This window comes from Andrographis paniculata, unplaced genomic scaffold (genome assembly GCF_009805555.1).
Source record: "Andrographis paniculata isolate CXL003 unplaced genomic scaffold, ASM980555v1 Contig65END, whole genome shotgun sequence".
NCBI classification, from domain to species: domain Eukaryota; kingdom Viridiplantae; phylum Streptophyta; class Magnoliopsida; order Lamiales; family Acanthaceae; genus Andrographis; species Andrographis paniculata.
This window is the reverse complement of record NW_026137601.1, coordinates 3,131,495-3,203,583: the sequence shown is the minus strand read 5'-3', so window position 1 is coordinate 3,203,583 and position 72,089 is coordinate 3,131,495. Positions and strand designations below refer to the sequence as shown.

General features: G+C 31.0%; 5 protein-coding genes across 17 annotated transcripts; 2 read left to right on the top strand and 3 right to left on the bottom strand.

Annotated features, from left to right (window-relative positions):
• Nucleotides 1-4,844: 4,844 nt before the first annotated feature.
• Nucleotides 4,845-9,039, top strand: LOC127262175 (calmodulin-binding protein 60 B-like). 8 transcript variants are annotated; one of them, XM_051290723.1, is made up of 9 exons: nt 4,845-5,017; nt 5,553-5,669; nt 5,775-5,850; nt 6,230-6,270; nt 6,347-6,840; nt 7,276-7,436; nt 7,557-7,754; nt 7,971-8,133; nt 8,285-9,039. In XM_051290723.1, exons 2-9 carry the CDS (start codon nt 5,590-5,592, stop codon nt 8,749-8,751), a joined length of 1,680 nt encoding a protein of 559 aa, XP_051146680.1. In that variant the 5' UTR covers nt 4,845-5,017; nt 5,553-5,589; the 3' UTR covers nt 8,752-9,039. The 8 variants fall into 8 exon arrangements, with proteins under 8 accessions (XP_051146680.1, XP_051146685.1, XP_051146684.1 ...); XM_051290728.1 differs by having other exon boundaries at nt 4,845-5,669; nt 6,347-6,500; nt 6,579-6,840; XM_051290727.1 differs by having other exon boundaries at nt 4,846-5,017; nt 5,608-5,669.
• A 258-nt stretch (nt 9,040-9,297) lies between these two features.
• LOC127262177 (GDP-fucose transporter 1-like) lies at nt 9,298-10,550 on the top strand. The gene has a single exon (XM_051290733.1). It carries the CDS (start codon nt 9,421-9,423, stop codon nt 10,459-10,461), a length of 1,041 nt encoding a protein of 346 aa, XP_051146690.1. The 5' UTR covers nt 9,298-9,420; the 3' UTR covers nt 10,462-10,550.
• A 317-nt stretch (nt 10,551-10,867) lies between these two features.
• Nucleotides 10,868-12,260, bottom strand: LOC127262179 (transcription factor bHLH30-like). Of its 2 annotated transcripts, XM_051290736.1 has the most exons (3): nt 12,097-12,260; nt 11,719-12,003; nt 10,868-11,615 (listed from the first exon to the last, which is right to left on the bottom strand). In XM_051290736.1, exons 2-3 carry the CDS (start codon nt 11,995-11,997, stop codon nt 11,139-11,141), a joined length of 756 nt encoding a protein of 251 aa, XP_051146693.1. In that variant the 5' UTR covers nt 11,998-12,003; nt 12,097-12,260; the 3' UTR covers nt 10,868-11,138. The 2 variants fall into 2 exon arrangements, with proteins under 2 accessions (XP_051146693.1, XP_051146692.1); XM_051290735.1 differs by having other exon boundaries at nt 11,719-12,223.
• A 28,958-nt stretch (nt 12,261-41,218) lies between these two features.
• On the bottom strand, nt 41,219-45,576 carry LOC127262174 (uncharacterized). Of its 5 annotated transcripts, none has more exons than XM_051290719.1 (4): nt 45,437-45,576; nt 43,331-44,587; nt 42,393-43,235; nt 41,219-41,816 (listed from the first exon to the last, which is right to left on the bottom strand). In XM_051290719.1, the coding sequence occupies exons 2-4, from the start codon at nt 44,585-44,587 to the stop codon at nt 41,778-41,780; spliced, it is 2,139 nt and encodes a 712-aa protein (XP_051146676.1). In that variant the 5' UTR covers nt 45,437-45,576; the 3' UTR covers nt 41,219-41,777. The 5 variants fall into 5 exon arrangements, with proteins under 5 accessions (XP_051146676.1, XP_051146678.1, XP_051146677.1 ...); XM_051290721.1 differs by having other exon boundaries at nt 45,427-45,563; XM_051290720.1 differs by having other exon boundaries at nt 45,393-45,543.
• Nucleotides 45,577-53,570: 7,994 nt separating this feature from the next.
• On the bottom strand, nt 53,571-54,950 carry LOC127262178 (F-box protein VBF-like). The gene is made up of 3 exons (XM_051290734.1): nt 54,638-54,950; nt 54,448-54,557; nt 53,571-54,366 (listed from the first exon to the last, which is right to left on the bottom strand). Exons 1-3 carry the CDS (start codon nt 54,899-54,901, stop codon nt 53,874-53,876), a joined length of 867 nt encoding a protein of 288 aa, XP_051146691.1. The 5' UTR covers nt 54,902-54,950; the 3' UTR covers nt 53,571-53,873.
• Between the last annotated feature and the right edge of the window lie 17,139 nt (nt 54,951-72,089).

The window sequence follows — 72,089 nt, the reverse complement described above, 5'->3', positions numbered from 1 at the left end:
ATTTAATTTTGAAATTTTTTAAATTTAAAATCATTCAAATCTATTTATTTAAAATATACAGTTTGTTTAGTTTTGATTTTAAATTATTTTATTTTAATCGTATTTTATTGTAATACTTCATCCGTTCCATTGTAAATAATATTTTTGATTAGGGAAAGTAATGATATTTAATTAGTTGTTAATAATTTGTTATGATATTATTTTATTATTTTTTATGTAAAAGATATTGTTAGTTTAAAAAGAAAAAATTTATAAGATTAAAATAAATTTAAAATATGTATAATACTTAAAAATTATATCTTAATAAAATATATGCAATATTAATATCAAATTTTACATAATATAAATAAATAAAATATCATTTATAATAAATATAAATTACTTTTACTAATAAACAAGGAGTTTTAAATGTATATAAATATATTTATTTATTGAAGAGAAATAAATATAGAGAATTTTGAATGTATTTCATATGATGTAATATTTCGAAAAAAAAAAAAAAGTAGAAGTATAGTGTCAACTCGGGTCGGAATGAATAATGTAGATTTGTGTTTAAAATCATAAACAAACAAACCTTTCATCAAACAAAGCACATTTAATAGGACTCGTGACCATGAAATCTAATTTGCAAGATATTAAATCGACTGTAAATTTACTCAAAATACACTCGAAGAATAACGAAAGCGGATTCTCATGTCATAAAAATAAAAAATAGTAATAATAATAATAATAATAATAATAATAATAATAATAATAAAACAGGCCTAATAGGAGTTAGGGTTTAAACTTTAAGGTCATTAGTGTATCTCCTTAGTTCAATATTAATATTATATTTTTTTTGAATTGGTTCATGAATAATGTTGGTAATAGAAATAACGATGTTTTTTTACAGTGTGAATTGACCAATGCTCCAAATATATTTATTTATTTACCGTATTTAAATTAAATACAAAAAAAAAAATAATATGCAAAATTTTATGTGTATTTATTATATATGATATCTATATTTGAGTATAAAATTTTTAGTAGTGTTCAGTTGATATTGTATTTCAATTTTTTTTAGTTATTTAGTTTTTCTATAAAAATATATTATTATTTTTTTAAAAAAATATATCATACCATAATATTATTTAAACAAAAATTAAACAACAACAACACTAATAATAATAATAATAATAAAAATTATTTTCTAAAGTAGGGTATGGTTAAATTGCAAAGTGTCAACAATATCATTTTCCAAGAATTTTACTCAAATTGAATTTAAGGACCAAATGCACTATAAAAATGAGATGATATAATACATAACTCTTCAATACACCATTGAGAAAATACCTTGATACCTTCATTTCATTATATATATATATATATATATATTATATATATAAAACATTAATTAATTAATGTAATTCATATATATATACATTAATATTACACATGGTATAATACGTAAGGATGGGGGGTTTGGATTTTGAGTTGAGATTTGAATAGTAAAAATTCTGAATTTGAATAGTTGTATGATGTGATATAAATAAGTGTTGATGTGATATTTTGAATATAAAATTGATTTTTAATATAATATAAAAAAAATAGGTGTTTGATTTGATGTTTTTAGAGGGAAAAAATAAGATGAATAATGGATTTAAAATCCAATCCCCCAAACAAACAAGCCCTATATTTATCTCTTAACAAAATATTTATTTGTTTTTTGCGTCGTTTTACTGAATATTAACAATATTATTACATTTGAATAATATTTTATATAAATATCATATACATATACATATAAATAGCACATCATTAATATTTATTTAGTAATATATAAATACAAATATCACATAGTTAACATCAATTCATCATTGTTTAGTAAAATAAATTAAAATATTTATACAATTTTATATACATAGTTTATATTCAATTAATAGAAGATATAAATATAAATATCACATAATTAACGTTCATTTAGCCCAATATAAGATAAATAACTTAGAATATATTTGAACAATTTTATATAAATATACAAATAACACATAGTTGTTAGCGTTTATTTAATATAATAATATATGATATAAATAACTTAGAATATATGTTGACAATTATGTATAAATAACACATATTTTATATAAAAATAGAAGGTCATGTAAATACAACTATCACATAGTTAACGTTGATTTAATATTACTCCCTCCGTCCCATATACCGTGTCTGCTACACTGTAGATACGGTATTTTAGGAGGGGTGTAATTAGGAGATAATTAAAAATGTATTAGTGAAAATAATTATTTTATAATATAAATAATTATAAATTAAGATTAAAATAACTAATTAGTTTAATTAAAATTAAAAAAAAATTAAAAAGTTTAAAATGATATTAAAGTGTATAATCATTTTCCAAAAAAGAAAAGTGACGTGCAATATGGAACAGACAAAAACGGCAACGTGGACATAGTATGTGGGATGAAGGGAGTATATAATATAAATATTTTAGAATATATTTAGACAGTATTATATAATTAGCACATAATTTATATTCAAATAGGCTATCGTATAAATAGAAACATCCTATAGTTAATATTTATCTAGCAGTATATAATTTTTAAATACATGTAATATTACTAAATTATTTTTATGAAATCTAAAACCATTAAATATATCATATATGTGAAATAATGCTGACAATTCATACTGAAAAAATAATAAAAAGTAAAAATGAGTTGATAATATTTTTTACAATTTGTTTAGTAATTAAAGATTATAACGAGAGACAATGTAATAAAAATAGGGCAATTATAATAAATAAATATTAATAAAAAATAATAATTAAATATTGAAATTTTAATCTTATTAAAATTAGTAATGAACTAAATTTATAAGTGTAATATATCAATATACATTTTACTGAAATTAATAATATGACATACCATGTGTGACTTTGTTTGGAAGTTTGGATTTTAAATTAAAATTAAAATAATAAAAAATTTGAATTTAAATAATTGTATGATTTAATATAAATAAATATTGTTGTGATGTTTTAAAAGTAAAATATATTTTGGGAATAATATAATTTTTTTTTTTAATTTGATATTGTTTTTAAAAAATTTTTATATGAATAGAATAATTTTTCAAAATCCTTCAAACAAATACACAATATAATAAAAATAATATATTTATATAAAAATTTGTTGGGTTTGTTTTCTGAAATTGTTTGAATGATTTTTTTTTTTTAAAAATTAAGATACAAATATTTATCTAATTAATATAAAAATAATAAATATGTATAATATATTATTATTATTTTTTTTAAAAAATGTGTGTATTATTTTGTCAAAAAGCCTACTACCTTTTTTCCCTATAATAATAAAAATACTTCTTTGCCATTCATATATATACATATAGTCATTCAAATCCTAAATTCTTAAATTATTTTTCTTATTAGTCAATGTTCATATAATTGTTCAATTTAACTCCCTATTATTTCACATAATTCTTTATTTATAATTATTACATATTTTATTCATCAAATTTTCATTTTACTGTAACTTTTTATTTATATTTTTATTCATCAAATATAATTCAAAACTCTTATGTAAATAATATATATTTTTGCTTATGGAACAAATTTATTTATTTTCTATGATATGAATTCTTGTATATAAAATCAATTCAATAATATTTGCAGAATTTGTTACAATACATTAATGAACTTTTATAATAGATAAATATTTTTTAAAATTAAAATTTATTTTTTTCAACTTGTTTATTATATTACTCATATAATCATACTTATATTTAATTGAGATCAATATTTTTCTTATAAATATTTTATATAATTATAATATGATTACTTTTGTATTATTTATTTATTTATTGTCAATTAAATTTTTTGTTGTTTTAATATTTTATTTTATATTCAAATGAAAAAAAAGTAGAATTTAAGTATAAAAATTAATGTTTATAGTGTTGGTGAAAAAAAAAAAAAAGAAAAACTGTAGAAGAAATTAAATGAGAGTATTATAGAGTTTTCATATGAATTGAGGGTTAAAATGAATAAATTTGTAAAAATAAAAAGTAAAGAAAATATAATTCAAGAAAAGAAATAAAGAATTATAGAGTTGTTTGGAAGTTGTCATTTATTTTATTTATTTTTAGTAAAAGTACTACTCCCTCCGTTCTAAACAAAGTTTTTAAGTGGGCTGTATTAGGTAGAATAATTTAGAAATTATGTGATGTGATGGAGAGATAAATGTATATTTTATTTTTTTTATTTGGATGATGCGAGGGGATAAAGTGTGGGGTGTAAATTATTTTTTATTTTTGAAAATATTGCAAAATATTTGGGACGGAGGGAGTATTTTTTATCTATTTTTTATTATTATTATTTTTTTAAAAACTAGTGCCCAACCAAATGGATATGGTATATGTTTCGTTTGCAAAATTTTTTAAAATTTTATTATTTAAACTTTATATTTACCGAAAAAAATTTCTTCTTACAAAATATTCAATCAAATACTCCCTCCGTCCAGCTAGAAAGTATACATGTTTCTATTTTGGGACGTTTAATTACAAAGTAACAATTTCATTAAATACCTCATTTTTTCCATAAATACCCCTACTTTACATCACATCATTACTTTTACACAAAAAAATAAAGGCAAAAATATCATTTCACTACTTTTACCTACCCACTATAATTAAAATACTATTATTCCTTAAATTTCTGTGCCAAAAGTAAATATATACTTATTTTGTGGACGGAGGGAGTATTATTTTTATATTAAAGATAAACAAAATTATTTTTCAAACTCATAAAAAATAAAAAAAAAGAAAAAGAGAGGACCTGGAATTCAAACCATGAGGTACATTAAACAACGAAAATAGAACGACCAACGCCTTTGCAGCCTCACCATGGAAGAAGACTCGCAATGACTTTTCAGGTTGCTTGAACGCGCTGGTGCAGATTTTCTTCCTCTACTTGTAATTGTGTGTTCCTTTGATAGTATTTTCCACCAAGCTTCCCGAGGTATCTACGACCTCCCCTAAGTCAGCGTAGCATTAATTGTTATTATTATTTTTTTTTCTTAATTGTGATTAAATTTCATTTTCGAGAGATTTTTGAGCGGCGTTTTGGATTTCCTACGTGTTTGGAGTGTCGGAATATACACACAATGATGCTACAGGGTTGCTGAAAAGTTTAATATATTATGTGCCTTGCCTGTAGCTTTCCAATAGACGCGGTTATGCGAGCTCTTTTGAGTTGATTTTTGAAACCTAATAATATATGAACAAAAAGGTGATTGCTCATGAAGGATGATAAAGTAAAAGGGAGTGATGTGATGGAGCAATAATGGTACATAGATTGCACACCTGATTTGTGGGTATTTTGTCTTAAATGATTTGGTGGTTGTGATTGTGTCATAACTGAAAGAGTAGCATCTGTGTGATTGACTTATATGGTTAGGGTATTTGTTTAATGTCTGAGGAAGCTTCCCAGGTAGTTTTCTGGGAGATGTTTTGATCTTTATTTAAGCACTTTTAGTCTGACCTACCATAACTAGATTTTTCCCATCCATATTTGTCGATTTGGGATTTGTGATGTTACCTAAGAGGCAGCTCAGGGAGGAGGGGGAGGGGGATTCCGGGAATCAGAATAGACGAAGGCTTATGTCTTTGAGGTGGATTTGTTTGCAGTTGATTGAATCTGTTGTCTTAATTGCTGTGATGTTGGTGGCTTTCAAACTACTACTTCATGTTTCTCACTCTGATGGGCTTTGTTGCAGTATACTCAAAGGAGCAAGAAATGTTCGGAATGTGCAAGGAATGGTGCCTGTCTTGGAGCCTCTTATCCGAAAATGGGTAAGATGTTTGTCACTTCTCTGGGTTACCAGATACTTTATTCTGTTTTTGTTTTTGTTTTTGTATTTGTGGAGTGCTCGAACTAATGCTTAAGCTTGAGAATTGACAAACCTTTTGGTGATTGAAGATGAGGTACAAAAGAGTTAAGGAACTTTGCTTTGTTTGCTGAGATTATGCATTTAGTATGTGTAGAACCAATTAAGAAATGCTGTTTTGATCAATTTGCACACTTTTTTCGTCATTCCATAATTGGAAATGCTTTCATTCCTAATTTCAAATTCATATTTGCATTTCTTTTCTTTGTTATTAGAATAGGTAAACTAATATGGCTTCTTTTGTCCTTACACACTTCTTACTATGTTTTTCGTTCTTAATATAGGTTCAAGAGGCAGTGGTTGCTGCAGTTGATCGAATTGAAAGGTCCGTAAACTCTTATCATCTTTATTTTTTCACTTTAGCTTAGTGCATTGCTTGTTATAATGGATGTTTCTTGCAGACCCTCCTATAGTGGAATTGCGTACTCGGGCTCAAGGACTCTGCAGCTGCAGTTTTGCAGTAAGTTGCCTGGCTCCCTATATACAGGCAGCAGGATCTTGTCTGAGGATGGAAGCCCTGTTCGACTAACCTTACGCGATTCCATCTCCAAGCAAGTTGTTACATCTGGTCCATTTTCGTCTGCTAGAGTGAATATTGTTGCCCTCAATGGTGATTTTGATCCTGATGATCAGATAGGATGGACAAAGGAAGATTTTGATCGTTATGTTGTGCAAAACAGAGAAGGAAGGAGGCCATTGTTGACCGGAGATTTGGCTATTTCTTTGCAAAATGGAGAGGGTCAGATTGATCAGGTGATTTTCACCGACAATTCCAGCTGGATGAGAAGCCGGAAGTTTCGATTGGGAGCGCAAGTGCATCTTACTACATCTGATGAAATAAGCATCAGGGAAGCCATGACCAACTGCTTCAAAATCTTGGATCATAGGGGGGAATGTAAGTATTTCTTTCTTGACTATGTTTCTTCATCTTTTAATCTTTCTGGTGATGGATATTTTCTTTCTTTCCTTCCCATTGGAGCTTGTCCACATTGCACCATAGGTGCGCCAATTTATGTCGCCTTTCATATCGAATGATCTTTTATTAGTTATTGCCTAACTAATCACCGGTGGAATTCTTACAAAACATTACACAAAATCTCTTTTTTTTCATAAATGGTTAGAGTGGAGGCCTCAAAATTCATGGTAGCTAAACTCAAAGTTTAAGTTGAATGAATGATCAATACATTGTTTTGTTTTTATCTCTATTGATTCATCTCTTAGTTTCTCTGAAACCTGTTTACTGTTATTCCAAACTAGGAGGACTAACTATCACATATATGGATCACAAATGTCGCAACATTTATATGATGCTTTTTTCGCCATTTTACAGCTTACCGTAAGCACTATCCTCCATCCTTAGCTGATGAAGTGTGGCGCTTGGAGAAGATAGCGAAACACGGAAAATTTCATAACAGACTGACATCCGTTAGTATTTTTTGTGTCCGGGATTTCTTGAGGTGGTATGAAACAAGTCAGCACGACTTGCGCTCTGTAAGATACTCATTCTTGGAGTCTGCTCTGCAATGTATTGCTGCTTGCACAACTAAGAATATATGTTCTTGACAAATTCATTTCTCATGAACCAGCTAACAAGATGTCTTCAATCTGCAGGTACTCGGTAATATTTCAAACAAGATGTGGAACAAAATCATCCAACATGCTACAAGCTGTATTTTGGATGATCAGAGATACACATACACGCCTGTCCCGGGGACTGAGCTGTTCTTCAACTCTGTCTACAAGTTGGTCGGAGTGCGATTGGATGGCCAAATCTATGATTCACTTGATACTCTCAACGTACAGAAGATGGTTAATTTCTTCATCCTCATAACTTTTTCCTGCATTTTCATCCGAATAAAGCTTGTTATAGATTTACGGCTTTACTTTTTTTTCTAGATCTCAACCTTGACACGCTGAACATCCCTTTGCTTTCATTAGAATTTTGTTCGCGATTCACATCCAACTGTGACTACCAATTCATTTGAAACTCGCATGACACTTACCTATCTTGTTTTTCGATTACAGAGGATGGTGGAAGATCTAAAGCAGCTCGCGTACAGAAACATGGAAGACTGGATTTTAGACACACCCGCCATCGCCTACCCAAACCTTCCAATAAATACAACTGATCATTTCAACCATCCTCCTACCGTTGATCTCCAGGATAAATATCTCCATGTTGATCAAGGTAAACACACTGCTCCAGTGCTATTTCACCTTCTTCAGTCATCACTGATTCTGCTGTTATTCAAGTTTCTCGAAAACTTCTACTATCGCCCACCCAACAACTGATTATTAAGTGTTTAATCTGTGGTAGCTAAACCGAACTTTCTTCCCAGGCCAACCCGAACTGCAAATCAACAATTACCACCAACCAACAATATCCTCTTTGCCTTCCAACGCCGGAGAAGCCAACCGACATCATGCTAGTTTTGAGATCGGCGAAAGCTCCCAAATGCAACAGGGGTTCAATCCTGGATTTAGAAACAGTATTGGCATGACTGATTACTCTCCCAGCCCCTTCTTCGGCAGCATCTGCTTGGGATCATCTCCGCTGTGTGCCGAAGATTTGCCACCAGCCAACAACCACTTCCACGGCGAGCCATCATCGTCCTCTACATATGACATGCTGTTTTCTGATTCCAACAATCATGAAATCAGTCCAAATTCCGCTGGCATCATGATCCCCAGAAATCTCACACCCAAAACAAGATGGTACAAACTCCTCTCCGTCGTCAAGTGGAGAATCCTGGTTAAACGCAGCGTAGCTGCAAGAAAATGGAAGCAATTCTTCGACTATATGTAAGTAGTGTACTCAAAGATTTTAACCATTTCCATATCCCCACGTTTTGTGAAGCTGCAAGAAAGATGGGTCTCTCTATGTGATTAGTTTTGTAGTAAGAATGGAGTTAGTTCTTTCATGTCTGTGAATCCAGCCTGCATGTAGTGAAGAAACAATGGAGTATTGTGTTAGTTAAGCTTCCTGATGCTGGCTGGCTGTCTGTCTGTCTGTATTTATGTATGTATGAATGTATCTTTGTTAATCGAAGTGGTTCTGTAGCTTTTCTTCCTGCTATAAAAATGGAGTTTCTAATTCTAGGTATAAGTAAGGGTGTGTAATGGTGTGTTTGCCCCGATATTGAGTTGGGATTTGAATCGTAAAAATTTTGAATTTGAATAATTGTATGATAAGATATAAATAGATATTGATACAATATTTTAATATAAAATTGATTTTTAGTATAATATAAAAAAAAAGTTTTTAATTAAATATTTTTTTGAAAAAAAAAATGAGATTAACAGTAGATCCCATCCTCCTCTAATCCTCCTCTGTGAAATTTCTATTTCTTACAGTGAGGTGATTTGCGCGCTTTCTGCTATTTAGGCAAGGGATCCGATTTCTAGGGTTTCAATTCTCTCACCCATCGATCGATTGATTGCGGTTTGGTTCGATTGCAGCTTCAAGGAGCCTTCAATGGCTCCGATCCCGATCCGATTGGAGGCGTCTCGGCAAACCTACGCAACCAGCAGTTTGGTGATCGGCTACGCTCTCTGCTCCAGCTTGCTCGCCATCATCAACAAATTCGCCATTACCAGATTCAATTACCCCGGCCTCCTCACGGCGCTGCAGTATCTGACCTCCGCTCTCGGCGTCTGGATCTTCGGCAGGTTAGGGTTTCTGCAACACGATCCGTTCACTCTAGAAACCGCGAAGAAGTTCCTTCCTGCAGCATTCGTCTTCTATCTAGCGATCTTCACCAACACGAATCTCCTCCGCCACGCCAATGTGGATACCTTCATAGTTTTCCGGTCGCTGACGCCGCTGCTCGTCGCGATCGCCGACACAGCTTTCCGGCGGCAGCCGTGCCCTTCCAAGCTAACCTTCCTTTCATTGGTGATCATATTGGGCGGCGCCGCCGGGTACGTCGCCGCCGACGACGGATTCACCCTGACGGCGTACTCCTGGGCATTTGCCTATTTGGTGACCATAACAACAGAGATGGTGTACATAAAGCACATGGTGACCAATTTGGGGCTCAACACTTGGGGCTTTGTGCTCTACAACAATCTGCTGTCATTGTTGATAGCACCTCTGTTTTGGTTTCTAACAGGGGAGTATGCAGAGGCATTTTCGGCGGTGTCGTATTTGTCGAGCGCCGGGGAATTGTTCGAGCCGGTTGCATTCTCGGCAGTGTCATTGTCTTGCGTGTTCGGACTGCTGATTAGTTTCTTCGGTTTCGCCTGCAGAAAGGCAATCTCGGCGACTGCTTTCACGGTGACGGGAGTGGTGAATAAGTTTCTGACGGTGGCGATCAATGTGGTGATTTGGGATAAGCATGCCACTCCATTTGGTTTGGTTTGTTTGCTGGTGACTATTGTGGGAGGGGTTCTTTACCAGCAGTCTGTCACCGGAGCTGGGAATTCTTCGAATAAGCCGACGAATAGTAAGAACGACGACGACAATGTGGATAGCGGCGAAGAGAATGGCTTGTCTGGTAAGATTTCTGGTGTATGAGTTATGAACTAGAGCATCAATTCTTGTTCAAGTAGCTACAAAAATTGGTTCTTGGTAACTAACTATCATAATGTCTCATTTACAGAGTTCGATCAATGTTTATAATGAATGTATTTTGACAATCAATGTGTTGTTGTTGCATCTTGGAATTGGGGGGAAAATATCTTTGCTTTTCTTGCTCTGTTTTGTTAGTTCTTGATGATCTTGCTTCTTTCTTGTTATGGATTGGGAATTTGATGATACCCTTTGTTTGTTCCTCAATCCTCAAATCACCCAATTTTTTTCATTTTTCATATTATGATGTAACAACTTACATATTCTCTGCCTAGGGGGGGACATGCAATGATGATGATAGTGATACCCCAAAAGAAGGAAAAGAACAAAAACAAAAACAAAAACCCACCACTAAACTAAAAGAAACATACTACTACTAATTAATTCTTGGACATAATTAAACCAAACAGACAGACACAAATATATATATATATATATATATAGACAGAGAGAGAGAGAGAGAGAGAGAGAGAGAGATATTGTCCCTTATTAGCTTCTAGAACACAACACAACAAAACACAAGACTACATATGGAGAAGGTTCAGAGGTTGGAAAACTACAGGTCGTTATGAAATTGAAATTGAAATTGAAATTAAAATTGAAATTGAAATTGAAACTGAAATTCAGAGATGATAGCAACGTGTGCGGCGTTTGTTCCCGGCCAACAAAATGGACTTGTCGATGGCCATTTTCAGAAGTGTCCCCAGACAGGCTTGGCCATCATCGCCTTCTCTGGTGTGGTCGTGGTCGTGGTCGTGTTCGTCGTGGAGCCAGAGTGCGATTTTGGTTCGGCCTCCCAGAGTGCACATCTCTGCCCTCACCAGTTTCAGTTTTAGTTTTGGCCAGTTGAGTGCCTTGATTAGGTCCACCACCATCTCCGGCCGATCCTCGCACGCAACTGTCGCCTTTATCAGATTCAGACCACCACCACCACCACCATCGTCGCCGTCGTCGTTGCAGTAGCAGACCTTCACCTCGTCGGTCTCGCTGGGAACCATTGATTTCAGCCACGCGCCGTCGCCCTGCAGTTGCTCGGAAGTAGTTTTCTTCAGTTCCTTCACTCGGCGCACTGTTTCGGTGAGCAGAGACGCCTTGTCTGTCTGCGCGCGTACGGTACGGTACGATTTCATCAATTGAAATGGAAATAGAAATTGAAATAGAATTTGATTGATTGTTTGATTGAGCGTGAATGGATGATGATACCTTGATAGTGTTGGGGAGAATGGATTTGAGGGTAGCAATGTGAGCGTTGATACGCTTTCTGCGGCGCCTCTCGGCTTCCTTGTGGCTGTGTTTGGCTAATTCGGCCATGGCCATATTGGATAGTGATCTCCTCCTCTGGCTAGGGTTTGACGATTCTTCTTCAATATAAAAAATACTAGTAGGAGTATTAGTATTATTTGTTTCTCCTCCATTACCATTAGTATCTGCATCTGCATCTGTTCCTGTGGGTGAGACTGAGACTGAGACTGACCTCATCATTATTCCCTGCGAATCAAACATGTTTGTCTGTCGCTCTGTCTGCCTAATTCTGTCGAACGAACCAACAAACAACATTAAATCAAAGAGCGAGAGACTTACAGAGATATTGGATGAATGGCTACATTTGGGTTTGCATGGATTGAAGCTAGGATAGGAAGGGTTTTGATTTGGTTCTAAATTCTAATGTAATGTGGGGGATGGATCGGAAGCAGATACGAATATGCAAGATTGGTGCTTCTCCTTTTATAGAAGTTCTAGGCCCGGTTATCTCCTTTTTTATTTTTTTATTTTTTTTATTTTTCCTTATTTCATTTTTAATAAAGGTACATTTATTTTATGTAAAATATTATTTCAATTATATATATATATATATATATAAACATTATCCTATTCCTACCAAACACAAACTAGACACATTTCTTTCTTTCTCTTTCTTACATTACAATAGAAATATGGAAAGTATATTCACTTCATATTTTTGAATGATTTTTTTTTTTTTAGATACTAAAGAATGGTGTCAATAATACTAAAAATACTACTCTCTCCGTCTCATAAATATAGTTTTAATTGGATTGGACACAATATTTAAGGAATATTAAGGGTGTGTTTGTTTGGGGGTTTGGATTTTGGATTGAGATTTGAATAGTAAAAATTTTGAATTTGAATAGTTGTATGATGTGATATAAATAGGGTTTGATGTGATGTTTTGAATGTAAAATTGATTTTTTGTATAATATAAAAAATGAAAAATAGGTGTTTGATTTGATGTTTTTGGGGAGAAAAAATTGGATGAATAGTGTAAATCCTCCAAAATCCTTCAAACAAACACACCCTAATATTATATTGGCAGTGAGTAAAAAATATGGATAAAAGACAATTTTGTCCTTGTGAGTGTATTAATGTAAAAAATAGTGGCAATTGTGTAATAAAAATGAAAAAGTGGGGGTAATTTTAGTGGTAATATGATTATTCATGAAAATAAGACTATTGTTTTGGGACGGACAAAAATAGTAAACAAAACTATTGTATTGGAACATAGAGAATAATATTTTGCATCGAGCAAAGAAAGTATAGTGTATATTATGTTTATATATATATATATATTGTATTCTTTATTTTTATAATTTTTTTGGAAAATTACTCTAAAGTCATTTTTAATTCTTTATTTTATTTTTGCAACAATTACAATAAATTTACATAATTTTACTTCAATCATAAATTTTAATTTTCACTCTAAAAACTATATTTCATATATATTCATTTTTTATATTATTTTATACTCTCTCTGTCCCGATTCATAATTTTTTTTTCGTCTATTTTTCTTCAAAGTATATTTTTCTTATTTTAAAAAAATTAATCATACACTAATACTAAAATACATTTTAAATTAGAAATATAATAGTACACATACAATTACTTTATACATGAAATAAATGATCTCAAATGACCCATTTTGATATGAAAATTAGCGTTTATAATTAATAACTATTACAAATAAAATAATTAAAAAATAAAATTACATATCACTTTTTAAAATAATAAATTATACATTATTTTTTAAAAATAATAAAATTACATATTATTTTTTTAAAAAAATAATAAAAATACACAAAATACTCTGCTCAATTTTTTAAATGGAGCTACAGTGTTACTTTATTTATGAAAATGCAAAATGGGGATGACCCCACTACATAAATACAGTGGATTGAAGATGATCTACCAAAAAATAAAAATAAAAAAATTGGGTGAACAAATTGATGGAACTAACTAATCTATTTTTAATGTTTAAATTTTTTATTTGAATATTATTTTTAAAAATAAAAATTTTATTTATTTGTTTAGAATAGATAGATAAAAGAAAAAAAAATTGAAAAAAAAAATCTTATTTCCTTGTTTAAAAAAATAATATTTATTCATCTAACTTTTTTTTTTCTTGTAATATTATAAAAATTATAATATTAGTATTTTATTTTTTTACAAGAAATTAATAATTCAATATCAAAATACCTTTTATATTACTTATATAATTTTTTATATTTAATATAAAAAAATATATATTTATTTAAAAATATAAAATAAACACACACTAATAATAATAATAATAACTTATTATACAGTACCTATAGCTATATAGCATGCATCATGATTTGAGTTCCATGTCTCTGTAATGCCAGGGAGTATTTATATAAAGATTTTAAAAATTTAGGATTTTTAATAAAAATAAAAAATAACAAAAAAAAAAAAAAAAAAACTGTATACTTACTCGAATAGATAGTTACGAGTTTTAATAAAAATAAATAGTACTCCCTCCGTCCTACATACCATGTCTACGTTGCCGTTTCTGTCCGTCTCATATACCATGTCACTTTCATTTTTTGGAAAATGATTATACACTTTAATCTTATTTTAAACTTTTTAATTTTATTATTTTTTTTAAATTTTAATTAAACTAATTAGTTATCTTAAATTTAATTTATAATTATTTATATTATAGGATAATTATTTTCACTAATACATTCTTAATTATCTATTAATTACACCCCTTCTAAAATACCATATCTACAGTGTAGCAGACACGGTACGTGGAACGGAGGTAGCAGTATTTTTCTGTCGGAACTAATTATGCTATTTTGTTTGAACATAAAGACTAAAAAAATACCCTTTTCATCCTAAACACTCTCCAATATAGTATGTATTTTTTATTTGTCCCAAATACTTTACAATATCTTAAAAATAAAAAATAATTAATTATACTTAACCTCTAATAAATATACATCACATTTTATTATATCGTAATACACTGTTTGTTTTATTTAATGTTTCAATAATAATACAACTTTCGTCCAGAAACAAGAGTATCATTTATTTTTTGCACATAAATTTTTCGAATATTAGTATTATATTGGTCTGTAATAAAAAAAAAAGACAAAAACATCTTATTAGTATGATATAATATAAAAGTAATGACATTTGTGTAATATATATAATAATTAAATTATTAAATAATACTTTTAATCAAATTGAAAATATATTACTTGTTATAACACACCATATAACATAACGAGATTAATTATTGAGTAATTCTTTAAATATTTTTATATGAAAATATTTTTTGATAACGTGATTAATTATTGAGTAATTCTTTAAATATTTATATTTTTTGTTATGTATGTATTAAATAGAATAATTAGGTAATTAGTGCAATTTATTAATTTATTAATGATCAAAACATACAATCGAATATCATTTCCTTTTCAAATTTTGTGTGAATATTACATCATCCCCAAATATTTATCACGTGTCTTAGATTTTAATTATTGTTGGCTCCGAAATTAATTCGGCCAAAAATGCCTTAAGATAGTAAATATATACGAAAATAGATATTTTTATATAAGAGTGGATAATATATTGAATTTCTTAATTCATCGTTGCTGAAATTAATCACGATCCGTGATAATCTAAATTAATTAAATTACTCTTTTTCAATTAAGATGATTAAACGTTAAGATTACTTCAGCATATGCTGAATTTATTAACAAATCAGCTTATTCTACGATAAAATAGAAAAGATAGATACATTCAAGAGAATGAGAAAAATAGTACAATTGTATTATTTAAGTTATATTGCTCCATCCGTCCCAATACAACAGTATTGTTTACTATTTTTGTCCGTCTCAAAATAATAGTATCATTTTCATAAATAATCATATCACCATAAAACTATCAATATTTTTTCATTATTATTATATAATTGCCAACTTTTTACACTAATATACTCACCGAGGCAAAAAAGTCATTTATCTTTACTTTTTATCAACTACTAATATAATATCAATATTCCTTAAATCCCGTGCCCAACACAATGAGATTATACTTTTGGAACGGAGGGAGTATATGCATTCTTAAAGGCGTGTTTGCTTGTGGGATTTGATTTCCAGTTTTACTATTCTAATTTTTTCCTTAAAAAATATTAAATCAATTACCAATTTTTTATTTATTACACTAAAATTAATTTTTACATCCAAAATATCACATCAATATATATATATTTATATCACATCAAACAACTATTTCAATTCAAAATTTTACTACTCAAAACCAAAATCCAAAACCACTTTTACAAGTAAACACATTCGCGTGCATGTTTTTTTGCTAATTTGAAAGTTTTTAATTTCTTAATAAAATACGCTCTCTCTGTCCTACAATGGATGTCTTGGTTACTGTAAACACGATAATTTAGGTTAAGTATAATTAGTAGATACTTAAGAATATATTAGTGAAAATAATTAATATATAATATAAATTATTATGGATTAAGATTAAGATAATTAATTAGTTTCATTAAAATTTAAAAAAAATAAATTAAAAAATCTAAAATGAGATTAAAATGCATAATTATTTTCCAAAAAAGAAAAGTGACATGAGATATGAGATAGATATAAACGGAAACATAGACATGGTATGTGAGACGGATGGAGTAATATTTTTCTTTTACTCTTCTAAATGCATTTTATAAAATTGTTTTAATTAAGAAATAAGAAAAAAATGTAAAATTATACTCCCTCCGTCCCAAAATAAAGTATCCATTTTTTCATTTTAGTCCGTCTCATAATAAAATATCAATTTTTTTTTTAGTAATTGTATTATCTATCTAATATTACAAATACCCTTACCTTTATATCATACCATACTAATAAGGTTATTTTATTCATTTCTACTTTATTTATACTATATTTTAATATAATATTAATATTTCTAAATATACGTACAAAAATAAATGAATACCTCGTGAGACGAAAAAAGTATTAAAATTATACCACATAACAAACTATATAACATAAAATATAAAGCATGCAATTATTTAGTGAGAGATGACACATCATTTAAAAAAAATCAAACTAAAATAAAATCAGCATAAGATATGCATACAAGGCTCTTTTTATACATATATTTTGTGAATTTTTTAGCATTATTTATTAATAATACTTTTTAATTTTTTTTATCTAATATATAATTTGTTTAAAATATTACATCAAATAATTTATTTTTTATTATTTTAACATTTCAAAACTAAATAAATATTTTTATACACTTTAGTTAGTGTGCTGATTGAGTTAAATAAATTGATCTGACCTAATCAACACATATTTATAAAAAAAGTATCCGACCAACACGTAATATAATATATAATTCAATATATTTTAATTTTAAGATAATAAGCCGATTATAGAACACAATACAATATATTATTTTCACAATAAATGTTAATGCAACATATAATATACCATAATATATAATTTTATATGACACAATATATTATAATTTCAACATATAATTTAATTTTATATAACACAACATATACTATCCATCTAACGATGAAATACTAATTACTTTAAATTTTTAACTCTTTTCGTTTCAATTCAAAGTATTTTTTTTTTTATCATTTTCGTCTGTCCACTTGAAAGTATATACTTCTTATTTTAAAAAAAATATCATACACTAATATCAAAATACCATTAAATTTTATTTAAAATCCAAAATATAATATAAAACGTGCAATTACTTTATATATAAAGTTAAATGATAGAAATATAAAAAATTCTTACATATTTTTATTAATTAATAAAATATTACTCACTCCGTCTCAATACAATAGTCTTGTTTACTATTTTTTTCCGTTCCAAAACAATAGTCTTATTTTCATAAATAACCATATCACTATATAACTACTCTTACTCTTTCATTATTATTACACAATTGCCATTATTTTTTTACACTAATACACCCACAAGGATAAAAATATCTTTTACCTATATTTTTTATCCACTATCAATATAATAACAATATTCCTTAACTCTCGTGCCTAACACAACTAAAAATATAGTTTCGAGACGGACGGAGTATTATTTTTTAATATATTACAAAACTGATCTCTTTGTACGGAAATGGTGTATTTGTAGAGCCTAACTTTGATGCACAATAATTGTAATTTGTATGATATTGTCTTTTTTAATAAAAATAATTTTAAAAAATGTGTTAAGTAGAGTCTAGTCTAGAAAAAAAAAAAAAAGTAAAATGTTGAAAGTGGTAAGTTTCAAAAAAGTAATGCAATGGTAATCATTAACTCCCACAAACAAACAAAAAAAAGAATCATTTTTGGATTCGGACAACAAAAATAAAACTTATGATTTACTCTCTTCGTCCCACGTACTATGTTTATGTTATCGTTTTTGTCCGTCTCATGTTCCATATCATTTTTTTTTGGAAAATAATTATATATTTTAATCTTATTTTAAAATTTTTAATTTATTATTTTTTTAATTTTAATTAAACTAATTAGTTATCTTAATTTTAATTATAATTATTTATATTATAGTATAATTATTTTCACTAATACATTCTTAATTATCTATTAATTACATATCTCCTAAAATACTGTGTCTATAATGTAGCAGACACAATATATGAGACGGATAGAGTAATATAAAAAAATTGAATTGGAATAGTTGTAAATATAATCTAAATAAATATTAATATAATATTTTGAATATAAAATTAATTTTTAATATAATATAAAAAATAAAAAATAAATATTTGATTTGAAAAATCATTTTTATAAATAGTAAATATTTATCGAATTCTTTCAAATAAACATACCCTTAAACGTTATAATGATACCTGCCAATAATATATTTGCTCTAAACGAAGGAGTTTTTTGAAATTTAATTCTAATTTTTTTGATTTGAATAATTATTTAAATGTAAATTTTGAAAAAATTATAATAATTTGTAAAAATAAAATCAAAAATTTAAAATAGAACCATAATAATTGTAAGTGTGCATAATCAATTCGGGTATGGTCCTAAATACAATATTCAATACCATCCTGAAAAAATATCATCCGTCTGATCAAAATTTTAATGAACGAATGAGATTGCAGTTAGGGGTAGATATGTAATTTGATTTTAATAATTAATAAATCAATGCTTGTTTTAACATAAATTAAAGGAATATAAATAAAGATAAATGCATATCGTATCCATAATTTTAGTTGCTTCACATTCAAAAGAAAAAAAAATAACTCTATTTTTTTTTCACCGATGTCCATCAAAGAAAATAAATAGTGGAGAAGCGGGAGCGTATAATAGGATGAAGCAAATTGATGCGCATTCCACTCAGTTCTAGTGTGACGCAGGTGAATATAGTGTTCTAAAAATTGCAGTATGCGGTAAGTGTTCTCTATTTTTTATCGATCGCGAGAGTAACGTTTTGACGAATTTTTGTTACATCATATCCCTACTTTATAAGCATCGTATTCTAAATATATATGCATCATAATCATATTAGTCATTCACCATAACAATAGTTGCAGTTAACATTAATTGAATCAATTTATAGAAGTTATGTAAGTGCTAATATTTTTTTATTATTATTTTAATATCTCAAACACGTATAGAATATTTACCCAGTCATATAATGCGCAAAAAGAGGGAGGTAGGTTTTCAATATTTGCACTGGAGCAACATCATAATACAATGTTTCATAAACCATAATAAACTACTATAGACATCATACATTTTAACGTCAGATATCATTTAATTACTCAGGTGACGATTATTGGGCTAGTGCAACTTTTTCGACTTCCGACGATGCGTACGAGTCATATTGTAGATACACATATATACGAGAATTTTCCGTGCGAAAACAAATGTAAAAAAAGACGAAAAATGATCCTCATCGTGTGCAATACATTCACTATTGTTGCAATAAAGAGGGGTACAAAAAGGGCAGTAGAGTAGACCCTAATAATAAACGAATATCTTCAGAGGATGTTGGCGCTCCGTCATATACATCCATGTTAAGAAAAAGATACGAGATGCGTACTGGGTGTGAAGCAAGATTGAAGTTACAATTCGACGAACAAATGTAGAGATACAACGTCACAGAATATGTGGACGAGCATAACCATGAACTGCATCCTCCTAACTACGCACATTTGCTTATTTTGAATAGGGCCGTAAATGACGGTCAGATGACTGTAGCTACAATTAATAAAGAGGCAGACCTTTCCTTAAGATCATCATATGATGTGTTGAGAATAACAACTGGAAATAAAGAAACGCTCGGGTTTCTTAAATCTGATTTAAGTAATCAAATTAAGAAAAAGAGAAGTGCAATTTCGTGGTGGAATATCATAATAGTATCATAAAGACATCATTTTAGAATGATGTAAACATCATTATAACTTGGGTGTATACAATTTTGAAAGTAATTACTTGGGAAACATTTTTGTTTGTTTAAGAAAAATTTAATCTCGAAATTATTGGAGGTAGTTACGATAATTTTTGGACATCGTTTAATTATCTTATATAAGAAAAGTATTTCGTGGTAGAACATCATAATAGTATCATAGAGACATCATTTTGGAATGATGTATACATCATTATAACTTGAGTGTATACAATTTTGAAAGTAATTACTTGGGAAGCGTTTTTGTTATATAAGAAAAGTATTTCGTGATAGAACATCATAATAGTATTATAGAGACATCATTTTGGAATGATGTAGACATCATTATAACTTGAGTGTATAAAAATTTGAAAGTAATTACTTGTGAAACATTTTTGTTTGTTTAAGAAAAACTTAATTCCGAAATTATCGGAGGTAGTTACGATAATTTTTTCTAATTGATTTTTTTTAATTAGATATCTTAATCAATTTTTTCAAATACCAAAATACCCTCAATCAAACTCAATCGTTGGATTGCCAATAAAAAAATCCAACGAATTAAAATGATTCAGGATGCTCCTGAAATTTAATCAACATTAGGAGGATACCAAAATTCGTGCATAATTGATCAAATAATTTCATATATAGTAAACATGACACGTCTCATTATTTTTAGGGTTTGTTTGTTTTACTACGTCTATTATAGGGCCGCTGAAGTATTGATTTGATCAAATCAGTAAAAATGATGTCGATTTACCTTTATTAATATATATAATTAAAAAAGATAATACATAAATGTTGATATGTTTTGAAAATATTAATAAAAATAATAAAAAATACATATTATATATATTAACTTGTATTATTTAGTATTTTATGTATTTAATTAATTTTATTTTTTTTTATGTTTTTTGTTGATTTATATTATTACATATATATTGTGTTCATTCCATCCCATTTAATTTGTCCATTTTTTCTATTATTGTCGTCCCACATAATTTGTTCTTTCATTCTATAGAAATATAATTATACAATTTAATCACATTTTAAATTCATAATTTATAATTTTTTTTAATTAAACAATTTAAACATCTTAATCTTAATTTATAATTATTTTTATCAAATTATAATTATCTTCACTAATATACTTGTTAATTACTTTCACTAGTAGACGTATTCGATTATTTTTAATATTATTTTTATTTATTTAATTATTTTTCCATATAGAATGTATACATACTTCCTCTATCTCAATTTAAAGCACTAATTTTATAATTTTCGTTCGTTTCACTCAAAGGTGTTAATTTTTTTATTTTAATAAAAATAATCATATACTTAATACCAAGATATTTTTATCTTTTTACCTAAATTAAAAATATAGAATTAATTTATACATAAAATCAAAGAATAAAAAAGTTAAATTTCTTACACACTTTCACTAATAAAAAATACTTTTATTTTTTAATTTACTACAAAATCTCAAAATAATACTTTTGAGTGAAACAGAAGGAGTATTATTAAAAAAATAAATAAAGTACGGACCTGCCCTTAATTGGTTCCACCCCTATTTAACTATATATAATATAGTTCTACATAACGCATATTCTGATAGCACATGATATAATTTCACATACCACAATAATCATATTTATACACTGACGGCGGCTATAGTGCAGAATTTTAAAATTCAGCCATGTACACACGATATTAATACCGGCAGCACACGGTATTAATACGAACAACATAGTGTATGCACTCATATAATACAAATACAACACATGCTATAGTTTTATACAATATAAACAATACTTGATTTCAACATACCACATACTGTTATACAACATACTTTTAATTATGAATTAGCAACACAATACAACACATGATATAGTTTTATACAACACAAATGATAGTTGATTTTAGCACACCATATACTGTTATACAACACACTTATAATTATGAATAAACCGCACCTGTCTTTATTATACACAACATGTGCTGTGTATAATAAGAATGTGTGTTGTTTGTATGATGATTCAAAAAATTAGCACGGTGCTGATTTTTCCAATTTAGCACCCTAACTGTTCCTTTATAGACCATAAATACCAATATAACTTGTATAATACATACTTCTAAATAACACAGTTATATATTGTACTTTATAGAAACATGCGTTGTCGGCTAATTTAATCTTGTTTAGCATCTTAACTACAGTCATCTATTACGTATGATTTTGCTTGTTTAAATCATACATTTTTTGTCCCATTTTTTATGTCCAATTTACTATAGATACGGAAATTTAGGTAAAAAATTAAGTAATTAAGAAATGTATTAGTAAAAATAATTATTGTATAATAAAACTAATTATAGATTAAAACTAAGATATCTAAATAATATAATTAAGATAAAAAAATTATAAATTATAAAATTTAAAATTTGATTAAAGTGTATAATTATATTTTCAAAAATAAAATGACAAATTATATGAGACATAAGAAAATGAAAAAAAATAAATATTTTATGTGGAACGGAGAAAACAGTTTTTAAAATAGTTAATATATATTTTAAATTAGATATATTTTTTTTTATATTTTAAATCTTATTCTATTTTTTATTATTTTATTTGAAGTCATTTCAAATAAAATAAAATAAATAAAAATTATCAAAATTCAATATAAAGTTGTAAGACATGAGTGTTGATACACCTAGTGTCAACATAGACACTACATCTCATTACGTGGATGCAACGTGGTTTGTTCAATACCACTTACCTTTGTAATTTATCCCTATAAATATGAGTAAACGCAATGAAATGTGATACATATCATTTACTCTATCAATCTCCATCTTTTTCCTCTCTTTTTCTCTGTCATTAATGCTTGTCCACTTTACATACAAACATACACCCACACGTACATACATACAACTCACACACATATATAATAATAATATATTTCTTATTCTTCTATATTATATATGCAAACACACCTCTATATATATACACTTTATATTATATAATATATACAATATATAAAATAGTGGTTAGAGGTAGAAATAATCAATATTTCTATTGACTAATCTTATATTAATATTATAATACGTTATCAACACAATTATATATTTTAATTTCCGCAAGATATGGATGCTAAATAGTTTGGAGCCGATGAAAACATATGCCTTATCGATAGTGCTACGATTCACAACATTTTGAAAAATAAATGTTATTTCTCCCACATGAATATGGGAAAGACCACTATTGTTACTATCAATGGTGCATCGAAAATGATTGAAGGCTCAGGAAAAGCTATTGTATATCTCCTAAAAGGGACAAAAATGACAATTGAAAATGCCTTGTTCTCGAGCAAAGCTCGAAGGAATTTGCTGAGCTTCAGTGATATTCGAAAAAATAGGTATCACATTAAAACATTAAATGAGGCAGAAAATGAGTATCTCCTGATTACTCAGATTGTGAATGGAAAGAGAATTTTGAAAGAAAAATTGTCATTATTTTCTTCCGGCTTATATTATTAAAAAATCAATGTCATTGAAACATATCACCTAGTAGACCAATGGCTACTAGCGAATTTAAAACTTGGCACGATTGACTTGGGCATCCTGGTAATGTAATACTGAGACGAATTGTTGAAAATTCAAATGACCACTCATTGAAAAAGAAAAATATTTTGAATCCAAATGAATTTGCTTGTGTTGCCTGTTCCTAAGGGAAGTTAATAATCAGGCCATCTCCAACAAAGGTTGGATTTGAATCTCCAGCTTTTCTGGAAAGAATTTAGAGTGATATTTGTGGACCAATAGATCCACCGTGTGGACCCTTCGAGTACTTTATGGACCAATATAACTTTTGCATTATTGTATTAACATTAAAAATATCTTTATATTTGTATAAATGTTCTTATATTAGTATTATAAGAAACTAATTGAAGTATTTTTGCAAATTTTTCTTAATTTGTACTACATTTTGATATACTAATTAATATTCAAATATCAACATACAAAAAGTAAATGAGATCCTTAGGCCATCTCCAATGCAATGTCAAAAGTGACGTTGCAACACCATATTCGAAGATTTGCCTCTCCAACATAATGTCATTTCCAACACCATTTTTGGTGTTTGCTACAGTGCAAACACGCCAATTATGGTGGGTTTTTTTAATTATTTTTTATTATTTTTTTAAATTTTTACAAATTGTAAATTGGTCCCTATGATTTTTTATATTTTAATTGTGTATATTTGTAATTTTTTAATATAAAAAGTTGTTTAAAATGATATATAAAATAGAATATTTAGAGAATATTTTTTTAGAGTTGAAAATAGAGTTGTGGGTTGGAGTTAAATTACTGTAGAAATTGCATTTTTAGAGTTATAACGGCATAAATGAAATTGTCCGGTTGGAAATGGCCTTAGAACCAGACGAAAATAATAATATTTTAATATAAAAGTCAATTATATAAAAAGTAAAGTGGAGTATTATGAAGAATTTGACAAAAAAATATGCAGTAGATTGAAAAAACAGTGATAAATGAATTGTTATTTATTAAAATAAAAGATAGTAAAATTATTGATGGATAAAGTTATTTAGTGTAAATAGACTATGAATAAATTTAGTGAATAAAGAAAAAACTTGCATAAGACCACCCACAACCGTTAAAAAAAATAAAAATCATAACTCTCTTAGGAAATTTCTCTTTCTTATTTTCATTTATATATTTATTAAGATTATGTTTTTTTTATTATTTTTTTTTTATAGTTTATATATTTTTGTATTACATAAACAAAAATATATAAAATCTGAAGCATAAAATCCCTTGTGGTTTGCTGAATTTGCTGAAAATTCCCGGGGTATGAAAATTCCATAAAACCTACTCGTGGTTTTTAAAACATTGCACATTCGTCCATTTCTTCTAAAATGCACTCACGGTGTGAAATATTTACATGGATGGACCGTTATGTCCTTGTCTTATTCCTAAATCAAATTCCAAATTAAATTCTCATACTCACATCTCTCTAATCTATCAAATTTTCTCTCATTCTCATCTCTCTCACAGACGCCGCCCCCTTCTCTTCTTTCGCCAACCCACATCACCACCGACGTCGTCTTTTTCTACCTTCACCACTGCCGGCGCTCGACCACCGTCCTGATAGGATTTATTCAGTTATGATTTGTTAATAAATGTCTTAGTCTTTAGGGATTGATATTATCTTGATTTAGTTTGTTCCCGTAATTTTAGTATAAGAATAGCTAACTTTTAGTCTATTATTGTAAGACTATATGTAGCCAATAATGCTTATTCAATAAATAAGTTATTCCACCAGATTGTTTTACATTCTTGCTTCAGTAATAACATTTATCTAACATTCTGGTATAAGAGCTCATGTAACTTCCAAAGTGAGATAACAAAGTGATAAAGATGGCAAGCGAAGGAAATTTTGTACAGTCTGCCATCCCACGCTTTGATGGTCACTACGATCACTGGAGTATGCTCATGGAGAATTTCCTTCGATCAAAGGAATATTGGAGCCTGGTAGAGACAGAGTATAAACAACTAGGAAGTGATGCACAGTTGACGGAAGCAAAATAACGGAAAATCGATGAGCTAAAGTTAAAGGATTTGAAAGTGAAAACTACCTTTTCTAAGCAATCGATCGGACTATTCTTGAAACCATTCTTGAGAAGAACACCTCTAAACAAATTTGGGATGCCATGAAGAAGAAATTTGAAGGGAATGCAAGAGTTAAGAGGTCTCATCTCCAAGCTCTTAGGCGAGAGTTTGAAACTTTGAAAATAAGGCTCGGTGAAGGAGTAATTGAATATTTTTCTAGGGTCATGATGATAGAAAACAAAATGCGAGTATATGGAGAAGAAATGGGAGATGTGAAAATGGTGGAGAAGATCTTGCATTCACTACCTAAGATTCAATTATATTGTATGCTCGATTGAATAATCGAAAGATATTGACGCATTAACAATTGATGAGCTGCAGAGCTCTCTCATTGTTCATGAACATAAATTCAACTGCAGTAATGGAGAAGAATAGGCTCTTTAAGTAACGCACAGTGCAATTCATAGCGATAAATGAAGAGGACGTGGAAGAGCACCCTTTCGAGGTGGAAGAGGTAGGGTCATCAAGCCATTGAAAAAGCAATTATTGAATGCTACAATTGCCATCAACTCGGACATATAGATATGAGTGTTCAAGTTTGGGGAAACAAGTACACTGTGCAGATTCAGGTGAACCTGAAGAACTTTTCATGGCATATGTTGAAACAAATGGAGTGAATCAAAATGATGCATGGTTTCTCGATTCAGGTTGCAGTAATCACATGTGTGGTGATAAATCCTTGTTTTTTGTTCTTGATGAGGGATTTAGGCAAACAATAAAGCTTGGTAATCAGACAAAGATGAATGTTGTTGGCAAATGAAGTGTGAGGTTGTCACTAGATGGTATTAACCATTTAGTCACGGAAGTGTTCTTTGTAGCAGAGCTGAGAAATCATCTTCTTAGCATTGGTCAGCTATAGGAAAAGGGCTTATCCATTTTAATTCAATCAAATCAATGCAAAATATACCACCCATCAAAAGGCTTGATTATTCAAACAACTATGATGGCTAACAGGATGTTCGTGTTGTTGTCTAACACACAACCTATGAAGAAGGAAACTAATGGGATGTGTCTCCAAGCCACTACTCAAAATTTAGCTCACCTCTGGCACCAAAGATATACACATCTCAGCTACAAAGGACTTCACACTTTGCAGCACAAAGGAATGGTGAAAGGGTTGCCAAATTTCCCCAAGTCCAATACAGTGATTAGCGATTGTTTAAAAGGGAAGCAACATCGAGACTTTATTCCCAAAAGGAGTTCGTGGAAAGCAACACATAAATTAGACCTTGTTCATGCTGAAATTTGTGGTTCAATATCTCCTACATCTACTAGTCACAAGAGGTACGTAATTTGCATCATTGATGAATTTAGTAGAAAAGCTTGGGTCTATTTTCTCATGAATACGGAAGATGTCTTTGCCTCGTTTAAGATATTCAAAAGTTGTGTTGAGAAGGACACATGTTTACCTATTAAATGTTTGAGAATAGACCGCGGTGGAGAATTCACGTCAAATGAGTTCAACACATTCTGTAAGAAGAATAGAATAAAGAGACAACTAACCACCAGATACACACCACAACAGAATTGCATTGCAGAGAGGAAAAATAAGGCCGTGATGAACATGACAAGGAGTTTATTATCCGAAAAAGGAGTTCCCAAAATATTCTGGCCTAAAGGTAAATTGGACAATTCATGTATTAAATAGATGTCCTACAATCTCTATCAAAGATGTTACACCAAAGGAGGCTTGAGGTGGAATCAGCCTTTTGTTGAACACTTTAGAGTTTTTGGTTGTGCGCATGTACATGTTCCCGATACTCATAGAACCAAGCTTGAAGATAAAAGCCAATGGTGTATTTTGTTTGGAGTTAGTGAAGAATCAAACGGATACAGACTATACGATCCAGTTTTAAAAAGGATACGGATTAGTCGTGATGTTTTTGAGGAAGATAAGAAATGGGACTGGGATAAAAGTTCAGAAGAATTCATTGGAATGGATATTGAATGGGGTACTCAAGAAGAATAGATTGAATCTGAAGATGAAGAGAGTGAAGGTGCAGGGAGTATTGATGACAATGTTGCATCGAGTGAAGACAATGAGGTTTGTGATGACGTGATATCGAGTAAAAATAAAGTGCCCAGCCGTCAAATATAGCTGAAACAGGCTCATGAGACCACCCGCTTGGATGAGAGATTATGTTTCCGGTGAAGGACTCTTCGATGAAGATATTATGGCAAATATGGCATTAATTGATGTTGACCCGTCTAATTATGAACAAGCAGTTCAAGATGAAAGTGGAAGCAGGCCATGGACTCCGAGATACAATCAATTGAGAGGAATGGTACGTGGTTCTTAACTAATTTGCCCAAAGGAGCTAAAAAGATCGGCGTGAAATGGGTCTATAGAACTAAACTAAACGAGCTTGGGGAAGTGGAGAAACATAAAGAATGACTGGTTACAAAAGGCTATGCACAGGAGTATGGAACTGATTATGAAGAAGTATATGCTTCAGTAGCTCGTTTGGATACGGTTCGAATAATTCTTGCGCTTGCGGCGCAAAGGAATAAGATTGTGTTTCAGCTTGACGTCAAATCAGCCTTTCTTCATGGAGAATTACTTAAAGACGTTTATGTTGAACAACCACGGGGCTACGAAGTGAAGGATGAAGAGCAAAAATTTTACAAGCTTAAAAGGGCTTTGTATGGACTAAAGCAAGCACCGAGAGCATGGTTTAGTATAATCAAGTCGTATTTTATTAGAGAAGACTTCAAGAAACATGAAAGTGAACAGACTTTGTTTACCAAAATCAATAAACAATGTAAACTCTTAATTGTTAGCTTGTATGTTGATGACTTGATTTACATTGGCGATGATGAAACCATGATGTCTAAATTCAAGGATTCGATGATGAAAGAATTTGATATGTCGGATTTAGGCAAAATGAGATATTTTCTCGGTATTGAAGTGCTGCAATTTGATGGTGGAATATTTATCAGTCAAAAGAAATATGCTCTGGAAGTATTAAAAAGGTTTGGTATGGAAGGCAGCAATTCAGTAAAAATTCCAATTAGTCCCGAATTCAAAATGACAAAAGATAAGCATGGCACAAAAGTGGACAACTCCTCTTACAAGCAGTTAGTGGGAAGTTTAATGTATCTTATTGCCACAAGACCAGACATTATGTTTGCTGTGTGTTTAATTAGCAAATACATGGCAAAGCCCACAGAACTTCATCTTGCAGTAGCAAAAAGGGTGCTGCGTTATCTACAAAGGACTGCTCGTTTTGGAATTTTGTATAAACATGGAGGAAATAAGGAATTAATTGGCTTCACTGACAGTGATTATGCCAGTTGTGTGGAAGACAGAAAGAGCATATCATGATATGCCTTCATTTTGAGTTCTGCAGCAATTGCATGGTCATCCCGAAAACAACCCATTGTCACACTTAGCACGACCGAGGCAGAATTCGTAACAGCTGCAGTATGTAGTTGTCAAGCGGTATGGATGAAAAGAATACTGGAAACATTTGGTTATAAAGGTAGTGAAAGTATAACTATTTTTTTTGTGATAACAGTTCCACTGTCAAGTTGTCAAAGAATCTGATAATGCACGGAAGAAGCAAGCATATCGACATGCGCTTTCACTTTCTTCGTGATTTGGATAATGAAGAAATGATTGATCTGAAGTATTGTAATTCTCAGGAGTAGCTGGCAGATATATTAACCAAACCACTTAAGTTTGAAAGTTTCTTAAAACTGAGAAGCAAGCTGGGAGTCTGTGATGCACCGGAAATAAACTAGATATTGGTACAATCTAGTTTAAGGGAATGAACTAGATATTGGCACAATCTAGTTTAAGGGAGGAATTGATAGGATTTATTCAGTTATGTTGTGTTAATAAATGTCATAGTCTTTAGGGATTGATATTATTTTGATTTAGTTTGTTCCCGTAATTTCAACATAAGAATAGCTAACTTTCAGTCTATTCTTGTAAGGCTATATATAACCAATAATGCTTATTCAATAAATGAGTTATTCCACCAGATTGTTTTACGTTCTTGCTTCAATAATAGCATTTATCTAACACGTCTCGCCACCATGGACAACCGTCCAGTCGCTCAGATTGCATGCCCAATAGTCTTCTTTCCTGTACATTCTTCTTCACCAATTTTTTTTTTTTTCTTCACCTCCCTTATGCGTCGTCACCTTCTTCTTATTCTTTCTTTTTTCACCAATTTTTTTTCTCCTTTCTTCCTTTCCTACCCGCGTCCTTTTCTTCTTCTTATTCACCAATTTTTTTTTTTCTTCCCCTCCCTTCTGTGCATTCTTCTTCTTCTTTTTAATTTTTTTTTATGTTTTCACAAACACCACAATTTATTTATTAATAAATATTCCCCTCCCTTATGTCCGTCTTCTTTTTCTACTTTTTTTTTTTTTTTTTCACAAACACCACAATTTATTAATTTATGAATACTTTATTTAAGAATACTCCCCCCTTTTGTGCGTCTTCTTCTTCCTTGTCTTCTTTTCTTTTCTTTTTTTTTTTTTAATAGCCAAATTCAATCACAGATAGATAGAGCATATATGCAATTGAAAATTATTGGTAAATTGGATCGTATCAAAATACATACAATTTGAAACAGAAAAGATAGTTACATGATATCATAGATGTTGAGATTTGGAATTGGAATCGGATACGTACGATTTGGAATCGGAATCTTCTTTTCTTTCGGGCGAATCGCATCTATTTAACTGAAGGTAGGAGATGGGTGGCTGGTGGTGTGCGGCAGTCTTCGGCTGCGAAGAGCAGTGCACAGTAGTCGATGCAATCTATTAACTAGTTTTTTTTTATAATTTTTTTTAAATAAGTAAAATGACTAAAATACCCTTATTCTCTGATTAATATATTTTAAAATTATGTGAGAAGGACAATTTTGTAATTTTATATGGTGATATATCAAATTTTGTATAAAAAAATCGCAATATAGACGCGTGAGATGCATTGACCGTTAAGTCCTAACGGAAGGGGGTTTTTTGCAACGTTTTTTAAACCACAAGTAGGTTTTATGAAATTTTAGAACCATTAGAGTTTTCAACAAATTCGAAAAATCACAGGGATTTTTTTTGCTATTTTGCCAAATTTTAGTTTTTACACATGATATATATTGATATATTTTTTTAAAATTTTAATTTTAAATATAAATAATTTTTATATAAATTTAAATATATATATATATATATATATATGCAATGTTTTATTGAGGTGAAAAAAAGAGAAGATGCTGTGAAAAAAAGAGTGTAAATTAAGGTATTGAGATACTCTGGATGAGTATCTTGATTGCGCGTGACCTAAGTATTCGAGAGAGAGGAAATACAAAATACTCATTCCGTCATGACTGAAAGTATCATATTTGCAATTTTTCTCTGTCTTGCTAATAAAATATTACTCCCTTCGTCCCGGGTATTTTATCCGTTTTACTGTAGATACGATAATTTAGAAGAGATATAATTAGTAAATAATTAAAAATATATTAGTGAAAATAATTATCGTATAATAAAAATAATTATAGATTAGTATAATTAAAATTTAATAAATTACAAATTAAAATTTTTAAAATAAGATTAAAGGGTATAATTATTTTTCAAAAAAAGAAAGTAATAAAATAAGTGGGACGGACAGAAATGGAAATGTGGACATGAGAAGTGGGACAGATGGAGTATTATTTTTATATTATAATAAAAATAATTACACACTAATACAAAAATATATTTAATTTTTACATAAATTATAAATATATTATTACACATTAACATATAATAGAAAGAAGAAAAAAATCAAAACTATCTTACATATTTTCACTAACTAATAAAATAATAGTATTATTTTTTAATGTATTATAAAAATTAAAAATATATATATTTGTATTTGACAAGAAAAAGAAATAAGTATTTGATTGTATTTTAAGATATTTTACTTTTGAGGATGTTTTTATATTAATTTTTTTTATTATATAATTAGAATTTTAATATAATAAATAATTATTACAGTACTTCTTACAAAGCTATCATATAATCATTATTCAAGAAAAAACTATAAAAATAAAATAAAGTACTCCAAAAGAAACTAAACCAATTTATATATTTTTTTATTTTTTTAAAGTATAAATTTAGTGTTTAGAAAATTAAACTTTTTTGTTATCAGTTATTTACAAAAGTAAAAATATTATTAAAATATTTATTTTTGTTATTTTTTACTTTCTTCGTCTCAGCTATCGTTTCTCTTGTACGGTAAACACGAGAATTCAGTATAATTAATAAATAATTAAAAATATATTAGTGAAAATAATTATTGTATAATAAAAATAATTTTAAATTAAAATTAAAATAACTAATTAGTCTAATTTAATTTAAAAAATTATAAATTTAAAAATTTAAAATAAGATTAAAGTGTATAATTTTTTTAAAAAAAGAAAAATGACCGAATAAGTGAAACATACAAAAATAAAAAGATGAATATGGTAAGTAGGACGGAGAAAATATAATTTTGTGAGTAAAATAATAGTAATATATTTGATTGAAAATGATGAATAGAAATCGTATTTTGTAAAAGTGAACAAAAATTAACATGTTTAATAAATTAACGAGTGTTCGATTTTACTTTAAAATTAAAATTTTAATTTGATTTTTTATTTAATTAATATTATAATATAATATGTTATGAAAAATAATAATTTTTCCGTCTCAAGTCTATGTATTATTTTTTAGCACTAAAATATTTATATTCTATTAGAATAAAAGTAATTTATATAAATACTAAAATACTCTTAATTGTTATAAAAATATTTATTTTTTTTATACCACAAAGATAAAAATATTAAAATTATTTTACATATTTTTACTGATCAATAAAATAATATTACTTAATTTCTTAATCTATTATAAAAAAGCAAATAAATACTTTGAATTGTAACAAAAAGAATTTATTCCCTCAGTCTCATTGAAAGGTTATTATTTTTTATTTTCGTCCGTTCTAAAATAAGGTTACCGTTTTCTAATCTAGTAATTGTATTGTGTACTTAACATAATAAATACCCTTTCAACTTACAATATATTACACAAATGCGATTATTTTTATATTACATCATACTAATAGGAGTATTTTTGTCTTTTTTTTTTTTACTATAATCTAATATAATACTAATATTAAAAAATTTATGGACAAAAAACAAATATTACTCTTCCAATAGTACGGAAAAAAATATTTTTATTGAAACAATATGCAATGATTCGAATTCGGATTAAAAATCCAATCCAAACTCACCCACTTTAAAAATAAGATAATACAAAAATATATTAAAAATACAAATGAATAATCCAAAAATATTGGTTTCATTCTTCACCTTTTGGCAGTGACAAGAAAACTTTTGGTGAAAATTTCAAAAGTGTAATCATTTTATTTCCGGCGCAGTTTTGAATGCTCGCTTGCACTACATAATTATTATATATATACATATTTTTAATTTGTAAAATTTATACAGTAAAAATAAAAAATAAAAAATTATATATATATATATATATAGACGATAGTATTTTTTTTTTTTAAAAAATGATAAATAAGTATAGTAATTTTTTTTAAAAGAATGTAAAAGTGAAACAAACTTTTAATTCCACTCATACATGTATTCTATCTATCCCATCTAAATTCTTAAAAGGATTTTTAATATAAATTAAAATAACAATACTCATTCGTCCAATTTATATCGGTTTAGTTTTATCGATTTAATATTGTCAATTTTTTATTTCTCTCGATACAACCGGATAAAGAAAATTAAAAAAAATTAAATGTTTTAGCAAAACAAATTTAACAAAACTTTATGTCTGTTTGGTTACCATTTTATGCTGATTTTGATGGAGAGACACAACAATCGCAATTGATTTTATTGTTACGGAATTGATGCGCGTTACGGCCAATCGCAATATACCGAAGTCAACGTATTGTCATATATGCAAGTTATTTAGACGAGCACTTCCCAAGAGTCATCAAATGCTGTTGATTTTTATGGATCAAAAAAGTTAATAGAAAAATGGAGTTATCTACAATTAAAATAGACAGTCCACAATGATGCATGCCATTTTGAAAAAATGATACGCTTTTACAAGAATGTAAATTCTGTGGCAGATCACGTTGGAAGCATGATAGCTGGCGGAAGAATGTTGCCGCATCACATATGATATATCTTTCTCTGAAAGAAAGAATGAAAAACTTGTATGAGTTTCTTGAAACGGAAAAAATAATGACGTGGCACTATCATCATCGAAATAAAGTTGGATCGATGAGCCATATTTCCGATGCAGAGGTGTGGAAACATTTTGATCGTACATATTTAGATTTTGCATGAGAATCCACAAAATGTTCGATTAGGATTTTGCACATATGATTTGCACCTTTACGGAGCATATGAGAAAAATTATTCATATTGGCTAGCCATTCTTACCCCATATAATTTTCCACCAGAAACATATATACGGAAGAAGTATATGTTCTTGTCCACGATTATTTCGGGTCTGGGTAATCTAAAGAAGCTGATTGGCGTATAATTACAACTATTGGTGGAAGAGTTGCTGTAATTTTGGACAGATGGATATATTGTCTATGATGCATATACTAAACATCAGTTTCGGATGCATGCTGCATTCTTGTGGAAGGCGGGAATATTAGACTGTCCGGTGTGCATGGATGACAATCCAACCTTTTGATTAACCTATAGGAGAAATATATGTTATTTTGATTGTCATTGTCTTTTCTTACCATAGAATCATTCTTTTCGTCGAGATATACGAAGTTTCAATAGAAGAAAAACTGAGGACAATATAGCTCGCGAAAGGCTCGATGGCTCATACACTACATAAATGAGTTTCTACAATGTCTTCAGTAGTGGTCAATCCAAACTGTCCAGAGCATGCGGGTTTTGGGGAGCACCATAAATGAACAAAATAATCTATTTTATAGGATCTTCCTTATTGGAAAGATCTTCGCATACATCATAACTTGGATGTTATGCATGTGGAGAAATATATTTTGAAAATATCATAAACACTATTATGGATGTTCAGGGAAAAACGAAGGATAACCTTAATGCTCGGAAGGACATGTCGATTGTTTGTGATTGTCCTGAACTTTATGTCGATCCACATAGTAATTGTCCTAAGATGAAGATAAATTTTCGGATCAGTTTGAATTGAACCTTAGTCATTGCGTGGATAATTCCCGAGTGAAATTAATAAAGATGAAGAGTCACGATGTACATATTTTCATGCAAATTCTATTCCCTATTGTTTTATGGACTCTTCTTCTTTTTCAAATATTATGCAGTTCTACTTTATTCACATAGCTGTTGAAAGAGTTGTACAAGAGCATACCATTGGTACCATGCAAGCTAGAAAAAAAAAAAAAAATCACCGGCATTCTTCAATAGTATGGAGCATTTAATGGTCCATTTGCCAGAGGAATGCAAGTTGTCTAGACCAGTACACTATCGTTGGATGTATCCTTTTGAAAGATAAATTTATTGTTTATGAATTTTGGCTATTAATTAATTTCAATTCGTAATTAATTTTATTTCATTTGATTTTTTAAGCATATTCCTACGTACACGAATTGAAGAAAAAGTTAAAAATAAAGCATATATCGCGACTTCCATTTGCTCAACATATAATGTTGAGGATTTTGCAATATTATCTAGGATGTACTTTTTATATCAGATGAATTTTTTACTGTGATTGGCTCATACAACATTTCAGGACGAATGAATGTGCCATACAACATATCTTGGTTCAAGCAATCGGTATATATTTTTTCTAAGTCACTTTAAATTGAAATACTTTCATAACTACTCCCACCGTCACACCTAAAATGATACCTTTGGATTGTGGCACGGTATTTAAAGAAATTTAATTTAGTGAGTTAAAGTAGGTAGTTTAGTGAACTAATGACGATGATTTATATTATTATATTATTTAATTTTTTGTATATAGATAATATTGTTACTACTTTTATTTTATTTTTAAATCTAATAAATTTAAATATTTAGTAAAAATAAATTAAGAATGAAAATTTTATATTGAATTAAAATTAAATTCATAATTTTAATTATGAAAATTAATTTTAATAGTAAAAGTTTTATACTGTATTTTATATTTTCTGTGTAATAAGCTTTAATCATTTAACCTATAATCTTAACATAACGTGTTATTTCAAATTTGATAATAAAAATACAATATCAGTCATAACTATAAAATCATTTCAATGACAGTTTTAACACAACATAATAAACCATTCCATATTTGATAATAAAAACATAATGTCAGCAATAATAGAACTAGAAAAAATCATTCTAGGAATAATTCTCGAAACAGAAAAAAATTTAGCATAAATCAATAAAGATTATTATTAGCCTCACAGAGTGAAAATTGACGGGAAGTAGAACAATTAAAACTCCTCTACGATTGTTAAAGGTTGTTTGAACACCAATGGCGATTCTGGGCAAAATGAAGATCGGAATCTACCCAGGCTTTGATAACCTTGTAAATCGGGTATCAGTCACATAGCCAGGGAGACTCACCTGGTCATCACCAAGTAGTGTCGCCACCGATTGATCAGAGAAATGAGTTTCAGGAACAAACTCCCTGTATTCAATCGTCGAAATCACCGATGGAAAAAACAATCCGGTGGTCTCGGAATCGAAGTCGATTACTCTTTCCTTTGACATCCTCAGCAGTGAGGCGACTGACCAAGACCCATAAAAAATCGGATTTGGGGGGGGGGGGGGATGGGTTAGAATAGTCGACTACGGCTTTCGTTAGGAAGGAAGAAGAATTGCAAAGTCGACTAGGGCTTTTGTTGGGGAGGAAAAAGAATTGCAAAGCTGTTATAATTTTTATGATTTAATTATTTGTTTTAATCATATTGTGGGTTTGGTGGGTTTGCTTATTTATATATTAAAAATAAAATATTTTATATTAATAATAGAATAAAGTAATTAATTTTAATGATTATTGTTAATCATATTTTGATTTGATAAACTTTACTAAAAATAGAAAGAAATCATTTAAAGTGGGACAAAAAAAAAAAAAAGAAATGATATCATTTCATGTAAAACAGGGGGAATAATTAATATATAATTATGTCATATATGTAATAAATGTTATAGATCAATCAGTTTTATGCTACCCAGACCTCACAAGGATACAAACCTTAGGATCAGACATATCTAATAGGTCTACGTATTAAAAAGAGTATGAAATAAATAAATTCTCCTTTAGTACATACAAACGGAGAGTTGTAGAGATTCACTGGTGTGTCTGTAGTTAGCAATGTTGGCGCCGGAAACTTCATAGAATATACATAATAATGGATAAGATTATTGAGTTTTCATATGATCAATCCATCGTCACATGAAAGTAGTATAATTTCGTTGTCGTTGGGTAGATCCGACCCATTGGACTAGAAGACATCATACTTACAATATACTTAATTTTAGACAAGTTCTATGGACGAAAGGAACACTATATATTTGAACAACAAGCTAAATATGTATTTTTCTTATTTTTTATATTGTTATTATTTCGTTATCCAAATCAATTAACCCTAATTGATTAGAAGTGCCCCTGCAATCCCGAGCCCCTCAAATCTCAATTGCAAAATTCATCCCCCATCTCTCAATTGTAAAATTTATCTTTACACCACAATCATTTCTCTTCCGCTCCTCTCCGCCCTCATTCATAGCCGTCTCTCGCTCTTCTTCATCCCCATCCAATCAACACTTTTCTTTTCCTCTTTAGTTTTGAAGCCTAATCCCGAAAACCGCCGCAGGCTCTCTCTCTTCTTCATCCTCACCCAATCGATGCCCACAACCGCTGCCTTCCTTTACCTCTTCAGCGGAGACGCCTAACCCCAAAAATCGCCGTGCCTCTCCCTCTCATCTTCTCTCTAACGGATGTGTGTCTCTGACTAGAGTTTAACAATCGTCTTCCAAGCCGTCACGCTCCGTCGTTATCACTTCTCCGCCGACTGCCCGACGCATGTCTTTGCCATCCAGCGTAGTCGTTCCTCTTTTGTTATGTTTAAAATTAATTAATTTTCTAAAGCAGTTTTGTAACGATATGCATGTTCGTATTATTATTGTTGTTATTATTATTATTTAACATCATTTTTTTGTTGTTGTAAAATTATTTTATATTAAAGAAATATCATTTTATTCACTATTTTTCTTATAAAATTGAAGAATTAATAGTTACGACTTCTTTGATGTTTGGATTGAATTATAAAACTGAAAAATTAAGAGTTGTGCTTCTTTGATGTTTGGATTAAGTTATCAAACTAAGACATGTAAATAAATAAATATATATAATATGCTATAATAAGTTCGTTTAAGCAACTTTTGTGAATTGAGTTATAAAACTGAAAATTTGAGATCTTTGCTTCTTTGATGTTTGGATTGAGTTCTAAAACTATTTATATATATATATATATATATATATATAATATGCTATGTGTTGGATTGGGTTATCAAAATGAGAAATTAAGATTTGTGCTACGTTGATTCCGTTGCTACATAAAAAATTTTGATTTGTTTCCCAAATTTGGGGATTCAAATATATTATATTTGATGAAAATTTATAAATTTTTTATTTGATTTATGTTTGAGTATAATAATTTTTATTTTTATATTGCAGGGAATATAGATTATATCGATTATAATCAACTACCTTTATTTGTTATATCATTATTTGGAGGTGGAATGATAAGTAATAATCGCAAAGAAAATTAAAATAGTGATGGAGAAAATACTAATGATATGACATGGATTATAACTAGTGTTTTTGAGTGAGTTTTATATTATTTTGTGGTCTTTTTAATCTTATTATTTAATTTTTAAATTATACATTTAAAACATAAATTCTAACATAATGCAATATTTTTTTTTTTATAGTTCAATTCTAGGTTTGATTGGAAATATAGGAAATATATTTCGATCAACTTTTTATAAACCATGAATTTTTAGAAAACAAGTACCTAATAGCCAAATAGACAAATGATTTGAAATATTTAAGGTATATCTAATACTGAGTTTGTTTTATTAATTATTTTATTATTGAATTAATTTTAACCATTAAATTTTAATAACATCTTTATAGGTGAGAACTTCGGTATGCATTTGAGATTCATAATTTATATTTCAATAAAGTTAGTGAGTTATTAAGGAGAATTTAGGTTACACTAAAAAAAATGCATGTCTAAAATGAATTTCTCTTTAAATTTAGGATAAAATAAAAGATCAATGAGGTTCTAAAGAATTTCAGGATATGATTGAACGGAAGAAAAGAAAATAGAAAAAAAAAAATCTGACAGCAGTTGCAAATCAATACCGTGAGGGGGCTCGATCTGTTGGCCGTATTAAAAGATTATGGTTATATTTAATTTAATGTAGTTCGTAAATATAAATTATTGTATTATATATATATTTGACAAATTTTTTAATATGATATTTATCTTGTAAAGCGACAAATTAGGACGCACACCAACATAAATAGGACTTTATCGTTACTGTTTTAGTAAAAAAATGTAAAGTATCTACTCAAAATATTTTAGTTCTCAAGATAAATTTGTTCAGAATATATATTTTTTCATATTTAATAATAGGGTATAATAGTTTCAAAAAAAAAAATTGTTAATGCCTTCGGTAGTTTTAACACAAAAGGTAGTATCCCGAAACTTGGTTTCAAAAATAAGATAGCAAAGGTCCAACTTCGGCTTTTCTGTTCACAACATGTCACATCGGCATTTTTTTTTTCAAATGTTTCGTTCGATGAGCATTTGAAAATTAATGAAGAATTGCGAGCAACTAATCAAACATTAGATCAGGTTTTCTATTTTAAACTTTAGATTATAAAAATATATATATATTTTTGTGTAGATGATGAAATTTTTTCATAAGTGTTTTGAAAATTTCAATAATTCTATTTTTCACGAACCAGAACCTTATTATCCCACAAATGGTTAGTCCATTTAATCCTTATCAAATGCGGAAGGATATTTTGTTGCGGAAGGATGCATTAATTATCATTGTCGCGGAATGATGCAACAATTTGTTCGATTTCAACAATTAGTTGCGGTCTTCTGTCGAAAAGTGCAATTAATGCTCTTCAATGTTTTTTTTTCGATAATTTATTAAATTTATTGCATAATCATATACTTTTCGCGGCAAATATTTCCGTGACAATAATATAATTTATAGTAGTGTACAAAGATGGTAGTAAAAAAGGATACATATTGTATTTGATATTTAAATTTTCGTGGACGTCTAGGAACCCATACATAAATTTTTATATCAAACTGAGTCTATAGATATTCTGTGTGATTTTTTTTCTATTCAAATTTGAACAACTATAGGCAAATTCATAATCTTATGCACATGAAAGTTATAATCATAAAACAACCATATTTTACAGAAATGCAAATTCCTTGGATTTTGTATCATCCCAATGCCACCATCAGGGACGGAATTACACTAGGGCTCGGGGGTCAATTTTTTATGATTTTTTTAGTATTAAAAATATTAATTTTTATTTATTTATATATCATTTGTCCTCCAAAACTATCTGAATTTATATATAATTCTGTCATTATTATTTATTTAAATTTATTAACTAAATATTAAATAAATTATAACATTTTGCTTCCGCGCTAGTTTCCGCCATGATATTGAAGAATTGACCTCTTTATTAGCTTTGATCAATCCCATGATCATTTTCCAACAATATATATAATATTAATTTATGGTCCAAAGGAAAAGATTATTGGTTTTGCATTCCTTTTTGCTTCCCCTGTCATAAAGCTTGTTTATATAAGCTGTTCTGAAATTATTTGTAATATTTATTTATATTTTTTTCTTTAAAAATATTATATTAAATATTAATTTTTATTTTCAACTCTCTAGAATCTTCTTTGTGAACTGAGTCTATGATGTTTAATCACTAAAACTACGATGGATCGGGAAGATGGAAACGACGATGGATCCGGAAAATGGATGCCTTGATGATGGAGTTAGCTAGCTAACTAGCTAGGGTGTAAGAAAACCCGATCCAAAACCCAACGTAAATCTCATTTTACTTTAAAAATTGCACGACGCTTTCATTTTTATCTATATAGGACTGACTGTTAATGGGATAGTTTTGATTGATGCAGAAATGGCGGAATTCGATAGAGGATATAAGTGAAGCATACCCATGCCCATTTCCGGTAAAGTTTACAGGTAAAGTTTACAATAGGTAAAGTTTACACAAAAGAAAAATGTCACAACTTCATACGATGACCATAATGTAGCGACTATATTTCAGGTTAAGTTTCGAAAATAAAGAGGAGCAGAGCGGCAGAAACAAGAGTTCCTGCAATTGATGTTCCATCATCATCATCCTTAAATAAATAAATACAAGTTACAGGCAAGAATCGATTGTTGATATTCTCTAACCAAGAACAACCAGAAAATAAATAAAAAAAAAAAAATGTTGCAAGAAATATCAAACATGCTACAACGGGCTTACAATGTTGCAGGACCCCACCCGCCCTTTAATGACATGACAATTGCTGAATAAATCCAAAACCCAATAATAAGCAGCACAGGAGAGAGTCGATAACATCTACCAATAACAACAAAATCACAGAAATCAGTTAGTGAAGTCCATATTCATCATTTAAGAAACTCCTCTGATCTGATCTGATCTAATCCAATCTAAGACCAAAGGAAATAACACAACTGTGGGATAGCCGACCGAGTGCCAATCAAGTTCAATCATGGTGGAGTTAGCAATTGTAGCAGAACTTATGGGAAGGAAGAAAGGGATTGACCTCCAATTCAACCATCGAAATCATCACGGATTAGGCTGCAAGGTTCTTGAAGGTACAGCAGCCTGTTTTAGTCGAGTCACAGATAACAAGAGTCAGTAAAAAAGAGAGAGATGTTTACATACACTTTTAGCGTATTTGCCACTATTCATCAACAGTAATTTTTTTTAGAAAAACAACTCATCAAATACATAATCTTTCTCACAAAACAGCATATCAAATAATTCTTTTTTACTATTATCAAATTTTTTGAAACTTCAAAAATCTGTGTCTCAGTGGAGCCTTCGGATACTCTCACAGCAGTGCACAAATATTTTAGCACATCTAAGTCCAGACAAAAAAAGGAAAGCCAAAAAATATAACAAATTTATACATGAAAAGCTCAAGTTGGCAACGAGCATTATAAGGCATCACGGCATACCACAACACATGCCAGGATTCAATTTTGATCAGGAGAACAGTTGTTATCTAATATATAACTAAAGCACTGAGTAGCACTGCTACTTTCTCGAAAACTATAGTTCCATATTTGTTGCCACTAAATTCAGAAAGTAAAAGGAAATAAAAAATAATGGATATATAGTTTTAAGTATTGACTGCATAAGTTATCGGTATATCTACAGAAGGTGGATGTAGCTCACCTCTCTAAACTGATACGGCGGCGTGCTAGAAGTAGGCCCGCTGTTTGATGCACCGCTGCAAGGAAGGATTTGAGAATGACCCAAACTACTACCAATCCTTCCATTGATTCCATTAAATTCATTTAGAAGCAACCCCCCGGAAGACTGCTCAGTGGATGTCGAAGCTTGATTACAAAACGGTTCGCCCCTCAGCCTGCTTAATCTTGGAGAAAACACCGATGGAGGTGAGTTGTAGTCTGTTGACCTTTCCCGAACATACATATTTTGTGGCACAGTCCTTGCTGGAGTAATGGGTGAACCGAAAAGATTGATGCTCGGCACCGGGGCTGCTGCATCAACACTGCGGTCATATTGCCGTTGCCTGTTGTTAAGAAACTGATGTATCTGACGCTGTATCCGTCGTCTTTCAAGCAAAGTAAATGCCCCAGATCCAGAAAAAGGGGACTGGAAATGCCCGAAAAAATTCCTAGGTGATTGATGATGACCAGACTCTTGACTCAAAGGGGTGTCGGGAACATATGCCTCATTGAGATCAAAAGTTTCACGGACAGCAGTGGCAGGAGATGAAGCCGCAGACACATTGTTATTAGCGCCGTAATCCGGGAAGGAATTCAGAGCTTGAGAATTTGACGAAGCAAGAGCTGTCGGCCTACAGCCGTCACAGTACCAATTTCCATCAGGCACTTCACGGCCTAGACCGACGCAATATGTATGAGCAGGAGAATCACAGAGATCACAAAGAAGCATCAGTGCATCGTCCCCTCCCAGTAGGCATTCGGTACAAAGAACATTCTCATAGGGATCGAGATAGCCCCTAAGCTCTTCTTCAGAAGGCTGATAAACCTGTCGATAAAAATTGAAATTGAGGCAAGTAAATTTTAAAATCACAAATCAAATCAGTTAAATAGATTAAAACTGAAGGGTTTGTTCGAATGTACCTGATCACGTTCAGGAACTGGAAAAACTGCACCCCGTAGATCACGTCCACCCTCCCCTCTTGCAGTTCTACTAATGGTTCCAAACCTTTGCTTGCATAAGGGGCACCGGGATTCCACCTTCGACCATTCCATAATGCAAGCAAAACAAAAGTAATGACTGCAACAATTTAAAACTCCTCTTACGGTTTTCTTCCCTTCTTCAGATAGACAAATCCCACAAACTTGTTTCCCAACCTCGATTTTTGTTTCTACCTCCTTTTGCTTGCCTTTCTTTCCTAGGCGCTTCGCCTTTGAAGGCATCTTTTCCTCATTTTTGACATTCTTCAAAGGTCTTGAACTCCTCGGTCGAGTTGTCAGCCTTGTGCAAAATTTACCTGCCTCTTTAACCTGCTCTCTCTCCTCTTCAGAGACAGTGTATTCATAGTCAGATGATCCCGAGCTCACAAAATCAGAGTCAGAATTCACATTTAATTTCCGTTTCCCCCTTCTTCCCCAAACCCATCCCCCCATGTTCGTTTTCTTTTTCTGGGAAATAGGATTCTCGTCTTTAACCTCATTAGAAACCTTAGACTTTTTTCTCCCCAAAACCTGTTTATGAGCATTATTTCTTTTGGTTCTCTTCAAAACCTGACTTGGAGTAAATTCATCATCATCTTCATCATCAACCTCATAAGAATCATCACCATCATCATCTTCCTTTTCCTCCTCATACGAAAGATCATCTTTCTCCCTTGGATTTCCCTTATGAGAATCTTCGAAATTCTCTTTACCACAAGAAAATTGTTGGTTTTTAAAATTTCCATCAAATTCATCGACATCTTGTCCGTGGTGAGCCTCAGGTTCATCATCATCCTCTTCTTTGTACGACACCTTATTCTTCCTTTGCCTCTTAGCACCATAAGCATAATCTTCATCACCTTCATCATCATAGTCTTCTTCTTCTGTGCTACAAACAACCTTCTTCTTTCTTCGCTTTGTAACACGATTTTTCTTTCTCACCTGACAACCCTTCCTCCCTCCAGTCTTTGCAACTTTCTTAACCTTCTTGTATGACCACTCATCCTCCTCCTCCTCTTCCTCTAATCCCAAACTTTCCTCCGATTCATCCTCAGCAAAGGAACAATCATCCTCTGAAACATCAAACTCCTCCTCATCCTCATCCACCCTATAATCTTCATCAGATTCATCCGAACCATTTGTTTGCAACACGACCTTGTTCTTGGTCTTACGCTTTCGCCCAATATTTCCTCTCGCCATCTGTTCGCACATGAAAAAATACAGAACAAAACTTGTAAAAACGATAGAACACACCATCCAATAATTACAATATATATAGTATCAAAACAATGCGTGCAAAATCCAGTTGACGAACATCCCATACCATAGTTTAATTCCTTTCTACGTGTCCACGTGCACGTATTTAATCTACGAGCTCTGATAACCATCATTTAATATAAAAAACAAAAAAGAATAAAAACCTCAAATCATAGAAACAAGAAAGAAATTATCCACAATGCTCTGGAAGCAAACTAATCCACCATTAAAAGGAAATTTCAGATTATCTCCTCAATAGTCAAGTGTATCAGAGAATATCAATTCAACAAATCAAATATTGAAAGACACACAATACCGTAAGTTTCCATTAAAAAAATTTCCCCAAACACATAAAATCCCCAGCAAAACCTCAAAGATTTAATCCCTAATATCCTCTACCACGAAATTAACATCAGAGAAAATAATCAAGATAAACTTGACAACCCGATCCGATTTTTCCCCAAATTGACCATACCATCAGAAACCCTAGATCGAAATCAACTCAAAGCACTACCATTTCCAGCCCCCACTGATCAATTTAAAATTCCAAGCAAACTAACAAAATACTCTTTCTAATAGCAGAAACAAAGAAGCAAAAACGCTATAACCCTATAAAGCAATCGCATCCAACGATATCAGATTACATGTAATTTCACACATAGCAACACATAGCAATTACCATTTATTTCGAAAAGAAACCGAACAGATTCATCTCGATCAGAAACAAATAACAATTAGATTTTTATACCCTAGTTAAAAGAACCCAATTCCAGGAAACGGACCCAAGATTACCCCGAGTTTGGAGAGAATCCTCAAAACCAATTCCCAGCAAAGTTAGAGCGTTCCTTCTTTCCTCTCTCCGCGTATATAAAAATAAAAATAAATAAAATAATAAGATATATATATGTATAGAGATAGAGAGAGAGAAACGTTAAAATATGGAAGCAAAGAGCGCATCAGCTTTTTATATTATGCATACGCCTTTAAAATATAAAAATAAAAAAATAAAATAACAAGTGAACGTTATCTGTAATAAATGTAATAAATTTAAAATAACATTATTACATCATACATAATACTATTATTATCTACAAAACAAATAAAATAAAATAAAATCAGAATCGTATATTTATATTATAAAGTTTCCCCACCGAATAATTTTATTAATGTTTTATCATTTGCTTTTTTTTTTTTTAATTAAAAAAAATAAATCAGACTTATCTCGCTTCATGTTCTTTGTATAGATATTATTGATGTAATACTTAAATAATAATATTAATTATTTTTCGGGTGCATCTTTAAGGGGGAGTGTGAAATGACGAGGATGCCCCTGTGGTTGGGCTGTACACAGCACGGCATAGTTGAATTGGTATTTGGTATTGGTATGGTATGTATGCATTAGTTGACCTGACTGGGCCCCACTTGGTCTCTAATAATTTTCAAATTATTGATTTTTTTTTTAAATAATAATACATCGTAATTTCAATTTTAAATAAGATTTGTGTGTTAAGATCCACTATATAAAATTGACCTTCATCCAACACTCATAATTTATGGGTGTCTTTGGGTTGTTTTGATTTTAAATTTTAATTTACATAATTATTAGTATTGATAATAATAATAATAATAATAATAATAATAACAACGTTATAGGTGAGCAACAAAGATTTTCCTAAGCCCGACGCTTCAGGTCACCTGTCACATATGGTTCACCTAGTCTGACTTTCTCGTCAGGCCTGGTTTACAGGGTATTAGGTTCGGCCGAAGGCTTACCGGTGCTCACTTTCGGGTAGCGGCTGCAGTTCCCACGTCATAAAAAAAAACAAAGATTTTTCTAAATTAGAATAAATACAAATTTAGTATCGGAATATGATAAATTATCAAATATTTACAAGGTATTTTGGGATGTTTAGTTCTTTATCTAGAGTTTGGTTTTGAATTTTTGTTTCAATATTATTTGTATTTTAATTATTTTAGAAAAACAAGAATTTAATAAAAATATATATTGGGTGAGTACTGGTTTTGATATATATTTTGAAGTAAAAATAAAATTTTTGATTCAATATTTTAAAAATATATTATGTATAATGTAAAAATAAAAATTAATAAATCGAAGTTAATCAGATAAAGTTATTACAATGGTTTTGCCTAATTGCGTTTTTTTTTTATATATATATAATATAATTATTGAATATAGAATTTGAATAAAAACTAAATGTTAAAATATAATACTTGTTGTTACACATTCAAGATTAATATGCCATATATATACAAGAAACACACGAATTAAACCAAAGAACTTAAAGAATCTTTTATTAAACGAAAGCAAATGCTCGGACTCAGTTTATCCAATCTAAAAATCAATTCTAACACCCACTGTAACGCACAATACAACCCTAACACAACCGACATCCACGGAAACGCATCCAACATGCGAACATCACCACGATCTAAGGGAAAACACAAAAGATTTAAGTTTAATCCCTCCCAACCACAATATAATCAATACATTATAAAGGAATGCTCGAAATCGTAAATCGAACCAAGGAACAGCCTCAGCATAGACTGTTTATCAAGGAACTCAATCGAACCAGTCGAATCGCCGGACAGATCGCCAGAGAAGACTCAAGGAAGATCGCTCGATCGCCGTCGCGATTAGGGCTTTTTCAGAGAGAGGATTTGAGAGTCAGGGATAGAGAAAGTGAGAGTGAGAGTCTGAGTGTGTGTCCTCTCTGAACCGGGCAGAAGCAATATATATATTGCACTGTTCTAGACCGGTGCGGTTCAATTCGGGCGGTTCAGCATTAGACCGCCGGTTCTCAATAGAGAACGGGTTTGGTTCGGGTTGCTGGATCCGGGTTTCGGGTTGTACGGGTTTGTGCGTTACCGGCCTCACTTGTCATTGGCCAAAAATACCTCCACAATACAATCATTGTCCGGCTCTAAGGATCTCATTTATGTTTTGCGTGTTGATATTTGAATATTTATTATTGTATCAAAATGTAGTATAAATTAAGAAAAAATTGCAAAAATACTTTCATTAGTATTTTATAATACTAGTATAATGATATTTTTGTGCAAAAAATTATATAAATAAAAGGATATTTTTAATATTAAATACATAACGCAAAAGGTAAATGAGATTCCTAAAGCCAAATAGAATGGGTATTTGTTAAAAAGAAATTCAAATTTAATATTTCGCAAACTTATGTAAATTTGATTGGATATAAAAATTAAAAAATAATAACAATCTAATATTAAAGTAAGGGAAGTAATAAAGCAGATTAGGAGTAATATAAAAACATAATTAAAAATAATATAAGTGAAGATGTAAATAAAAAGATTGAGTCACAAATTGATTATTATTTATAAAAATAAAATTAATAAAATTATACAAAAATAAAATTATTTATTATAAATAAAATATACATAAATTTAGTGAAAAAAAATAATGACATAATTTTAACATATAGAAAGAGTATATAGAAGTAAGTAAACTTAATCTTATTTTAATTAAATTTTAATACTTCCTCCGTCCCAGATACCGTGTCTGCTACACTGTAGATACGGTATTTTAGGAGGGGTTTAATTAGTAGATAATTAAGAATGTATTAGTGAAAATAATTATCCTATAATATAAATAATTATAAATTAAGATTAAGATAATTAATTAGTTTAATTAAAATAAAAATTTAAAATGAGATTAAAGTGTGTAATCATTTTCCAAAAAAAGGAAAGTGACATGTTATATGAGACGGACATAAACGACAACGTGGACATGGTATCTGGGACGGAGAGAGTAATATATAAAATTTGTTTTGGTGACAAGAAATTTTTTACTCTTTAAGTATATTCCTCCTTAAAGGGTTAATTCTCCTAAAATTCTCAATTCCTAAATCATTTTTCTTATCGGTCTCTATTAATATAATTTTTTCATTTAGCTCTCTATTTATTCCACATCACTCCCTATTTATAATTATTACACATTTTTACCAATTTTACCCTCTAAATAACTTTTTATTCATATTTTTATCCACCAAATATAATCCAAAACTCTTAGGTAATAATATTTAATTATATTATTTGTTTATCTATGGAACAAATATATTTATTTTATATAAATAAATTTTTGTATATAGAATCTATTTACTTATGGTTCAATAATTTTTGCAGGATTTGTTACAATACAGTAGTTTTTATAATAGAAAAATATTTTTTCAAATAAAAATTTATTATTTTCAACTTATTTATTATATTATTCATACTTATATTTAATTGAGATCAATATTTTTCTTATAAATATTTTATATAATTATAATGTAAGAGTTATGAGTACTTTTGTATTATATATTTTATTAATATTATTATTATCATTATTTCTTGTCAATTATTATTTTTGTTGTTGTAATATTTTATTTTATATTTAAATTAGTAAAAAGTATAAACAAATTATAAAAAAGTGTAATTGGAAAAAAAAAGAAAAATGATAAAAGAAATTAAATAAGGGTACTATAGGGTTTTTACAGGGGCGAAATAGCAAAAAAACTCCCCTGTGATTTCCGAAAATTGCTGAAAACTCCCCGTGGTTCTAAAACTCCAAAAAACCTACTTGTGGTTTCCAAAATGTTGCAAAAAATCTCCTATCCGTTAGGATTTAACGGAGGTTGTATAGCACGCGCCTGAAATGCGATTTTTGGTCCATAGAGTGATATATTTCTGTATAAAATTACTAAAATACCCTAATGACTACTTTTTACAACATCTTCTTCTTCCTCGTTCTTCTTTTTCCTCGTTCTTCTTCTTCCTTGTTCTTCTTCTTTCTTATTCTTCCTCATTCATTCTTCTTTCTTATTCTTCTTTCTTTTTCTTCCTCCTTCTTCTTCTTCGTTCTTACCAAATCCAGAATTACTTTCTTCTGTTTTTATCAAACCCCAAAATCTAAAAATTTAATTTAACATCAAGATTTGAAATCAATCTAATAAGAAAAAAAGAACTTGTTGCTCGTTGCAACAGTGTACGAAAGAATTAGGGAGAAAAAATAAAGAAGAAAGAAAATTGGGGAAAAATAGATAGAGAAGAAAAATAAAAATTGGAGAAAAAAAAACTTGATGCCTTCTTTCTCATCTTCTTCTTTCCCTTCTTTCTTTATTCTCTTTCTTTTCTTCTTTCCTTCTTCCCTGCTCCAGCCGCTTCTGCCCGTCATCTTCTTTCTCTTCTTATTCTTTTCCAATTCTTCATTCTTCAAAGAACAATTGGAGATGAAGAAGAAGAAAAAAAAATTGGGGGAAAAGAAGAAAAGAAAGAAGCGGGTAGAACTACTATGACGTGAAAAAGAATTGGAGAAGAAGAAGAGAAAAATTAAGGATAAATAAGAAAAGAAAGAAGTGGAACTGTTATGGCTTGAAAAGGAATTGGAGAAGAAGAAGAGAAAAATTGAGGAAAAAGATGTGTGAAGAAGAATTTGGGGAAGAAAAGTAGATGGAAGAAAGAAGTTGGAGAGAAGAGAAGAAGAAAGAACAAAAGAGAGAGAAACACAGGGGCATAACGGTCTGATAAGGTTAAAATTTAACGCCGTCAGTGTGATTTAAAGGGGGGGCGAGTGTGCAACGTTTTACAAACCACGAGTAGGTTTTTTGGAATTTTAGGACCACGGGGAGTTTTCAACAGATTCGGTAAACCACAGGGTTTTTTTTTGCTGTTTTGCCTAAATAGGGAGTGAAAAAAAATTGTAAAAATAGAGAATATAGAAGATAAAATTAATATATAGAGAGTAAATAAGAATATGAATATAAAATTATGGAGATATGTGGAAGTTGTCCTTTCAGATTCATGGTCTTTTTTTTAGATATTAATAATTATAAAAATATTTTACAATGTGATGTTTTGTATATATTTTATTATTTTTTTACTGTTCAAACACAATATATTTAGTTTTTTATTTAGTAAGTATAAATTCCACTATATATATTACAAATATTTTTACATTTATTTTTATTATATCAATAGCTTCTTAATAATTTTTATCATGTTTATTTGATTCTTTGTAATCCTCCATTTTAGGGTTTTTTTGCATCAATTAAAAAAGTTCTTGTTTTGATTTTTTTTTTTTTTTTTTTTAATGTATTGCATTATTGTTTTTTTCAATTTTTATTATCAGGTTAGCTTTCTTCACTCAAATGAGTTTTGGACTCGAAGAGTCACCCACATCCTCATTTAAATTAATAGAAAACTTGAAAGTCCTTGCAATATTGAATAAATTTAGAAGTAGAAATAGGATTATTAGGATCAGAAGAGACATAGTTGGCTCTTTGTGATTCGGATTGTTGCCTCATAGTTTAAATTTTACCGCAAAAGTTTTTAGTGAATTCTAAACATGGTCGAAATTGAAATTTATTTTAAATGTTCGATATTTCAGATATTACAACTTTACTCAATCACAACTACATATAACTTTGAATTCAATAAATATATTCAAACATATCAAATTTCAATCGTGACATATAATCTATATATACTTACAATTTTTCGGATACACAATTAATTTTGAACAACTTTTGTTATATTATTTCATCGACATTATAATGAGTTGACATTACAAATCTATGCCCTTTTGTTCATTATATGCTTCTTCAACTCTTTCTAAGAATTTCTCTCTAGATTGATACGCCCATATGACAAGATTTTGATGATACTAGATGTTGTGTGATGAATTCTTTTGAAACTTAGTATATATAGACAAAAATTGTATGGTATCTAATGTTGGATATTGAATTGTCTCCATTCAATTGGTATCTAACGTTGAATATTGAATTGTGTCCATTCAATTGGTATCTAATAAATTGTGTCCATTCAATTGGTATCTAATGTTGGATATTGAATTATATCTATTTAATTGGTATCAAATGTTTAATTTTAAATTGTATCATTTCATATATGATATTTAATGTTGGATATTGAATTATGTTCATGCAATTGGTATCCAATGTTGAATTTCAATTTATTATATCCATTGAGTTGGTATGAAATATTTAATTTTAAATGGTATCATTTCATGTATGATATTCAATGTTGGATATTGAATTGTATCTATTCGGTTGCATCCAACATTGAATTATGAATTATATTAATTCAATTGGTATCCAATAGTGAATAATATTTGTATTTTAAATTCTTCTATAAACATATAAGTGTAAAATAAACATATAATTTATCTCACTTCACAATGAATTACAACAATATTGGTTCTTCTAGTGATAAATACGAAGTATCACAAAAAAATATCACTCTAGATGCTTCAAAATAATAATAGAATATTACAAAATAATTTTTATATACTCAATCAGCTTTTTTTTTTTTTTTTTTTCTTCGGGTGATTCAATTCTAAACCATAGAGTGACCAATTTTGATTATGAAAAACTACAAGTTTTCATTTGTTCAATGTTTACTTCAATGATGAAATCCAAGATACAACGATTTAATGTTTTTTTCGTTGGTATCAAATGTCTCGATCTCTATTTTTTTATATTATTGAGAGTGTTAAATCTTATGATAGATATTTTCAACAATGGAGTGAAAGAGCAGGAAAATTTGGATGATCACATCTTAAAAAAGCAACCATTATTTTTCGAACGTTGCCATATGGTGTACTAGCAGATACAATAGACGGATATGTAAAAATTGGTGAGTCAAATGCAATTAATAGTTAAATTTTGTGATCATGTTGAAATTTTTGTAGGAACTTACCTAAAATCACCTAACGCTAATGATGCGACGAGGAGGCTCATGCATGTTAGCCATAATCATTATTTTTCGGGAATATTGAGTGTTTGTTTGTTTAGTGAAATTGTTTAAGGAGATATTATTTATGTGAGATATAAAAAAATTGTTTAAATAATATACAAATAATAAGTGTGTGTAATATATTAATTTTTTTGAAAATAAATATAATTTTGGGTATTGTGAATCTTACTAAAAGAACACACCCTGGTAGTTTAGATTGTATGCATTGGAAGCGAAAAAAATTGTCCCACTGTGTTTGCTAGACAATAAAAACCGATAATTATCTTGGAAGCTATGACTTAATATGATCTTTGGATATGACATGCCTATTTTGATTTTTCGGGGACAAAATAATGACATTAATGTGCTCAAGTCATTAAATTTATTTTCCAATCTTATACAATTTATTATTACACCGGTATATTATGTTATTCAAGGAACATAGTATAATACGAAATATTATTTAGCCAATACTATACCCGAACTAGTTAACACTAGTACAAACTATTCATGAATCAACGATGCTGTGAAGAAGCAATATTTTGCAATGAAGCAAAATGTGTATAAAAAAGATGTGGAGCATGCATTCAGAGTTCTGCAATCGTGTTTTACAATTATTGCAGGTCCATGTCATTTTTTGAATAAAAATATTTTACATTACGTAATGTCTGCGTATATTATCCGTATTATATAATTGTCGAAGATGAACCTTATCTTAGCACACCAATAATAGAAATTCCATATACCACTTCCTTTGATTGAACGAGTCATCAATGAAGATTTTTTTGATGGTATAATCGAGATTTTTTCATTCACAAAAGAAATTTTGAAAAAATAGTTAAGCAAAATTTAAAATCAAAGAGGAATAGTTGTCTGTTGCCGGAACCACGAAAATGTAATAACCACAATTAGGGCAACAAGGATTGACGGTAGATTTAGGGAGGGATGTTGCATGATTATGATCGAGAGACGATATCGGTGTTTGGCGAGACGGAGTTTTCAAATTACGGAGAGAACAAGTGAGATGAGACTATTTAGGGTAAAAATGACATGGACGATGGGGTGGATGGATAGGTATTGATTTTTATGAATTAGTGCTTTTAATATATGTTTAAAGTATATAATTTACTGCCAAAAAAGAAATATGTCATGTAGGATGAAATTGCTCTTGAACACATCAAACGAATTACACAAGTCATAGGGATATAAAAATAAGAAATAAATAAATAAAAATGTTACCTATTTTAATTTAGTTTAATTGATTGGAGCTTGGTTGTTTACCACACAAATGGGTGTGTTTGTTCGAGCGGTATGGGATTTTGAATTTTGAATTTAAAATATATTTATAATATAATATTAAAAAATAATAATTATTTATTTAATATTTAAAAAAAATGTAAAAATTTGTGTCAAATCGCACAAAAGTACACTAACCTAAAAATATAGTCAATTAGCTCTTAGGCCTCACCTCAATCCCTTCCACAATCAGCCCTCCTTTCAGCTGATGCCCCTTAACCTCCATAATGTCTATTTCTATAATTTCTTCGGCGCCGCCGCCGTGATTATTCGCAGCGACGGCGAACTCGCCGAGCTCTAATTGCAACCATCCACCGCCGCGACATTGCGGCTCCATTTCACGGCCGTCGTTCACCAAGCGCTTCATCATATCCATCCTGTTTTGGTAAAACACGCGCTGCGGAAGCATGTTCTTCCCGGTCGGATCGCGCAGGCGAGCCGTGTTGGCGGCGAGCATGCGGTGGCGGTTGCTGCTGCTGGATGTGATCTGAGTTTCGCACGGTATGGAATCGAGGCCGAATGGATTCTCGGAGAGTTTGAAAATAAGGTACGCGGCGTAATTGGTATTTGGAGACAGAGATTTTGAACTAATCCTGCCATGGATTTCTAACCTGTCTGTTGATATGAGCTCAGCCACTTCTGAAAACCTAGATTGAAAAATTGCGAGGAAAATTAGGGCAAATTAATGTAATGTGAGTTCGAAGGATTTTGTGCAACAGGCGACGAACCTTGAGTCAGGATTCGATTTCCATGTCCACTCGACGTTGTGGAAATTCGACAGACTCCTCGCGGAGAGGACGAAGAACTTTCGACCGCTGGATCTGTGTAATCCGAAGACCTGCAGAAGACAGGAATTGGCGGTTGATTAATCAGCCACGAACGGTGGAATGAGAGAAGAAGAATATAGTAAGAGCAGACCGTACGACCGCCATTGATGAGTATGGAGTTGGAAAGGAGAAAGAAGAGCTCCTTTCGCGATGAAAATTTGAGAGAATTTGACGCGACAATTTGGTGATAGTCTTCGGGTAAGAAGCTGCGCCACACCGCGTCGGATTCCGCCGGAGACCTGAATCCTTTCGATACTGCCAACACTCTGCAGGCGTCCACCGGAGAAGTTAGTGAGAGAATTCTAGCAACGCAGTCTTCTGGAAGATCCGCGATATTGTTCAACCGAAACTCCATAGCCGAAGAAGATGAAGAAGGAAGACAGTTTGGTAGCAATTTTTCAGAGTTTTTAATGGCGGCTGCTGCTGAATATGGTTGAGGAAGACGGTGGGATATTAAGACGCGACTCTGTGCAATTTGTAAAGTCGTGTTTATGCTTTTTGGAGAAAGCGTGTTAAGCGTTGGCGGTCAAAAAACGTGTTCGTTAGGATTTATAATTATCACTGAAATAGTAAAGCCCGAAACACCAGTTGGGGGCAAGTGTTTGAATATTCTGATAGTTTTATTACAACTATTTTAGGTTTTGTTTACATATTTTTTCTTTTTTTAATTTTGATAAAATTACAGTTATTTTTTAAAAAAGAAGTATTTATTTATTTATTTATTTTTTTTATAAAATTTTATACTTTTTATTATTTTTTTAATATTTTCAAAATTAGAAAAATATATGTATAAAGCTCGGTTGAAAAAACACTTCCGGAACTCACGTGTTCAAATTGAAATTAAGATTCATATTTCGAATTTAAAAAACATCTGCAATAACTCACTCAAAGAAAAAACAAAAATAAAAGGTCTCGGATGACCTGGTTGTATGGAGGGTTGGACGTGTGTCTGTAAGGTCATGGATTCAAATCCCCGTCTGAGTGCCGGCGATCGATCCCCAACTGCCGTCCAATTTGTCTGATTTGCCCAAGTGTAGAAGAGAAGACGAAGCAATAGAGAGAGAATGGGGCACAAAACCAAACTGATGCCGCTTCGATTTTGTGCGGTCGATTGGAGGGTGAATGCGTTAATAAATTTTCAAGGAAAGAAGAAAGACATGGTATCTTCTCTAACAAATGGAAGGCTTTCGTTATATTAGAATTTTAATATCTTTGAAGTTTTTTCAGAATTACAATAATTAGAAAAAATATTATTTATTAAGTTTTTTTGTCAATAAAAATATATTTGACTTGAACATAAATTTTAACAAAGTGTGACATAAAAGTAAAAATATTTTATAAAATATATAAGTAAATTAATAAAGTGAGAGAAAATTTTAGATATATTGAACGTGTAAATGTTAGATGACATATATATACAAATAAGTAAAATATTTAAAGATATAAATTAATAAATATGTAAACATTATTTGTTATAAATAAAAAATACATATTTTTTTGAACAAAAAATAAAAATAAAAATACATAGATATGATGGATAGAAAGAACATAATATTTTATGATTAACAAAATTGATACTCTTTCCATCTTAAATCAATTGATACTTACTAATTTTTAGTCGGTCTATTTTCATTATATTATGTATGAAAATTATGATTAGGTTAAAAATCTCAAGTTACTAGGAGAACATGGGCCAATGATTGGGTTGGTTTGATTGATCGAGGGGTGGTGTGAGAAAATCGGGTGAAATAGACATGTTTCTAAGGTCCGCAGGTCGGAAAGTCCGCAAGACGGAAGGTCCGCAGGTCGGAAAGTCCGCAAAACGGAAGGTCCGCAGGTCGGAAGGTCCACAGGTCGGAAAGTCCGCAAGACGGAAGGTCCGAAGGTCGGAAGGTTCGTAGGTCGGAAAGTCCGCAGGTCGGAAAGTCTGCAAAACGGAAGGTCTGCAGGTCGGAAGGTTCGCAAGTTGGAAGGTCCGCAGGTTGGATGGTCTATAAGTCGGGAGGTTTGCGGCTGGACCAAACAAGTCGGATGGTCTGTCAGTCGGGAGGTTTGCGGCTGGACCAAACAAGTCGGATGGTCTGTCAGTTGGGAGGTATGCGGTTGGACCAACAAGTCGGATGGTCTGTAAGTCGGGAGGTATGCGGCTGGACCAACAAGTCGGATGGTCTGTAAGTCGAGAGGTATGCGGCTGGACCAAACAAGTCTGGTGGTCTGCAAGTCGGGAGGTTTGCAGTCGGACCAACAAGGCGGAAGATTTGCGGTCGGGCCAAAAGGGCGGAAGGTTTGCGGTCGGTCTAGAGAGTCGGATACTATTGCGAGTAAGCATAATGGTACTTTGGTCGGTTGAGGGCACGTGTCAGCAGGAGAAAGGTGAGCAGACGGTTGAAAAAAGTGGCGTGGTAACCGTTCGGGCGACGGTTTTCAGTACCGTTTCTCAAGGAATATTTAAGGATTTGAATTTTTTTGGAGAAGGCATCTTCAATCAACTTCGACAAAAGCAAAATCAGATTCGGGGATCACCACTTTAAATTTCCAGCATTTAAATTTCCAGTTAATTTTCTTATGTACCGTACAACGTTTAGAGATTTCTAATCTCAGGCACTAATTAATCAAATTTAAGGATATTTCCATATCTTTGAATTTTACTTTTTGTTTGTTGAAAAAATACATCAACAAATTGGCGACCACGGTGGGAGAAAGGCAAGATTGCTGATCCTAGATCAACAGAGAATTTCATACGACTGAGGTCTGGCCGAATCATCAGAAAACTCAGTATGGCAGGCTCACAACCTCAATCATCATCAACACCGGCGGGAGAAAATGTTTCACCACCAGTCATGCCAAATTCAGGGGAGATTCCCCAACCACCTACCGATTGGTTGTCTTATGTTCAACAAATGAACAATCAGCAACCTGTGGTTATGCAGAACATGTTGCGCGAGCAACAAAATCTTATGCAGAACATATTAGATCAAGCATTATCAAAGGTTACTCTTCAACCCACCCAGACGCCGCCAGGGGTGTCACCATCAATAATGCAAGCAAATTTTGCAGGGCCATCATATGTGGATAGCACACTTCCAAGCGCCACAACGTTCAACCGAACAGATAGGGAAAAGACTCCTCTGACTTTCCCAAATAATATTCCTTTGGGACCAAGGGTTGAAAATGTGCAACCGAACATTACAAGAGAGGAAAGGCCAGGGGGACATGTGCAAGATCCTATTCTTATTCCTGTGCAAAATCCCATTGATATTCCTGATCATCAACATTTTCGTTTGGGTGATGAAATTGCTCACGTATTGAGGGTTCAGTTTGTTCTAAATCTTCAGATGGCCAACCGACCTGCTTATTAAAGACCTTTTCCATAAAGGATTATTAATGAATATCCTCTCCCAAGGAATTACAGGCCACCAGATTTTCATGCTTTTTCTGGAGATGATGGATCCTCTACTATAGAGCATGTGGGGCGTTTCACAGCACAGTTAGGGGAAATTGGTAACAATCCTTTTTACAAGTTACAATTGTTTGGATTGTCTCTAATTAGGACAACTTTTTCATGGTTTGTAAGTCTGCCACCTGGGCAAATACAAACTTGGGAAGGTTTAGAGATGGCATTTCATGCCAGATTTTTCAATCTCTTGCCAATGGTTTCTTTGACTGATTTATTTGAAATGAAACAATATCCAGAAGAGTCAGCTTCACAATTTATTGAAAGGGTGCGATTGATGAAAGGACGGTGTCCTACAATAATCAATGAAAAAGAGATGACCAACTTAGTGGTCCGAAATATGCATGGTCGCCTAAGGGATGTGCTCACTGCACATGATGTCGAGGATTTGGCAAGTCTCGCATCCAAGGCTGGACGTTTAGAATCTCTTTTCAGGAAAATGGATCAGAATTTCAGGCGTAATGAAGGCCAACATATGACTAGTATGGAAACAGAGGCATACGACTTTGATTATGATCAAACAGAAGAGATGGCGGCCGAAATAATTTCAGGGAAGCCTTATGTATGCTCTAAGTTAAAGCCAACACCAGGAACAGAAGCTAAAGGGCAACTGACCTTTGACAATTCAAAGGCCGATAAGATATTTGATATTCTGCTAACTGATGGTCAGATCCGAATTCCAAAGGGGCAGAGGTTGGCTACTAAGGAAGAAATCAAATGGAGGCCGTACTGTAAGTGACATAACTCCTTCACACATAATACAAGTCAATGCACTCATTTTCGAAATGAGATCCAAAAGGCTATTAAGGCAGGTCGGCTTAAGTATATTATTTTGGGAGTGGAGCAACAACCATTTCAAAAAGTAACCACAGCAATGGTTAATATACAAGCAACTTCCAGAAAAGAAAAAAGGAATTCATCAAACAGTGGCCGACTAGAGGAGAAACTCAAGGTTTGTGAAAAAACAGTGGCTGAAAAATAGGACAACCAAGATGGTTATTTTAACGTGGAATTAAAGCAGCAAGCCTTGGTTCGGGACCACCCGACCAGGAGGACGGGTGCGGTCGGAAGCAAATGGACTCGAAATAAGAAACCTTTACCAATTGATGTGGATCCTCGCTTCCTAGGCATGAATCGTACTCAGATTCGGAATGCCAAGCGCAGGTACGCTGCGAGATACAGAGACAAGGTTGTTTCATCGAGGCAACCAAGTATGCAAGGCACTTACAATTCTTCGGAAGGAGGTCGGTACATACGGGGCGCCTCAGCAAAGCAACCGAACGACAGCCAAGGCGCTGCTAAGTATACTGAAAGAGGTCGGTCCATCAGGATCGTTTCGTTTGAGCAGCTGAATGAGGCAGAAGAAGGTTGGCCCATTGAGTTCGCCTCGTCAAAGCTGCCGACCAGCATACGAGACACTGCTAATTACAATGAGGGAGGTCGGTCCATGCGAAGAAAGGGTAAAGGCTTGACTGATGAAAGAGTTGAGGGTTTCAGATGTCAGTATTGTGAGAACATTAACATTAACCAATCTTTGGAGGAATTTTGTTTGGAATCTCTGACTGTTTAACCCGAAATTGAAGTCGGAGACGAAATTCCAGAGAAGGATTCAAGGTCTGTCAAATCTCGACTAGGGCCATGTATCCCCTGCCGAATGACAGAAATTAATTCGGTTGAGGAAGAGTCTTTGTGGGCAAGTCTGGTGGATGAGTCTATAGAAGAGCCAGAATGAGCAAAAATTGCGGATCCTGACTTTCAATCAGAGGTCCCTCCAATAATCTTCCTTCTCATTCCAGAAGGCATAGCGTCTCATTTGAAGCCTCTGTACGTTAATGCTCATATTTGTGGGAAACCAATCACAAAGGTTTTCATAGATAATGGGGCCGTCTTCAATGTAATGCCATTAAAGACTCTCAAGAAGTTAGGAAAGGGAATTCATAATCTATCTCATGTGGATTTTGAGATGACTAGCTTTACAAGGCAGTCAACCAGATCAGAAAGCATGTTGGTCGCTTTAATTGAAGTCGGTCCAAAGAAGATTTCTTTTGTCTTCTTTGTGGTGGATGCAGATACCACATATTCAATCCTGCTTGGACGAGATTGGATTCATGCATCTAAATGTGTACCATCAACACTGCATCAACAATTGGTGTTCTAGGAAGGCAACCAGGTCTTCAAAATGGAGGCAAATGACAATCCTTTTGGAGCATCAGAACAAGTTGAAGAATCAATTATTTATTCTGGTCATGTACCTCCAATGTATCAGTTTTTTATGGCTAATGATATCCAAAGAAGGGTTTTAAATTCATTGGCCAGAATTCAATGTTCTTTTAAAAAAACAGTTGTATTATATGGCTCTTGAGTAAAAAATACTAATTTAAAATATATTTTAATAAATAAAACAACTTCATTAATTTGATAATAAATAACATCATATAAACATACTCAATTTTTATATTTTTTATTTTTACCATTCTCTTCTTAATAAATAAATATCTATATTTAAAATTTTCTTTTTTTATATAAAATTAATATATATAAATCATAAATATATTTTTATTTATTTATATTATATAAAATTTTATTTTTTACAAAATTAAGTCCTAATTACGCATGTGTTCAAATGATCAGAGCAATTTCATTTTTGTTTATATTTATATATATATTTAAAATATTTTTAAAAAATAATGCATTAAATATTTATTTATCATTTAAAATATTATATAAATATATTTTTTCTATACAAAAAATTAAACTAATTATCTATGTAATATTAAAAAAAAATATTATTGATACTTTTTATTTATATAATTTATACTTTGCCCATCCACTATAATTAAATTACTTTCTTTAGAATTACTTTGTTGAGATATGTTGGAATATTTTAAATATTCAATTTTAAATTTAGTATATTTATATTTAGATTTGATCTTATCTATATATTATATTATTTAGATTTGACTCTATCGAGTCTGTTTTGTTATTGTCTATATATAGACCTCTTATTTTGATGATCAATAACGCAATCTCATTATTTTTCCCCAAAATTTCTAACATAGTACCATAGTCAAATTCTCTTCAGGTACATCCATGATCCGTTATATCCCATATATTTTATATTTTATTAATGTATTTGCTTCTATTCACGGTCATGTTGTTATTTTCAGGTTGTCTGGGTCTCTACTACTCCACTGACATAGTCTACTTTTGACTCTAACGCAGTTGAAAGTCTTGCTTTCGACTCTAACTCTATTGAGAGCGAGAGAGTCCTATTTCCGTCTCTAGCTCTGTTGTGAGCGAGCGAGTCTTGTTTCCGACTCTAGCTCTATACAGTGAGTGAGTTTTGTTTTCGACTCTAACTCTATTGAGAGCGAGGAAGTCATGTTTTTTATTCTAGCTGTCTTGTGAGGGAGCGAGTCCATTTTCCGACTTTAACTTTATAGAGTGAGCGAGTCCTGTTTTCGACTCTAGTTACATTCTGAGCGAGGGAGTCCTGTTTCCAACTCTAACGGTGTTGAGAGTTCTGCTTCTAACTCAGATGCAGTGGACGGTTACACCACTTTCAGTCAATCTTGGTGAATTCAAATTCGTACGTGGAAGATATCGGCTATATCTTTTTTGGTACTTCTGACAAACTCAAGTTTGTTCAATCATATCTTGTGTTTGAGGAGAGGTGTTAAAATATATTTAAAAACAAAATATTATACTTATAGTAGTAACCTTATTTAAGAGATTCGTAGGATTCTTGTCTTATTTAGACGATTTGTATATCACTATAAATATATATGTATTCTTATGATAGAAATAGAGAATTTCAGTTTTATATTCTAACATGGTATCAGAGCCCGATTTTCCAAAACCAAAACCCTAGTAGCCGTCGTCGTTGTTGTTCGCCGTCCATCGCCGTTGTTTGCCGTCCATCGCCACTCTCCAGTTGACACTGCCCATACCGTTGGACCAACCGTCATCTGGTGACCTTGCCATCGAAAAGTCAAATTGCGGCAAAAATCACTTACGCCGCCGTCATAATTTTTCGGCCGTCGCCTCCTACTTCGGTTCCCTACGTTGTAATGTGGTTGGTTTTGTTATCAGAGTTGATATTGTTTTGCGACTGTTACCGGTTGGATTGTTCATTTTGATTTCTTGATGTATACCGGCGTGATTGGTTGTCATCGGAGTTGATCTGTCATGACTTCCTCAGTTCAGAATCTCGTGACTCTCTTGCATCAAGTTTTTGCTTCCAATTCCCCTTTCTGGTATGAGAATTTTGTGGTGTTTTGATTTTCGTTGTTGCCATCATATGACACCTACACTTGACCTCTTGACTGATGTGCATCATGTGTCTCCTTCATTGCCCATACATATTGCTAATTGGAGTCGCATGCATATTACTCATTCAGGATCTGTATCTCTACTATTTATATTTCTTTCTGATACTTATTGCATTTCTCAATTGACTTTAAATCTTGTATCAGTTGGCCATCTAGTTGAGCAAGGACTTATTGTTACATTTTCTTCTTCTGGTATGCAGGTTCAGGTTCTACATATGGGTCAAATTCTTAGGACAAGTCGGGAAGTGGGTCAACTATTTGAGGTACAATCTTTAAAAATTCCTCCAAGTAATTTCTCTGTTACTACTACTCATACCTCTCTTAATACCTTTTCTTCCCCTAGTCTTCAATGGCACATTCGTCTTGGTCATGCGTCTTTCTCTAAAATTCAGTCTCTCGTTAGTAAGGGTCATTTAGGTCCTACTCGTTTTTAGTCATTGGATTGTTTACACTGTCATTTGAGAAAACAACCAGCCTGATTTTTTTTTTCAGAAAATATGTTGGTCGCAAGTAAACCGTTTCCTTAGTTCATTCTGATATTTGGGGTCCTTCCCCTGTTCCCTCTGTGGGTGGGTGTCGCTATTATGTCATTTTTATATATGATTACTCCCGTTTTACATGGATATATTTTTTGAAACACCGTTCAAAATTACCTCAAACATACATTCAATTTGCTCAAATGGTTCGAACTCAATTTTCTTGTCCTATACAGACCCTCCGTACTTATAATGCCCTTGAGTATAGAGATTCTACCTTATTAAGTTTTCTATGTGCTCAAGGTACATTCATGCAGCGTTCCTGTCTATACACCTCTCAACAAAATGGTCGCGCTGAGCGCAAACATTGTCACATTCTAGATATTGTTCGTGCATCCCTTTTGTCTGTTTCTTGTCCTGATAGGTTATGGGAAAAAACCACCCTTACTGTTGTCTAAACCATAAATCGTATTCCATAATCTATCCTCTATAATAACACCACTTTCGAGCATCTATACGGTCAGCCGCCCGATTATAGTACCCTTTGTCCATTCGGTTATGTCGGTTTTGTCGCTATCCCTCCGCATGAACGTTCTAAATTGGAACCTCGTGCGCGTGTATGCTGTTTTCTTGTTATGGGTCAGAGCATAAAGGTTATAGGCTTTGGGATCCGGTTTCTAAATGGTTGTGTATATTTCGTCATGTTACCTTTTGGAAGAGTGCCATGTTTTCCACAATGTCTAAATTTCATATCTCATCTATTCCTGGTTCACCTTCCTTCCTGTCGGCATGTCATCCCTTGTTTCCTGATCCTGATCCTACAACTCCATCACCGTCTTCGGATCCTTTTCCAGTTAAGGCTTCTGATCCATTTTCAGTTAAGGCTTCTGGTTCATCTCCGACCTTGTCTCCAGATGATGATCCGTCTGCGGTCCATGGACCTGTCATTCCTCATCGATCACATAAATTGAGTCACCCTCCTCCTCACTTGTGTGATTATCATTGTTACTCTGTCATATTATCTCATCATCAGCCTAGGTCATTTCGTGAGGCGAGTGCTGATCCATTATGGCAGCAAGCTATGACTGAGGAATTAAAGGCTCTGGCAGAAACTCACACTTGGGATTTAGTAGATTTGTCTTCTGGCAAGACACCTATTGGGTGCAAGTGGGTTTTCAGAATCAAGACTAATTATGATGGTTCCATTGAGCGCTACAAGGCTCGTCTGGTGGTAAAAGGTTATTCCAAAGAGTATGGAGTTGACTATTATGAGACTTTTGCTCTCGTTGCTCCTTTCACTATTGTTCATTATCTTCTTGTCGTTGCTGCTGCTCGTCAGTGGTCTCTTCTTCAGTTAGATGTCAAGAATGCATTCTTACATGGCTCACTTTCTGAAGAAATTTATATGACTCCTCCTCTAGGATTCTCGTCCTCTGAAAAGGTTTGTCGCTTATGTCGCGATTTATATGGATTAAAGTAGGCCCATCGGGCTTAGTATGCCAAATTTAGTGCTGCACTATTGAATTTGGTTTTACCACATGCGCTTACGACTCTGGCTTATTTCTTCGTCATTCTTCATCTGGGATAGTTATATTCTTGCTTTATGTTGATGATATAATTATCACGGGAGATGATACGTCTGGTATTTCTGATCTACAAGCATATCTTAGCCAACAATTTGATAAGAAGAGTTTGGGTCTCTTTCGTTACTTCTTGGGGCTTGAAGTCTCTGACTCTTCCAATGGTCTCTTTCTCTATCAAGCTAAGTATGTCTCCGATCTTGATACGGCCTGATCGTCCGATCAATATAGTAACGGATTTTTTAAACTGACGAGCTCAACTTTGAGTGATGGGTCCCACGGGCATTTGAATGCTTGAAGATTGGACGTCCTTGTCAGATCTCCTTGCTCGAGCTGGTCTCACAGACTGCCAGGTAGCCTCTACAATGCTTGTCTACGACGTTCGACTTACTTCTCACGATGGCTCTCTTCTTGATAACCCTACCCTCTATCGTCAACTTATTGAGAGCTTGATCAACTTGACTGTCACTCGACCAGATATCACTCATGTAATTCATAGTGTGAGTCAGTTCATGGCCACTCCTAGGACCTCTCACCACTCTGCCGTTTTACATATTCTTCGTTATGTGAAAGGTACTCTCCTGCATGGTTTACACTTTTCTTCTCACTCTTCTTTGACTCTCAACGGTTATTCTGATTCTGATTGGGCTGGTGATCCTACTGATTATCGTTCGACTACTGGTTTCTGCTTTTTCTTGGGTGATTCTCTCGTCTCTTGGTGCAGGAATAAACAAAATTTAGTTTCTCGATCAAGTGCCGAGTCAGAGTATCATGCCCTTGTTGACTCTACGTCAAAACTTTTATGGTTTCTTCGATTACTCAATGATCTTGGTGTTCCTCGGTCATCTTCTACGGCTCTTCACTACGACAGTCAGAGTGCTATGAAGATGGCCCATAATGATACCTTTCACGAGCAAACCAAACATATTAAGTTTGACTGTCACTTCATTCGACAACATGTCGTTGGTGGTGTTGTCCATCTCGTTTTGGTCTCCTCCGCATATCAGACAACATATATCTTCACCAAGTCTCTTCATCACAGCCGTTTCCGATTGCTCTTGGACAAACTCAAGTTGGTTTCTACGGCACCCACTTGAGTTTGAGGAGGATATTGAGATATTTTAAATATTCGGTTTTAGATTTAGTATATTTATATTTAGATTTGGTCTATCTAGAGATTATATTACTTAGATTTGAGTCTATCGAGTCTGTTTTGTATTGCCTATATATACGCCAATTATTTTGATGATCAATAACACAATCTCATTATTTTCCCCCAAAATTTCTAACATACTTATTTTGTTGAAGTCCATTTAATTATTACTCCAAATGCATTAAAATAAATGAGTACTTCGATGTGTATGTACATATGTATTATAGATAATTAAATTATGAGTTTACTTCTACTGTAAGCATGGCACATGATATCACCGTCGCTTGCCCTTAATATGTGGACAATATGCTTAATTTATGTGTTTATTTGGTGTTACTATTTTATGACCGTCAAAACGTCATTCTAGATCCAAGCATATTGATGTGAGGTATAATTGGATATATAATGTTTTGGATGGAATGCTGATGGAACTGTCGAAAGTTCATACGGATGACAATAATGCTGATATGATGACAAAAGCTTTGCCAAGGTGAAAGTTTTATCTTTGTTGTTAGGTTGCTAGTTCGGCAGTCACCTCAACATAGTCGTGAAGAGGATATATGTTGGATTGAGTTTTCTTCCTATGAAGAGAATAATTTTTAATTTATTGACTGTCTACCTTAATCAAATATTAGGATTTTGGCCATCACAATTGGAGAAATTAAATCAAATAATCAAGTTAAAATCGTCCACAATAAAAGTGAGAAAAAAAATTATGCCTAAAACTTCACAAGTTCAGAAAAGGGCAATGTTCACTTTGTTAACCATCGAATCAAGCCAAAATTTACAGAAAGTGTTCATGGTTCATTGCTCTTTTAATCCAATTGTGAGATTTTCGATCGAATGTCTATAGTTCAACAAAAATTTTGCAGAGTGGAAGATTTTTTATGTTTGTTTTCTTGATTTTGATTCTCATTAAGTTTGTGATTTTGTTGGTTGATTGATTGGTGATTGAGACATGTTTATATGCACTTCTTTTTTTCTTTTTTTTTTTTGTCTGAACGACCCGTGATTTTTTGTTTTTATCTTAAAGAATTTCTCACGTTAAAATTTTTGTGTCTTTTTCATATTTTATTTACGAACAAATTGTTATCGAGAAAATAATTGTTTGAGCACAATTATGATCTTTAAAAATGAAATATAATATAAAATAAAATAATAATTAGTTTGAATAATGTACTTTTCTGAGAATAATGAGGAATTAATGCTGAACTAATTTGGGGGAAAATAAATTAGGTAGCCGAATTGATCGTTTCCTTTATGGATTGCGTTGTGATTTTCATAATTTGGAAAAGATTATTTAAGAGGGTTAGATGTTGATAGTATCATGATTCGATTATTTGAAAAGGACAATAACCAATATTGATTACGTGAAGAAATCATTTCATTTGTAATAATGTTCATGCACGACTTTCTATTACTGTCCATATACAAGCCGTAATGTAATAATATTTGATAATGCGGGGAAACCGTAGTCGCTACCCGAAAGTGCGCATTGGGTAAACCTTCGACCGAACCTAATACCCTGCAAATCATGTCAGACAAAAAAATCACACTAGGCGAACTATGTGTGACAGGTGACCTGAGGCGTAATAATATGGATTATGCATGGCATCATACTAGAGATACTTGAAATTTTAAGGCGTGCTTCTTTTGAGTGAGTTTAAAAAATAAAAAAATAAAAAAATAAAAAATACTTTGAGTTTGAATCAAATTTGAATTTTAAGATGAATTTTGACTTTTTGTATTTCTTTATATTAGTAGATTTTGTTTGAATTTTGAGAGTTTTGATATATATTGATTTGATAGATAATAATTGTGATAATGTAAAAGTGTAATTCGGTGGATATAATTTTAGAAAATAAAATTAAAAAATACCACACATTTGCAAAGGTTCTCTATTGCCATGCAAAACGTCATTAAAATATATTCTCTCGGTACGGCTTTCAGGGTCTCATTTACATTTTGCGTCATTGTACTTAATATTAAAATATTCTTATATTTGTATAATTTTTTCCACAAATGTCATTGTAATAGTATTATAAGACACTAATAGAAATAATTTTGCCATTTTTTCTCAATTTGTATTATGTTTTCATATAATAATTAATATTCAAATATCAACACATAAAAAGTAAATGAAATCCTTAAAATCAGACGGAAGTAGTAATAAAAAACGAACACCTACATCTAAAACGTGGCATAAGGTGCAAATGTTGTCTCCATAGTTTTGATTTGACGCACAATTAGACGGGTACAGTGGGTATGCACAGTAAATTTGGCCAAAACTGATCTGAAAAAAATACATCCTTCAAAGTGATGAAACTAGCATCTAAATTCTGATTGGCAAAATGTTATAATTTATTTAATATTTAGCTAATGAATTTTGATAATATTAGAGGGGCAAATTGTATATAAATACATAAGAATTAATATTTTTAATACTAAAAAAGTCATAAAGATTTTGACTTGACCCCCCAAACTCTAGTGTAGTTCCCTCCGTGGTCACGAGTCACTCATAAATTTTCAAAAAATAAGAAATCTCACAGATAATTTTAGCATATTATAGTAATAGCTAGCAAATTTACAAATAATTTAATAGGTGGTAATTCACAAAAGCTAACAAGTAAAATTATTATTATTATTTTAAAAAATAAATCAATAGTTATAAATATTTCACGAGCGAGTTATTGAACATTAATTAGATGAAGACTTTGTGCATCTTCTTGATCTTTCCTCTATCTTTAACTTTGTCCCAAAGTTATAGGGGTTTCTTTTTGTGTTAAGGTGAATAAATAGTTGAACGTGATGTTTTATAAAATAAATTGTAGTATATTTTTAATAAAAATGATGAGTATATAATAATTAAAAATAAAATAACTAAAAATGAATACTGTTATAGGAAGATTAAAAAAAAAAACTAAATTGTTGTTTGATTTGAATTTTAAATTTGAATCACCACTCTTTTGCTCACATAATTTTCGATAAAAATCACATTAATATATCATGTCAATCAAAATTTAAATAAAAACTCCGATCTAAAACCAAATTAAATAAACCCATGAGTGTGTTTGAGAATTTTTTTTTTTTTAAAAAAGGTAAACTGATTGTTTAGTCTCGTAGTTAAACTCCCTTATCATTTTAGTCTCGTAATCGGAGACCGTCTTAAAATAGTTCTGTAAATAAAAAATTTTCATAATTTAATCCTCAATGTGCGCATGCGTGGCATGCTGACGGATACATGTCGGCCAGGTCAGCTCCACGTTACTGACACGTGTCCGCCACGTGGATTATTTTATTTTTTTTAAATATAAAAAAATTACATATAATAAAAATAAAAATAAAATTAAAAATTAAAAACATAATAATAAAAAAATTAAAAATTATCAATATGTCCGTCAAGTCAGCGCGACGTGACCTTTAATAATTTATATATTAGCAAAAAAATTTATTATATTTTTCATTTTTAATATTAAAAGTTATAAATTATTCACGTAGCGGCCACATGATGTTGACCTGACGGACATATGGATAATTTTTAATTTTTTAATTTTAATTTTTATATTTTATTTATTATATATTTTATATATTTATTTTTATTTTTTATTTAATTTTTATTAAAAATAAAAATAAAAAAAAATAAAAATTATCCACGTAGCCATAATGTGGCTAACATATGTCCGTCCAGTCTGCTCGCAGAGGCTGCATAGGCATTGAAGACTATTTTAAAACAGTCTCCCGTTACGGGCTAAAATGATATCAACTTATGAGATTAAAAAATCAGTTTATCCAAAATAATAATAATAATAATAAATATAATGTGTAATATATAAATGTTGGATATAATGTGTCTTACATATGAAATTATTTTATTTTATCTTTTAAAAATAAAATTTATGCTTAATTCAATATTTTTACTAAAAATATCATATAACTTCGCATTTTAATTTTGTATTATTTAAAAAAAATTACAAAAACACACTCAAACAAATTCTAAATAGATCATTACTCCCTTTTACCATTAAAAGAAAAAAAGAAAAAAAAATTGAATTATTTGTAACATCTCTAACATATTTAATGGCTACATGTGACTTGTCTTATATATATATGTACACATATATAGATAATACTAGTAATTAATTAAATGATTTAAATATTAATTTGAATATCGATTTTTTTGTGGGATGAAAAAATAATAATAAAAAAAAATTGAAATTAATAATCATATGGTGCCTTTTACCATAGTCATTAGATATTCAAGCCCTTTTTACCTGCTCCTGTATCTTCCATTCACAGATGCAATGTGTGTATTTTATTATTTATTTTTGCTGAGAATATTGATATATTTATAGTTTTGGATGATGTGATTTGAAATTCAGTCGGATGATATGTATTAGTTAGTGATCAAATAGTGATTTTATTGAAAGTCGGAAGAAAAATTTATCTGATAATCGAATGAAATATTGAAGGATTTCAACTAAAAACTATTTTTTTCGGTGAAGAATCACCTTCTTACATTGAAATTCCGACGCTATTCTTCTACGGTGTAAGTTTGTCCGGAAGTGATTTTTGAGTGATTTTGTGCATATTGTTATGTATATTTATGTCGTCGAATTTTGAAGGGGTTTGGTAAATCTATGGTGTCAATTGGTTGCGATATTGGGTCCGATCGTCTGTTTTACTAGGGCGTATTATGTGTGTTTGATGCGACAATTTTAGATCTTTTAGAAAACACTTTATTTTTTGTTTGAGTTATATATTTTAGGTATTCTTTGGAAATATTGTGTTATTCTTGTATTTTCTATTTCGGAATTCCTAAACCACTAAAAAAGATTTCAATTCAAAATACAACAGTGGTATCAAAATGGATTTTTTTTTTTTTAATCGAAAAAGTTTTCCAGAAGAAGTGTAGATTTGGTTGTATCAAAAAAATGTCAATTGGCTGCGGTTTTGGTTGTTTTCCTTTTGACATGCCTCAAGCATGTTCTATCTTAGAGCATCATCGAACCGTTCGCTTTGATTGTCACCACTGTCAAGGTCTGCTCTTATACCATATGCAACGTACCTAAAAGCAGACACGTCTGGTGCTTAGGCCCCGCCCATTCAGAGGCTCAAACTAGCCGTCCCCTGTGTGCAACACATGTTTATAAAGAAAATAACATACATTAATATAATATATAACACATATTTTGGTATCACATTATATAATTTCATGTAGCATATTATATAACTTCATATAGCATAGTATATTTCAACACAATAGCACAATAAGTTGATTATACAATACTGCACAATGCAGGACTGTCTTGAACTTTTTCCGGACCCTGAGCCAACATAAATTATGGACCCTATAAACATATGATTAAAATATATTTTCAAAATAATATCACTGTCTGGCGTCGATTGGATAAGAGATTGAACGTGACGGTCTGGGCAGTGTCGATTTGAGAAAAAAAAAATAAAAAATGGACTGTCTGGAGATTCGAAAAGTAAGAACGAACGAGGGAGGGTGCAAAGGAGAGAAGAGAGAAGGTGGTTAGCATTTGGTCCGAGTGGGTGCGCGCAAAATATAGAACCATTGAATTTGAAAAAATAGAATGAAACATGGTTACCAAGAAGAGGTATAAAATAATATATAATTAGAGTTTAAAAAAATATAAACTAAAAGTTAAAATTTAATTATAAAATTTAAAATTTAATAATAATAATGGATAACATTGCATATATATAATGTTATTAATTACTAATGATAAAAATTGAATAGCTAATTATATCATATCACATCATATATATATATATATTTGACAAGCATTTTAATTCGTGCGTTCACATAATTTTAGAATTTTATTTTATTTTTTAAATAATAAATTTGGATAATAATTAAAATTTGTTAGAATAACGAATAATCTAACAAAATTCAGATTTATTGAGATAATAAATAATGATAAAATTAGGCTTCGTACATCTATATATATTTTCTTTAATTCTAAGAATTGTTCGATTTTAAAATTTTTTGTTTTTTTTAAAGATCATATATTTTTATTTATGCTAATATTTTTTATTTTTTTTTGATTCTTTGATGCAACAAAAACAACATTAATGTTTTATTAATTGTCTGATTTGATATTTTCAGACAATGTTTGTGATTCATTGATCTTTCAATCCAACGGTAAGATTTGAGATCAGTTATTTGTAGTTCGACTAGAATTTTATATAATATGACAAATTGTTTTGTTTGTTAACTTTGACCTTAATTTTTCTTAAATTTACGATTTAAGTCGATTGATACAGTGGTGACTAAGACGTGCTTACATGACATTCTTGAAAGGATTATTATATATAATTTTATCATAATATTCTTCTTTGATTAGATTGGCCTGCAATTTTTATTTTATCTTAAAAAGTTTTTCATGTTAAAATTTTTCGAATTTTTTATGTTTTATTTGCAATATACTTTATTATTGTTTTTCATAGTTTTACAAACGAATTATGTTTCCTATAGATATATATAGTGAAGTTCTTACAATTTTTTATTTATTTATTTTTGTT

What these genes read in the sequence shown, in the direction of transcription:
- LOC127262175 (XM_051290723.1), top strand. Translation starts at nt 5,590, where the DNA reads ATGTTACCTAAGAGGCAGCTCAGGGAGGAGGGGGAGGGGGATTCCGGG. An exon ending in GTCAGCACGACTTGCGCTCT is followed by an intron (nt 7,437 to 7,556) that starts GTAAGATACTCA and finishes TTCAATCTGCAG; the next exon opens with GTACTCGGTAATATTTCAAA. An exon ending in CTCTCAACGTACAGAAGATG is followed by an intron (nt 7,755 to 7,970) that starts GTTAATTTCTTC and finishes TTTCGATTACAG; the next exon opens with AGGATGGTGGAAGATCTAAA.
- LOC127262177 (XM_051290733.1), top strand. Translation starts at nt 9,421, where the DNA reads ATGGCTCCGATCCCGATCCGATTGGAGGCGTCTCGGCAAACCTACGCA.
- LOC127262179 (XM_051290735.1), bottom strand. Translation starts at nt 12,072, where the DNA reads ATGTTGTTTGTTGGTTCGTTCGACAGAATTAGGCAGACAGAGCGACAG. An exon ending in TTCTCCCCAACACTATCAAG is followed by an intron (nt 11,616 to 11,718) that starts GTATCATCATCC and finishes GTACGCGCGCAG; the next exon opens with ACAGACAAGGCGTCTCTGCT.
- LOC127262174 (XM_051290718.1), bottom strand. An exon ending in CAGTTCCTGAACGTGATCAG is followed by an intron (nt 43,236 to 43,330) that starts GTACATTCGAAC and finishes TTTTATCGACAG; the next exon opens with GTTTATCAGCCTTCTGAAGA. An exon ending in CGCCGTATCAGTTTAGAGAG is followed by an intron (nt 41,817 to 42,392) that starts GTGAGCTACATC and finishes CGACTAAAACAG; the next exon opens with GCTGCTGTACCTTCAAGAAC.
- LOC127262178 (XM_051290734.1), bottom strand. Translation starts at nt 54,901, where the DNA reads ATGGAGTTTCGGTTGAACAATATCGCGGATCTTCCAGAAGACTGCGTT. An exon ending in TCATCAATGGCGGTCGTACG is followed by an intron (nt 54,558 to 54,637) that starts GTCTGCTCTTAC and finishes TGTCTTCTGCAG; the next exon opens with GTCTTCGGATTACACAGATC. An exon ending in AAATCGAATCCTGACTCAAG is followed by an intron (nt 54,367 to 54,447) that starts GTTCGTCGCCTG and finishes TTTTCAATCTAG; the next exon opens with GTTTTCAGAAGTGGCTGAGC.